The sequence below is a fragment of the Vanellus vanellus genome (genome assembly GCF_965231255.1).
Source record: "Vanellus vanellus genome assembly, chromosome: 9".
NCBI classification, from domain to species: Eukaryota; Metazoa; Chordata; class Aves; order Charadriiformes; family Charadriidae; genus Vanellus; species Vanellus vanellus.
In genome coordinates this window covers 6,275,909-6,336,856 of record NC_138914.1, presented here as the reverse complement: position 1 = coordinate 6,336,856, position 60,948 = coordinate 6,275,909, and the positions used below count along the sequence as shown (strand labels likewise).

The 60,948-nt window shown below is 46.2% G+C and overlaps 1 protein-coding gene and 1 long non-coding RNA gene across 3 annotated transcripts; both read left to right on the top strand.

The window, feature by feature from the left end:
* Nucleotides 1-10,199: 10,199 nt before the first annotated feature.
* EIF4E3 (eukaryotic translation initiation factor 4E family member 3) lies at nucleotides 10,200-31,874 on the top strand (the record flags this gene model as incomplete). 2 transcript variants are annotated; one of them, XM_082487702.1, is made up of 7 exons in its annotated part: nucleotides 10,200-10,294; nucleotides 18,412-18,484; nucleotides 21,147-21,241; nucleotides 23,224-23,284; nucleotides 26,924-26,990; nucleotides 29,756-29,911; nucleotides 30,430-31,874. In XM_082487702.1, 7 exons carry the CDS (start codon nucleotides 10,200-10,202, stop codon nucleotides 30,474-30,476), a joined length of 594 nt encoding a protein of 197 aa, XP_082343828.1. In that variant the 3' UTR covers nucleotides 30,477-31,874. The 2 variants fall into 2 exon arrangements, with proteins under 2 accessions (XP_082343828.1, XP_082343829.1); XM_082487703.1 differs by lacking the exon at nucleotides 10,200-10,294 and adding an exon at nucleotides 17,136-17,198.
* On the top strand, nucleotides 24,686-26,583 carry LOC309675392. The gene is made up of 3 exons (XR_014269488.1): nucleotides 24,686-24,706; nucleotides 25,112-25,210; nucleotides 26,526-26,583. It is a non-coding gene; the product is annotated as an uncharacterized lncRNA (long non-coding RNA).
* Nucleotides 31,875-60,948: the final 29,074 nt, after the last annotated feature.

Sequence of the window (60,948 nt, the reverse complement as noted above, 5' to 3'; positions counted from 1 at the left end):
GGTGCAGCCCCTGCTCGGCGCTGAGTTTTAGCGACGTGTTCTCCTGCTGGCAAAGCTGGATATTAAGGAGCGTTTCACAAGATCAGGCTTTCTCCAGTTTATACATAAGTGGGATTGCTTCGGGCTGTTAAACCAGCGTGCCGCAGACTAGCCAACCCCACAAGTTTTATCTGTACCGGAGCAACCTCAAGCCACTGCTGTTCTGGTTGTGCATCCCGTGTCTCAGCTGCTTGCTGAGGAGCTAATGAGCTTTTGGAGATACATGGGTGCTATAAACTCCTTAGGCCGGAGATAAGCAGCTTATTGCCTTTCAGAGCCCTGCCAGCCCTTGGCACTGCTGCTGGGGTGCTTCTCAGGCCCAGAGTTCTTCGTTAGCAGGAAGGGCGATAACGGCTTGCAGCAAATTAGTGTGTTCCCAATTACATGCATACACGCGTGTGCTGCAGCCGCCTCCACGGGCTGAGGTGAAACCCGGCAGCAGGACAAACAGGCAGCGAGAGGCTTTAACCCAGCGTGTTGTCGTGTCTCCCTGCGCGACGGACTGCAACCCTCGCAAACTGCCCTCCCTGCGCGGGGGCTGCCCCGTCTCGTCCGTACGGGAGGAATCCACCACCCTCCTCGTGGTGAAATGGCCTTTGGCCCCCAACAGCAAATTCACCACGGGCAGCACGGGCAGCGTCAGAACAAAAGGTGGCTGTTCGGATTATGAAACAACTTCTTTCCGTTGCTATCCGTTCTCTCTGTCAGGTAGACCTGCTATGAACGCCTGTCTAGAAAATTCGCCGGGTAAAAGAAGAAAGGAAGAGGTAATGCACAACTGAAAGTTCATTTTCAAAGTCACTGCGAAAACTGGTTCTGACTTCCTTAGTAGAATTCAGCCCTTGCTGTTCTCCACTCGCTGCCTACAGTGTCTGCCATCAAAAGCAATCCTGCTGCAACCGATCAACAGGCTGCAGTTGCTGCTCTCGCTACACGCTAAAGAGAGCCTTCAAATAAAATCTGCTCGGCTCTTCAAAGCATCTGCATCTTTACCGTCTAGTTTACTTTTTTGCCCCCTTTTACATATTACCCAGGTATAAATTAGCCCAACGGCACTCTTTCAAGGCATAAGTAGGAACATCATTTGGTATGCAACTCTCAAATTTTTGTTTAGTTGGTCGTCTCAGAGCAGTTTTGGAATTAATCTAATCACTGGGGAGAGTTATTTGAGGTGCTGGACGTACCTTCTGATACCATCTTTTAACTTATGTAAATAAAATCTGAGCGCTGGTAGCCTGGTTTGAGGTAAAACAGGACCAGTTTTTTTCAGTAACTTCTTAGCTGGGCCCCTTCTATCTACTGAAATTCGCAGCATGTTGTGCAGACGCCGTTCGCGCTCAGAGTGCTCAGAGCCATGTTTATGGCTGGTGCCCAGGATGGGATGCGGAGAGGCTCCTGCTCATCCCGATTGCTCTAACCCCCGAGGGCAGCTCACGTTGGTACGTGCCCCGTTGGAGGGTCGGCAGCGGAAGAGCGTAGAGGGGTCCCACCTGCGGGGAGGAGCGGACAGGACGGGTGATCCCACACTGACCAACAGCGTATTCCATCCCATCTGCCTCACGCTCAGTGTAAAAGCTGAGGGATCAAAGGGTCAGCCCTCTTTCTTCAATGGCCGCGTCCGGGGAGGACTCTGTCTGTTCATCTGCCTTTGATCCCCATCCTGAATCCAGACCCGGAATCCAGTTCCCGTCCGTCACTGAGTCCAGTCTGGGACTGCCCCAGTGCCACCGGTGACGTGATCGTCATCCTGGGAACTTGATACGGTTTTGTATAGATTTAATTATTTTCTTTTTATTTTATTATTAATATTTCATGAGAGTAGTTTAGTTCCTCCTAAACTCATAAGTCTCTTTTTCCCTCCTCTGCCTCTCTCTTGGAAGAGGGGTGGAGGGAGCGCCTGTCGCTTGCCTGATGGCCAGTTTGGCCTAAACCATGACAGCTGCTTTCTTTGCTGCTCCGTTGTCCTTACGTATTACCTTTCCTGTTGGTTTACACCTGTGCACAGCTTAGACTGAAGCCAAAACTTATTTTGTCGCTCTGCAAACGGATACCCGCTCCTTGCTCCGGCCCCTTTCCCCTCCGCAGCTGGTGGAAACGAAAGGATGAACAATGCAAAAAGCTTCAACGTGACTAAAATTGTGGGATTTAACAACATCAGAGAGTCCATGAACACCAGTTGAATGCTAAATTCTTAGTTAAATGGATGTTGTTTGTTTAGATAAAGCCCTGGCCAGGCTGTTGGAGCGGGGTGGTAACCCGGCAGCGTATTCCCGTGACCGGGAGCAGCTCGAGGTTCGGAGGTCAGCCCAAGGCTCTCCACCACCGCTGCTGGAGCAGTACAGACAGTTCAGCGCCACGTCTGGAATTCAAATCAAGCCACCACCGGATTGATGTTCAAGGGCTGAGAGTCGCTAACTAACCCTCTTGGATTTAAATTACTTTTTCAACAAAGGTGTGCTCTCGTCGTTTGATTTTGAACTATCGAAATAGCAGGTAAAAAGGTTTTGCAGTTTAGAAGAGTTCGTGGGTCTCAACCAACTTTGTAGGCTAAGTAAAGCGTGAGAAGCGTTTTTTACCATACTGTCCTATCAACTGAGCTTTTAAGGCAGGCTGATGAAAAGGAATCTATTATTTTAATAGCACTTTCTCTCTGGTAAAAGGTCTCGGTAGCTTACTGAAGCAGAGCTTGAAATAACAGATAAAAACTGTCAGAAAAGCTGTGATGTCGTTTGGAGCTGAGTGAAAATTTTGACCAAAATCTGAGCCTACCCAAACCTCGAGTTAAATGCCAAAATGCCCCTGGATTGCTCTGATCATCACACAAGCTGCTAGGGATAACAAACAGCCTGTTTGTTTGGGGTTGGTTTGTTGTTTTTTTTTTTTTTTTTTTCTTGGTTGGTCCTTTTGTGCAAAGGGTTTTTCTTTGGGAGGATTGGATCGTTTCATTTTTTATTTATTTGGCCTTTGCTCTTGTATTCTATCTAATGAAGTTCACCTCAGTGATGCAGGGCGGATGAGGGAAAACCTCCCAGATCTGTGTTAAACCTGAAGTCTTCATACCTGAGAGGAGGAGGGTGTGGGCTTTTGGGAAGATCCAACAGGATTTCACATTCCTTGTGGTCTTGAAGGAAATTGTTGTGGTTAAATAAAAACAAAGCTTAGGGGGAAAAAAAAAAAAAGTCATTCTTTATGTGCATAGTACAAAAGCCTTATAGGAAGCCTCTGTATGTCATTTGAATGCCAATTGAATTACCTTTACAATAAGGACGCGATGATTGGGAGGACCGTGAGAGCTGTATGAATTTCAGCCATGCCGGGCGTGAGCCCAGCCTGGGGAGCAAACCTCACCTGCCACGTTCTCTAGGGCCATTTCCAGCTTTTCTTCCCGAAAGAAGAGGGACCCAGCTCCGCTACCAATAAATGAAATGGGAATTTTGACATTGATTTCAAAGGGAGCTAAACTGAGCTCCGTGAAAAGGGAGCGCTAGCATGCAACGCTGCTTTTCTTTTTTTTTCTTATTAATGTGACTAATTAAATGTTTGTATTTTTTAAGCACTAACTGGGTTTTGATGGTCGTTTAGAGACTTTGAGAAAGTCAATAATTTTGATGAAATAAGACTATAGGCTCCAGAACAAAGTCCACATGGAATCCGTGATGTTGCTAGGATACAGCTATTAGTATTTTCAGTGGCTGGGGTATTTTTTTGGTGTGTGTTGTTTTTGGGTTTTTTTTATTAGAGTTGGCCTAACCTCCCTTAGAAACAGCAGAAGAATACGTGACTGCCTGATCCCATTTCCACGACGCTCCCTCAATTTACAGTAACGAAGCCAAACTTGACCCGTTAGTTTCAGCCACTTTTGTTTCTGAAGAAGAAACACAAAGAGTAATTTTGGCCTGAGCTATAGGGAGCACATTTTATCTGAATCTTGGTTTTATTAAATGATGCGCAGGATTTTCTCCCTGTGGGTGTTGCATTGCTGAAGTCAGTCTCCCTCTAGTGGTTAATTTCCAGAGGGGCCCTTGGCTTTACTGGCTTGGACGGGTACCAAATTTGACAGGGGTGTGATGCAGAAAGTTGAATGCCAGCTATAGGCTGAACTGTAGAGCAGCATTGAGCTCATAATTTTTAAAAGATGAGCATAAACCCTATGAAAATCTTATTTCTGTGGTTTTTTATATTTTAGAATTTATTTATTTTTTACAATATCAGTAGTAGATGAAGCTTTCCATCCCAGGCTTACTCTGCAGTACAGGCTAATATTGTTTGCTCAGTGTGTAGGATGTGGCTCTTGCACATTGTTTCCTTCAGCTGTATACTGGGATGCCTGTAAAAAAAAAAAAAAGATCAGTATTTAAGCTCATTTTCCACCTCAAAGCCAATGCCAGATGTGGTGCCAACAACATCCTTTTTGATTTAATGTAACACAGAATAGCATTGTGGATGATGCTATTTTGGGATGCCCGTGTATGGGGAAGCAATATCTAAGTGAAACACCCTGCAGATATTTTACTGGGAGATAAGGACAAGAAAGCTGTTTGGAGTTTGTTTCCAACATATAACTTAGGTTTGAGGTCTGTCAGGTTTCTTGCATTTACGCCCCTGACCTCACCTTTGCTGGGCATCTCGTTCTTTAGCACCTAAGATAGCTCCAGTGCCTTACTGGTGTGGGGGGAGTGGGAAGGGGGAGGGATGAAAGCAGAAGCCTCGTAGCCAAAGCCAAGGAAGAAATTCAAGTCTCCTAATACCCGATGCATGGATTGGATGCTGAGTCGAGCCAGTTCAGCTCTCCGAAGATGGCTAGGTAAAGAATAAAGGTCTAATTTAAAGCATATCGAAGTCAATACCTGCCTTTGCCTAACTGTAAAGGGCTCTGGATGAGGCTCAGCCTTCCTTCACAGCGGTGGTAACCAGAGGGAGCTGTGATTCTGCAGTGCATCAAGGCGCCTGGAAACACCGAGGTCTTTCCAGCTAGCACACCAGTCTGAGGTAGGCAGAGGACTGGTACTGCCGCCTTCGTGTTCACATCTGGCAGAAGACTGCCCGGTGATTTGCTTTTTCATATACCAGAGGAACTATTTGGCCTTGGTTTTTCCTTTGTAAACTGTAACAGAGAGAAAGCTTGGAGAAATTTAGGATTACCTGCCCCAGAAGCGAGCGAACTCCCGTTCCGTTTTCACAGGCCCCCGGAGAGAGGCTGTGAGGTGCCATCGCCTTTCCGTGACGCATTTTACAGTGTCTTCAGTTATGTAACAACTTTAAGGGTAGGTTTTACTTTTGTTTGACTTTTACTTGCTGCTCAGCTTCTATTGGGCAATCAGGAATCTTGCTCCCTTGGGAGACTGCTTAAAACACTTTCCTTTGGATGCTGCTCCGTAAAAGCTGCACAGCGGTTCCCATGATAGTGATTTTGGAGCCAATTTTGTCTTTCATTTTTGTTTGGACTTTTCAGGCTGAAGTTTCCACACAGTGTACTAGCCAAAGGTGATTTGATTTTGGTTGATAACTTGAGCGAGAACCATTCCATTATTTTTTTTTTTATATATAAAGAATGTGCATTTATGCCTAGCACGTGGAACAAAATTCTGGCACTTTTTAACAGCTCCACAGCTAAAAGAGCAGATGTATAAGGGCAGTATGCGCCTTATCCTCTCTGAGATTTGTGCTAGCATCACTTAGAGAGGGTAAATTAATAGGAGTCCTATGTTTACAAGGAGGTCATGGACACTTAGGAGATGCCCGCGAAGGCATGAACTGGCTTTACTTTTCTGTAATTACATAGATATTTTTTTCAGACTTGCACAAAACTTTTCGTTTAGAAGGAAAGGACCTAGTTGAACTTCTCTTCTTTGTGGGACCAGTGAATGGTTATGTCAATCGTACAAGCTAAGGAAAGGTTCCTCTGCTTTGAGATGCTCCGAAGACTGACCCAAAAATGGCTTATCAACAGCAGATACCTCGGGGGCTCCTCCTGGAGCACGCTCTTCCAGCCAACCAAGCGGGTCCCACTGGAGTAAACTTCCAACAGCAAGCTGCAACAATACCTCCTGGCTCTCCCCGGCCTTGCATACCTTGTTTGACTTCGGTAGGTTCATGCATTTGAAGGAAGACTTCAGTGAACGGGAGCTTGCAGGAACCAGCTGTGCGAGGAGCCTCTCCCGTGCGGCACTGCTCGGCACTGCGCAGGAAACTTTCCCGTCCCAGGCAGGACTGGACACCAGCCTGCAAGGAAAATAGGGGCAGCGAGCCAGTTTGGTTTTAACAAAACAAAGTTATGCAATATCATTTAGTTCTGACATGCTCCCAATATGCAGCAAATGAAGAACTCCCTAAATACAGTATATCTCTGGCCATATCATTTGAATATAACTTGTTTCCATGACAACCTCCGCTTAACAGCTTGGCTGATATGAAATCATTCCTAGATGAGGGAGCTTTTGCCAAAAGCATTGGGATTCAACACTTCAATATCATGTTTTAGGTTTTAAAAAACATTTATTTAAGCCTCTGGAAGCAAATATCAAATAAAATCCCTTCATCCTCACCTCTGCTCCGGCTCTCGCTTGATCGGTTTATCTTCCTGGGAACCTCTCAGGAGCAGCTCTTGTGTTACTTAATATGCTTCTGAAGTCCCGGGCAGTGTTTCAAGAGCAAGTGATCGTGACACCAGCGTTTGGTAGAGAAATTACATCTCATGGCTGCTGGCTCAGGCCGCGAGGCAGCGGGGCAGCAGCTGGGCACAGCCGCCCAGGCTTGCGCTCGAGCCATCCCTCGGGTCCGTGAAGGTTTAGCCTCCCACTAGCTCTGCCTCGGAGCGAAGAAGAGGAGCTTTGGCCGGAGAGAGGTCCAGCCCAACATTTCACACAGTTCATTTTGTGTCGGAAGCACCGAACAAACACAACCCGGGTATCTGTTAGATGTTTCCTAAAGCGTCGTACCTATCGCCTCGGAAATAGCTGTGGAACGCTTCCAGGGTGGAAATGCAATATTGCCTGCTCGTGTGGTGCTTGTTCCCTTCCTCCCTTCCAGGTGCTACGTTGCATTAGAATATAGCTAAAATAAGCCTAATGCTTTCCTAATACTCCTCATGTACGTAGGCATTGCGGTTGCCACAGTGATGGTACACAACTGCCAGTGGGAGAAAGGATGGTCCTGACGGTTTTAAGAGGCAGTTTGCCCCTTGGAACCGCCGTTGCTTTATATCACGGGGATTCCCCGCGGGGGCTATGGGAGGAGCTCCTGGAACAGGCAAATAACGTTTCAAACACATGTAACGTACCCATTGCTGTCAAGATTTTGGGATCAGCGAGGATTATAAGAGCAGGGATTTAAATCTCAAGTAAAACCGCGGACAGCGTTATGAAGCATTCATTCTTTCTTCTGGCTATCGCATGCCTTCTCCAGCTCTAATTAGCCCCAGCGTGGAGCGACTTGGACCTTTGCTGTGGCGAAGAGGTTCAGGTGCCCGAAACTGGGTGCAGGCAAGCAGTGCGAGGAGCACACAGAATGGGGCAGAACAGTATTTCCCACTCCACTTTTTTTTTTTTTTTTTTTTCCCAGTTGATACCTGGGAAAACATCAGCTGTTACCCCTCTGAAATCAGCTGGGCCAATCTACCGCCTGACTCCTGCTCTCGGCCACACAGTCCTGCTTTATAAGGCCTTAGCAGAAGATTGGGTGTTTACCCAGAGAGCTCTGCAAGCAAAAGGAGGATGTGGCTGGGAGAAGGTGTAAGGAGCGGAGCCAGAAGTCCCTTCTATGGCGGTGAGTTTTAAGCAACTCATCTCACCTTTGCGCCCTCTTGTAGCACAGGGCTGCACCAAACAGTTTGTTTATGGCAAATCTACTTGAGAGGGTACAAAAGCACAGGGGAAGACATCACCAGGGTTTATTTAAAAAGAAATCTTCCAGATATGTGGCAAATATCAGTGAAATACATTTTTAATTAAAGGCCTACAAATATCTCTCTAAAAGTGCTAATAACTTCCTGGAATTTTTTAATCTCTGAACTGAATTTATTCAGGGTGTGCCGGCAGCAGGAGGTGGCTAAGCAGAATCAGGATGCTGTTCTTACCATCGTTTTTCCTTGTGAGATCCATCTCAGGAGACTTGTTTTTGCTTCTGTGTCACGACTTCTTAGAAATCTCTGTAGGCAAAGGATGTGCTAATTCAATGTATCCTGTGATTGCCCTTCCTCCACAACCAGATTAATTTACTGTTAGTTGAGATTCCCGCAACGTACCTTGTGCCACTGTGAAGCCCGGTATTTACTGATGTAAAGAAGAAATAAACGCAGGCTTTACATGTCTTATTTGGAATAATGATACAGGCTCTGCCTCCTGCTACTCGTTCTGTGTCTCGGAGGTGTGGGGGCTGTACTTCTATATGGTTCCTCGCAGCTCAGATTGTTTGTCACAGAATAATTTGTTTTCAACCTGAGCTATAATGTTTTAAATGATGAGCAGCTCTCTGATAATGGAATCTGGAGGTTTTCACTGAAGCGTGTGGTTCCCATCAGAGGCAGGTGCTGGATTCAAAGTTGGTTAGTTTTTGTAATACACTCTAGCAGGTTTGGCCTTATTTCCGGAGTGATGCTGCTGCGTGTCCAAAAATTAATACTGTGTTGGCAGCCTCAGCAGAGGACACCAAAAATGTATTAGGCGTGGAGGCTGTCAACAGCAGCCACGGAGGCAAGATGTGGCCCTTTAGGGTTGCAAGAAGTTAGCACTCTCCTCCTCTCCTCCTGTCTTCTCCAGCTCTGCTGAGAAAAATCTGTGCCTAGATAAAGCCATGTATTGTGGTGGTGGTGTTTGGTTTTTTTTATTTTTCAGGATTAACATTTTTGGTGGGCTCACCATTAAAATAGAGAGAGAACACTCGGAGTGGGCATACCAATGAATTTTTAGATTCCAAGGTCTCCCAAATAGTCATTATCTTGCCTTCTATTTAAAGAGGAGTAATTAAATTGCAAGAGATGGTGCAACTGGTTTTCCAGATCTTATTTAATTTGGCTTAGCAGTTAGCATTTTCCATCTGCCCAACATAACCGCTAACTTTTTTGTTTCTTCATTGTCACTGTACAGACTGCTTTTTATGGGTGATCTCTGCCCTTTCTTACTGTTAGATTTTTATTTCTTTAAAGCGGTGTGTCTTCATTGATTTTTCTTTTAGGATGAAGTATATATAAAATTATTCATCCTACTAAATGTGCTTGCAAGGAAACCTCTGTGATTCATGGTCTTTGATCCTGCTATCACTTATGTGGGTGTTTAACTTTACTACTGTGCATAGTCCCACTGGGGAGAATCTTAAGTTAAAAAATACTATTACAAAAATAACGTGAGGTTTTTAGCACATGTCCATGCTGGATTATGAGGAACATCTACCTATAAAACCAAGTATGTAAATTAAATAGGCTGTAGAGAAGATAGATAAATTATCCCCCACCCCCCCAAGGCTGGAAAGGTTCATTGTTGTGCTGTTGTCTCCATCCATGGTCAGATTGCGTGGTACTCATCCCTCCATTTTGTGAACATGCAAGGGTATTGTGTCCTAAAACTTGGATTTTTAGAGAGATTTCGTTTTCTGGTCAGCATTGCCAAGCCAAACTGAGCACGAAGATTATTTTCTTCAGCAAGGCAGCCCCAGAGACCCGTCGGGTCTGCAGCGGCACCTGTGTGTGGGCAGCGAAGGGGCTACCAGCAGCGCGCTCGGTGCAGGACGATGGCACCGGGCACCCTGCCCGCCCAAAGGCCTTATGGCTGTGGGTCCTCGTAAAGGTCTAACGAAGCAGCTCAACGCTTCCCCTCAACGTAGTGCTGTGGATGGGGGCGAGCGCATGCGCTGGGCCTGGGTCAGGGCCCCTTTCTGGAGCCTTCCATGCCCTCAGATGGGTCCATCGCTGTCACCGTCGCTGTGGCTCCCTCCTCCTCCTCTCACCTGTCTGTCCCCTGGTCTGTCCTTCCCACCGCCCCCTTGTCCCTGTGCATCCCTGCCGATGTGTCCCTCCCTTGTCCCCTTATCCGAGTCCGGCTCACCCCCCTTCCATCCCTCTCCAGCGTCCCTCCCCTCGCCCGGCTCCCCGTCACCCCCCCCGCAGCGTCCCTTGTCCCCTCCCCGCCTCCCGGCCCGCCCCTCGCCCCGCCGCCCCCGTCGGGGAGATGGCGCTCAGCCCCCCCGAGCGCCGCGGCGGCGGGCGAGCGGCCGAACCGGCGGGGCTACCGCTCCACTCGCCCTGGACCTTCTGGCTGGACAAGTGAGTGGGGGCCGGGGGTGGGGAGAAAAAGGGAAAAGGGGAGGAGGGGAGGACCCCAAAAATCCGTCGGTGGGAAGCATCGCCGCTCTTTACCATGCTCGTGGAACAGATTGGAGAAGGGGAAGTTAATGTCGGGAAAACGGCCGGTGCGAGGGACCCGTCCCGACCCGTCCCGTCCCGTCCCTTGTGGCGGGGAGCGGTCGCGTTTTCTGGGAGTTAGTTCATGACATCGGTTTGGGAAGCGCTTTCGGTTTTGTATTTCCACGGGCGCACATGGATTCAGGCACCGTCGGTGGCGCTTTAAATTCTAAATTTAGCCACGACGCGTCGCAGCCCCGGGGAGGAGAAGGCGAAAGGTTGGGACATTGCTGCAGCTGCTGCCGCTGCTGCGGGGGTCCTACAGCGCGGGGCTGTCCCGACCGGACCGAGTCCCACCGCGACACGTCGAATTTTATAGCTCTTTAACAGCCAGGTTTGACTCCTCTGCATGATCGGCTCTTAAAATCCCAATTTTGAAGGATTAGCTCAAAATTGGTTCATTAACTGCAATGTTCATCTCCTCATAATTCCATTTCATGTGCTTGAAGTTTGATGGTCACGGGGAGCTGTGGGAAGGGCGCTCACCCCCCACTGCGCGCAGCCGGGAGCAGGGCAACGTACCAAAGCCAAAACTGAAACAGAAAGTTTAAAATCAGTCTGATATTGGTTTTCTAGCGTGTATTTTCTGGCATCTTGTTTTTAATCTTCTGCACCTCCCTTTTCTCAGTTTTCTGTTGTATTTCTCCTCTCCCCCGACTCCAGAAGGAAAGTTCTTTCCGTTGTAAGCCTTTCTGCCGCTGAAACTGTTGAAAGCGCACAAATATTCTCAGGTCCTGCAAATCAAATCTTATAAATAAACCCACAAACTATTTCTGGTTAATCCTTTTGAACTCGGGACCTAGTTAAGGTCGGGTTCGGGATCTGAGTTGTGATTTCTGTTTGTTTTTAAAAAGCACCTTTTGGACTGCTCTTTAAGCAAGCTACCGTCCAGATCTGTTTGTTTACACAAACCATGTGGAGGTAAACATGTCTGTCTCTTATAATCAACATCGGAAGTTAAAATCCATTTCAAGTTCCTGAGTTGCATCCTGATTTTTTTTTTTTCTATCTTAGTTCCACTGTAATTTAGACTCTTAAAATTCAGTTATTCTATTAATTATTTTTTTCCTTTTTCTTCTTTCTGATCCCATATAAGTGCATTTCATTAAGTAGCATTGTTGTTCCTTAACTTATAAAACCAAGAGCGTATGTATAAGGAAAAAAAAGTGGGACTTTATATACACAGAACTGTGTCTTGTTTACCAGCGACAGTGATAGAATAACAGCGGGGAACAAGAGTGACAGCAACCAAGGCGTGCTTCAGACACTTAAAAGCCATTTAAGGCTTTAGAAAACACACAAGAGATGCACACATGAACTTAAGTTACTGCAGTGTGTGGAGGTTCATGTCTCTCCAGAATCTTGCAGAAGTGGCTGTGACATTTAGTCACGCAGATTTGATGGAGCAATAGTTGCTTAGGCTTCTATAGGGTGGACTTCCCAGAGAAGATAACTGTGGGTACTTTTTTAACTCACTTTAGTAACACCTGGTGTGGAACAGTGATGTTTCCTCATGAGATGGGATTGATTTTTGACTGTCATTACATTTTACCTTGTACTTGGACTGAAAAGCAGGAAGAAGTGATGCTTGAGGATAAACAGATGTTGAGATGGATATGTAGTTATCTTTTTCAATGAAATTACTGTGAGAGAGGTCCACGGCATACATTTTAACATCTCCAAAATGTATCTTTTCATTAAGTCACGCTGTTAAAATAAGTATCCATCAGCGAAGCTGTACTTTCTATAGCAGCTAGTGATACGCTACCAAGTGATTCCCCTGGGGTTCATGACCTTGCTTTTATCATAGTGGCACTCGATACATCTCCTGCTTTAGAAGAAAAATGCCTTTGTTTTATCTACATCAGCACTCGTTTCTGTGAATGCCTTGGCACAGGCTTCACATCTGGAGACTGGGATCCCGTGACCAGGTTCTGGTCCGTTGCCATTATCTCACACGTGTCACGGGGCATCTGCGTTTCCCGTAAGCGTTAAGCCTTTCTTGGTATGTGTGTCTAAAATAGTAACCATCTGATATTGCTCACTTGTATCTTACCTAATATATGCTGTAGGAAAGTGAGCATGATGAAAGCATTTGGGAGAATATTATTTACCAGCTTGACAAATAAGGTCCCATCTACAATCTTCAAATGCTCACAGGTCAGCAGTTTCAGAGAAGTTGTCAGTTGTTTTTCTCTTAAGCGACACGAGATTTCCTTTTTAACTGTTAAAATGTTTTAGGGTCGTGTGCTAAAAGTTTTGAAACCAGGGCGTTCGGTCTGCTGTTTTATTTGTCCATTCTGCAGGTTTCCAAGTTCATACCTACATGTCTCATGCGTAGTACCTTTGCATGCAGTGATGTTATGGTGCATGGGGAATTTCAGCAAGTCTTGCAGATGCCTTTGGTGCCACCTTGGGATGCTGATCCGTGCTGGTGGCTCTGCACACTCGTGCTTATCTCAGTGAGGCTCTGGACTGGTGCTGGGTCCTGCTTATAATGACCGCTGGCTTGGAAATGAAAGGGTGCCTGTCTGCCTTTTGCTACGCTGTGTAGTCTTTCATTATTTTTTTTTTTTACAACAAAGTGTCAATATCCATCACAGCAAATTAAAAATAGAGATTGCATGTCTGGTCACTATATTCATGCTGTGTAGCACTTTCAACATGGGGAATGGCACAAAAGCAGAAGTCAAGTGAAGTGACCATCAAGGGCTGGGATGACCTGGGTAACAAGCCGCATTAGGCGCTTTGAACCATCCCTTGATGGGATTTGGGGTTGTGGGTCTAGGTGTGATCTTTGTGTAAATACAAAGCTGTGAAGCTGATTATGCTTTTTGATGTACATGTGGACATGATGCAAATATCCTACTTTGTAAACCTTGCAAATCGTGACTGTCGTTTAGCCTGAGTATTGTACGCCTTCTCATGTTTAATGCTACACCAAGCAAGCCTTTCCCTACCAAAAGCACAGAGAGAACATCCTCGTAGTTGTGTGATTTTTCCAGCCTCATGATGAGAAGGCTGAGGTTTTGCCAGTGGTAATAGTTTTTGGTCCCATGTGTGCATGCACAAGCAATAACGATGTTGCACATCCTTGTGAAAAGACCTCTCTTGAAGATCTAAATGCATCTGAGCCGCCGGTGTTGCGGGCAGACTGCTTGCAGCCAACGGCGAGGAAAATACCAGCACCCTTCCTTCCGAACCGGCACTATCAGGAATTGAGCACAGGTCACATGAAAGCCTGGCACTGCAGTCTCATTTCTAGATAAATCTTATCAAAGGCGCGCTCGCTCCCGTGGCAGACTGAGCGTGCAAAAGGGCGGATGGCGTCGCAGCGTCACGGCCTGCCTTGACTTCTCGCTTGACTTCCAACAGTGCTTTTTGGGTAATTTTGTTTCTATTGCAAGAATAGTTGAACTCTTCCATATCTTTGTGAGGGGAAGAATAAGCTTATAAACATTGTCAAATATAATGCAACGTTATTAGTCTGTTCCCGGAAAGTGAAAATATTTTTGCATAAACATATTATCTTTATGGGCTGATTTTTCTCTCTCTGTGTTATACTGATGGGTTTTATGTAAATAAAGTTTGGTAGATAAATTCTGGTAACGGAACAATTTTCATAATAATTGTGAATCTTCATAAACGAACACATCAGATATCTGAAACTGAGCTTAATAATTTCCCTTCTTCCCTATAGCAGAATCTTATTTATCTAGAATCGTCTATTTCATCTATTAAAGCTCATGAGTAGGTGGCTTGTAATGAAAAATGATGGTTAATATTATAAGAATGTTCAACCCAGTAAATGCATTTTGACAGGTTTTGATGGCTTGAAATCAGTCTTTGTATTCAGAATGGATTACCAGATTTATTTAGTTGCCACAGCATGTTTTTGAGTTTATGCTTTGTAAGTCAATATTTTGCTTATTTATACCAAAAGCAGTTGTGACTAAGTACTTACAGGGGTATTTTCAAAAGTGCTTGGCAGCTTTTAAAGCTCCCGCTAAAGCCGCGATTAGATTCCCACTGGGAAACAAAGGCTGGTGTGAGCACATATGAAAAAACTTCTATTCCTTAATTCTTTGCAGGGAAACAGAAGAGCTACAGTTCAGCAGCAGACATTAACATAAGCACAACCACCTGGAGGTTTATTCATGGATAAAACAATGGAATTTATCTTTGTATCCTTTGTTCTTTATTCGAGCTGGAATAATGAAGGAGTAGCAAAGCAAGTTGGCATTAGGATTCGGTTCACGTAGGTTATTCCTGTTTCCACGTTCTACTTTTAACTGATGCCCATGCGGTTGACGGGGAGATGCCGTGCGGTGGGTTTGGCCTGATCGGGCGTCTTGATTATTCGTGATATTGCACTAAAAATTCTCCCTTAAAGATTCTGAAGATGCAGAAAAGTGGCGTCACGGGGCGCAGAACGGGCGGCCCAGGACAGCTATTGAATGTCTTATGGGCCGACGCTCTGTGGGGAACCCAACTGTGGGTGTGCAGGTGCTGTGGCAGACAGACCAACTCCCTCCATCCTCAGAAGAGCTGTCGGTGCCCGGCTGGTGCTGGGACCCAGCGGGGAGGACCCGTCTCCTCCTGAGGGGATCTGCAGGGCCTGTTGGGTTACTTGGAAATGAATCGCCCGCCCTGGCAATGATTGATGGCATGTTGGAGTAATATTATTTTTGGGGGCAGTAAAATTATCCAAAAGGGAGTTATCCCGTAACGGCTTCATTTCAAGGGTCAGTATTTGCAGAGGGTTCCTGTGTTGTGGTAGGACGTGTATTGAAGTTTTCAGCAAAGCACACAACCATTTTACTACTCGCTTATAGTGTCTTCGTTCAAAGAGGTACAGAAATAGGAATTTCTACAGATCCCTTCACTGGGAAGTCGTCTGCCATTTCTGCTAGCTTAATCTAAACTTACGCTGTGTACTCAGTTAAAAAAAAAAAAAAAAATCATAATTTTGTGGGTTTCAAGGCACGAAACCCACACCGTTGTCATCTATGCTGCTCTGCTGAGTTTATGGGTGGCTATCGCGGAATCACTGTGGTTCAGATTTCTCAGCAATCTGTAATTTTGCAGGAAATTCTGAGATTTCTCCTTCCGGCCGGCTGGCTGTGATTAAAATACCATCTCTCCCTTCTTCCATCTCTCCCTTCTTCTCATCCATTAAACCAAATTTGTGCAGGTGTAATTTCTGCAGCCAATTATTCTGAAATTTTAAATTGATGTATGTCAACATTTCTTTCTTTTTTTAATAAAAAAGTTTGAGTGTTCTTGCTCATACCTGTAAATCACTGACATTTTCCAGAACTGGGTGAAAGGCTGAAATAATGTTGTGTAATCTTGTGGGCATGCAGCACTTGCCGGGCAGGTTACTAGAAATAAACGGTCACACACCTTAACTTTTAAAACAGATAATTTGCTGGTTGGTTGGTGTTTTCTGCCAGCTGGTCACATAGTTTCTCTGGAAAATGTTATTTGCAACTGTCAAAACGAACCATTTTATAGCCTCAGAGTGGAATATTGTCTGTCTTTCTCAGCTGCTCTTTTAAATGGCGCTGATTGTGCTGAATGGCTACCGTGATTATCTAGGTAACCTTTGAAGGCTATGGTTAGAGAATAGATTTTAATCTTTTATTTGAGTAGACCTTACTGTTGCAGCATCTCAGTGGCGGTACCAATGTGAGCACAGGGAGGGATGATACTGTACGCTGTACAACAATGTTGTACGCCGTATGCCTCGGTGCCCGCTAAGTTAGCGAACCGGCAGAAGTAGCGCCCAAGAGAAGTAATTTCTTGGGCAGTGCTCAGAGACACCAACAGGCAAGGTTATCTCAGGTTTTGCTTCTTTGTGTTCTACAGTATATGAAACGAAGCTTAGTAGAGAGGAGCTACTTCTGTCAGCAGCAAGCTCCGAACAAGGGGTAGTTTGCAAATCCACTACTTCTTACTGACAAACACAGTTAAATCACCTGCGAAGTTTTCTGTCTGTTTTAACTTACTCCTTTTTCTTTTTTTTTTTTGTGCATTCAAAGGCCATCTGACTGACTCAGCTTCTGTTAAATACTGTGAATTTCTCTTTTGCTTCTTTAATGCTGAGTGTAGAGTGTCAAAAAAAAAAAAAAAAAAAGGAGAAAAAGGCCCTTCCTATGATAATTCCTTTTGAACACGTTGATGAAAGTTTTGGCGCTGTTGTTGTTTTCAAGTTATCAGCTTTCCCATGGGCATTTTCATAGTTCATGAGCCACAGGACTGGAACCTGCACCATAGAGACTTCTTGGGTTTTGTTTGTTTTTATAACCTCCAGTTAAAGTGATTTTTGAAATTTGGACGTGTAACACAGTTTTCTCATCAGTTCCACTATTGCAATGTACTCTTATGTCTAGTGATTAACAGGCAAATAATAAAGTAGATGTTAGTTTGTTCTATACTGAAAAAGTTGAGATGGATTTCTTTGCTAGTTTTGTATGTATTTTTAAAATAACTTATTTGGATAGGAGCCTTCAAAAAAACAACTTTGGAGCTATTGTTAAAGTTTGGAAGATGTGATGCAGTTTCAGTAGTGTTGCATGTTACATTTCTTCCTTTACACAAATACCTAGATTTTGGTCCGGAGCCTGAATTATATCTGTAACAACTGAGAGTTCCTTTAGTGTTTTCCTGGACATACTTCACGCTGATCAGATGGGTCGGGGCAAACAGCCACACTGATGGGAGGGTTGCTGAGATCTGGTTGCCCTTATCCTTTCTTCAGCAGGTACCTGAGCAACAACTGTGGTTTTCTTCCTCTGTTTCCTTAAATCTGCTCCGTTTCTTCTGTTTCCAGATTTAGTCATTTTACACATTTTTGTTTCCTCTTCTGAGAGGCGATGGGAAGTTGCTTTGCCTTTGATCTTCATTTTTCTTCAGAAATCCTACTTCAGCTTCTGAAGGGGAAAAAATGCTTCCAGTTCTAACAAACTGAGTGCACCTTAGCAATTTTGACTGCTTTCCCCCCAAATTGCACCTGTGGGGGCGTGTGCTGGGAATTGTAAGATGGGTGTTACGCTGCTCAATTAGTGCCATGACAGGAGCCGGTGGTGTCTGGGGATGGGGATGTTCCCCATGTCGCACACATCAAAGAGTTGTGATGAAGGTTAAAAACGGAATCATGGAATCATTTAGGTTGGAAAAGACCTTTAAGATGATGTGGTGCCTAAAGGGAGCAGCTCCAGATGGGAGTTTGGAATAGCGTGAGCTGGAGAAGATAACCGGTGCCTGGTGAACATCAGCGTAACGCGGAGGTCTGGGATGAAACCAGCTCAAGGACCTCCTGGCTTGATGGGAAGTGCCGGTAGTAGACCTGGCTTGAAGAAACAAATGCTGGTGGGTGGAAGAGCTGCCCGAAGTGTCGGCGGTTTCCAGCATGGGCTGGGTTGTACCACTCGCTGCCCCCGAGCTGTGCTCCTCTGCCACCTGGTGGCTTCTGCTCCGGGCTGCTGGGGAGGAATTAGAATTCATTCTATAAACTCTGTGGATTACTTTTTAAAAAAAAAAAAAGTGTGAAACGCTGAGAGTATGTTACGACGCTCAGAGGGGGCTCGGGGTTGTATTAAATGCAATTAAAGAGAAGTGCGGGGTTGGAGCTTGCCCATAGCCCTCGGCACGGGAACTGCGGGACGTGGTGCGGGGCCTGACACAGAGAGGGGCTGGGGTGGCCATGAGAAGGAACACTGTTGTTCTTGGTTTAAAACTCCTAATTCACCTGTTTAATCAATATATTTTACAAAGTACCCGGTGAATATTAATTTATTCAAAAGTATAAAAGCACCTGAATCTTTAAATTACTCATAGTTGGAATGGGACTTTATTATGCAACCAAGACGTGACTATTTCAACTACACATTCATGGGATTCACTTTCCCCATCCATCTCCTTTCTACCCCCTTGACAAAATAAATATTTTTATTAGTCTCTACTTTCTTTTCAAGGTCACTTCCTGGGACGACAGCAGCTGAATGTGCATCAAATTTGAATAAGATTTATACAGTGCAAACAGTACAGGTAAGGCGTGCAGCGTTGCTATAGGAGTTACCGCATGTTATTAATGTAACTTCACACCTGAAGTTTCACATTTCCTCATACGATGCATCACGCTTGTGGCTTTGCTTACCTGTGGTATGAGTGTTATTGGTTGTGTGTGGTATTGCTCAGTCATTGTTTGAATTTCATTTGGCTTTCCAGGCCAGGAAAGGAGGAAGCATATTGCATTGATCAGGCAAGCCCACTCTTAAACTTTCCTGAGTTTCCACTTGTGCCTCCATTGGATTGTTACACTTGATGTATTTTAAATATTTTTCCTGCCTCTTCTCCTTTTTTTTTTTTTTTTTAATACAGAAAATCATTACAGAAAGACTAAAAATTACAGCTTGTGGGGTTTTTTTTCTTCTTTCTCTCCTTGAGCATGAATTTAAAAAAAAAAAAAATTCTAGCAAAATTACTTGAATAAAAGTACTTTTATATCGTGCAATACTTGCAGCAATGAGAAATTCTGCACGTCTGTGACATCTGTCAGTGCCAAGCAGTGGGCATCTCTTGCAAGTAAAATTGCTGTTTTAATACCAGTTAGCATGAAGTGTAGTGAGTTGGCATTTGTCTCACCTTAATGCTAAGCTGACTCTAGTTCATTAAATCTCTGAAATTCTAAGGCAATGCCAAAACCTTCTCCTTGAAGCAGCCCAGACATAGTGGTCTACTGAAGTTTTAAATAAGGGTTTCTTGTTAACGTCTGCACAGCTTGTTACATTGCATGAGATGTTTCTTCCCAGCTAATTGGCCTAAGAAATTAATTGGCTTTTGGAGTTTTCTGGAGACGAGGTTATCAGAGGAAATTCTTTGGCATAAAGCATGGAAGTGTCCTTCAGACCCTTGGGAGAGGTTCCCTCTCACCTCTTTATGTCAGCAGAACATCCCCATCGGTCATGCGATGAAGTGACACTCTGAAGGTAAAGTTGACAACCGGTGTGGGTTTGTTTCAAAAACGGTTCCCATTGAAAAAAGGACAGCTTAAGACCACAGACCGGTGTATGCAGTATCTGGTGTTACCTGTTTTCCCACTCTGAATCTAGCCTTCATTATTTAAATTATTAGGGTTTATTGGCTGAAAAACTTGAGGTTTTCTTCTCATCAGGTTAGGGTTTAAAATACAAAAAACTCCTTGTGGTGCGGCACTGGGACAGGTTGCCCAGAGAGGTTGTTGAGGCCCCATCCCTGGAGGTGTTCAAGGCCAGGCTGGACGTGGTCTTGGGCAACCTGGGCTGGGGGGAGGTGTCCCTGCCCAGGGCAGGGGGGTTGGAACTCCATGATCTTCAAGGTCCTTTCCGACCTCAACCATTCTATGATTCTATGATTCAGGTCCTCTGGGAAGAGTCATGATCTGGATGAGGTTACCAGAAGCTAGCAGCATGGCCCGTGGTGTGTCTGACTGTGCTGTCATGACCTTCCTCAGGGAAGCAAAACCAAAATCTTCATTGGCTTCATCGCTGTCCTTCCTGGGCAGTAGCTCGTCAATGAGGAATGCCAGCCTGCACCGCCTGAAGGATGTTTGAAAACCAAAACCCTCCAAATGAAGTCCTTGGCTCAGGACATAAGAGCTCCCAAATCTTTCCACAGTTGTCTGCTGGTGTAGCTCTGCTCCTTCTACTTCTGTCAGTAGGTTTAGGATTTGGACACACAACCAGGGAAGAATAGGATGAAAGTTGAAACGGGTGTTTCATACCAGTTTTTTATATTTTTAATAGTCTTCCATCTCGTCTTGTGACTGGGTAATGGTAATGGCTGGCAGGTAGAATTGCCAAGGGACACAAAATTTTATCACATAATGTTGCAATCTTTGTTTCTTAAGTTGTGCTAATGACTAAGTACTAGATAATACTTAATGAGTTGAACTAATGCTTAATATTGCATCACTAGATGTTGATGCAACATAAGTCTTTAAAAAAATCCTTTCTTATTCCCAACTGTTGGATAAAGAAGAAAGGGGATTGGGATCTTTTCAGTCATCCCTCAGTGTTGCTCACCACTGCTTTTGGGTGCCTATTATCCACCCCAAACATCTATGACAGCTTCTGCTTTTACCAGCAGAAATGCTGGGAAGTAATCTGATGGTTCCTGGTAACTCGGATCTTCTAATTTCTCCCCCGTTCTTGTATTAATATGTGCAACTCTGTGATCTAGACAAAGTAGCTGGATTGCTAGTTAGGTGTTTAGTTCAACAGAATTATTGTCTGTGGTGTTTTTGTAACTCAAGATAACCAGAATGAAGTTTTAAACTAGTCTTAAGCGAAGCAAGGTGAATATTTGATATCAGTATATATTTTTAATATGCTAGGAAAGGTTTATATACTGTTTTGTTGTGACATACTTAATGTAACTCTGATTTTGATGATTTGTTTTCTCTCTATTCATGACTTTGGTTCTAAAGTAATCCACAGTTGAACGTCTTCCCTTCTTTCTACCTCCAACATATGCAGAAATGACATCTAAAAAAAAAAGAAGTGAAATTGCCACAAGTTCTTTTGAGAGCATTTTATTATAATGCAGAAGGTGCCGGTTCTCCAAGAGCAGAATATGTAATCGTTTTGGAGAAAATGAACAAGGGAGTAAATCTGTATTAAACTTACTCTCTTCTGTTAATGCAACTAGTATTTTTTTTTTTTTTTTTAAGGATTTCTGGAGTGTCTACAACAACATTCCTCCTGTGACAAATTTGCCTCTGAGATGTAGTTACCATTTAATGCGGGGAGAAAGACGGCCGCTTTGGTACGTATGTTATCATCAGATGTTTCTGGGAACGGGCAGTGAAAAAAGCTGAAGTGGCGACAGGAGGCGGGTGTGGGGCAGGAGCGTCTTCTTTCTGTTGCCTGCAAATACCTGAACTCAGGAGACCCACGAAAGAAATATCCTAAGGATCTTCTTAAGCTTAAAAGTGACTTGTGCTAAAGAGCCTTTATTAAAAACACAGACTGTAATTTAATTGTCCACCTCTGAACGTAAATGTAAGAAAGAAATTAGATTATGAAATAGAAGTTAGGAAAGAAAATATTATTCTGAATTTCAATTCAAGAATACACAGAATATGTTACTTCCATTTGAATTATTGTTATCTTGCAAATTTTCTTCTTTCCACTGACGTAATAATGATGCAAACGACTGATGGTCCTTAAATGTGCAAAAGTATGCTTCATACGCATATATATACCTTGGATTAAAACTAACTTAAGGCATTATGAAGTGATTCACTGCAGCAAACTCCTACTTGACTGTAGGACAGTAATGGAATAAAGTATAAATCATTGAGGTTTTCCTTGCAGAAACTGAGTTTTGGTGCAGTTCTGGTGCGTTAGAGAGCCTGAGCGCTTCCTGGACAGTTTTGAGCTTTTTTGGCATCGTTTGCACAGGCTGTGATGGGATTAGAGTTCTTTGACGTGATTGCAGTATGTCTACCTGGGTGGTGCCTTACCACAGGAGATTTCTGTCCTAATCTACTCAACAAGTAAATAATTTTCTCCAGTAAAATGTAGACCTTCAGATGCATTACTTTTAGAAAAGAACTGTGACCGGTCAGGTTAGCTGAACTGGGTTTGAAAAAATGTTGGTGTCTGTATAAGTCAACTGGGCCATTGTGTGCCGGTCTTGATATCTTTGTAAGGATGAGCGAGAACATTTGGGGGGTTGGGGTTTTTTTTTTTATTTTTTTTCTATTTTTAGTTCAGATTTGGTAAGCGACTATTAGAAGTGTGAAACGCAAAGATCTCTTCTAAAAATGATACATCTCTTTTAAGACTGTCAAAGAAATTTTGTATTTTAGGAAAGGGATTGCAAAAGACTGATCTCATCAGTAACCCACAAACTTTTCAGTAATTACTGGCAAGAAGCGATTCTCAGATTACAGTTACAGCACACTGGCTAATTGCAGCATTGTTTTTTAGGAAGAAAAACAAATTCTGAAGTAAGAATTGAGGTCTGCAGATTTTTGAAGATGTCCTCCCAAAGTTTCCCCAGTGTTCCCCAATCCCAGTCTGGATTGGTGGGAGACCATTGGCCCTGGGCTGTCTCTAGAGGTCTCATACTGGGCTTAGAGATTCCAAAGATTAATTTTAGGTTATTCCTTAAACTTTTTCAATTACAGAGTTTTAACACTAAACTAGACCCCTAATTTAAAATCTTATACAAAGAATTGTGACAGAATAAACTTGAAGGTCACAGGTTTGTACGTTGTGCCTTTGTCGTTATGAGGCAGTTTAATGGTTATGTCTGTGCCCTGACCCCGGGCAGCTTCAGCCTTTCTTTTAATAAGGGCAATTAATTTCTAGCTGTCACAAAGCTGAAATGAAGTGTTCTCATGTTCTTTTATTAAACTGGATAAACTTGAGAGTAATAAGCTGCTTCTGTGAAAATATGCCAGAGGTTTTTTTAAAAATCAAAGGTTACCCCAGTAAAACTGCACTGTGGCTTGTTCCCATGTAGTGGGCAGCCACTTCTAAGACGGTCTGTAGTCAGGAATAATGTAAGTATTTTCCAACACACAAAACTTAGGAAAGGGATTGGGTGTTGAGAGATAAACTTCATATGAACAATGAAAGAATTACCTCTGATGTCAGAAGTCATAGCCTGAGTCACGCTACCTGGAGTTAGTAATTGCAATTCAAATGGGATTTTTCTGGGAAAATTAAACCCCAAGCATAGATTTATCTAAATGTGGATATGAATGTTTATTTGACTGATCTATTTTCCATAACCAGGGAAGAGGAAAGCAATGCCAAAGGAGGTATATGGAAAATGAAGGTCCCTAAAGAAAGTACGGTATGTAATACGGACCTTTTACTTAGATATTGTTTAGTAAGGGGGGGTGGGGTGGGTGTTCTTTAAACTCCATCTGATAAAGCTGTTGTAAAGCTTTTTAGTTCTGACATCACCCAACACAACAACCAAAGACTATTTTAACGTCTATAACCTTTTCTTTTAAGACAATGAGCAAAAACTTCTTTTTGGGTAATTCCATACCTCTTGCTTTCAATAACACTCGCCGATGTATTATAAAGCAAATGAGAGCTGCAGTGTTATACTCCATTTCCATTTGGAAATACAGTATTTTATAATCAACTTTGTTCACAAGACTGTTTGCTTACAGGCATGAAAAAAAAAAATCTTTTCCTGATGATATTATACACTAAATTATAGCCAGAACCACAATAACGCTCTTCAAAAGCCGCCACCACCCCCCCACCCCCCCCCAATCCAGCACAACTTCCAAAGTTTCACTGAAGTGCCAAATGTTCCAAAACTCTCTGTCAGACTCAGCAGGACTATTTCTGCTTGGCATTATGTGTCTGCACCTACGTGTGGCTGTGAGCAGCGCTGTGACTTTCTGTAGCCAAACGTGGACCAAGGCATTGTTTCCATCGATAGCTAATCCCATCTCATGGCTTGCCCTGGAAAGGGGAAGATCTTGCTCGTTCTCTCCTGATCCCTCTTGCACTAGTGCTCGTTGGACTGTTTTGTGAGCCAGCCTGATGCACGCCGATGTCAGAAAAAGTCTCCTATGTATTTTATTTTTAATTTGAGTGGATGGCCAGGAGAGTTTTTTGATGGGCGTAGGGCGTAAAGGAGAAAAGACAAGTAGGATCACCCCCTTTGGCAACAGTGAGTTGTCACACCACCGTGTGTACATCTTGTCAAACTGTCGTGCGGCTCAGTTTTTTCACCCCTTTTTCTTTTTTAAATTCGAAAATATGAAAGATGAAATCCGTTCAGGCATGTCATCGTTCTAGCCCTGCTGAAACAACTGGGTTTCTCTTTGCGCCCCTAATCAAATGCCTGCGAGTGGCACGCATCTCCTGCGAGCTGTCATGGTGAGGAGATCTGACCGCTTCACGTGGTGTTTACGTGGGTGAGTTTGTTCTGGATCGGGCCTCTAAACACAAATAGTGAAGTGTCAGAAAAATGTGACAGCCGTGCAGAAGGCATTAAATGCTGAAAGATGGTACTTGAAATTTCAGCCAGAAGTTAACTGATTTTTGCCTGTGGGCTTTTTCCCCGTATGTGAATTGCAGCTTTCTTCCCTGCAGTCCTGTGGGATCACAAAAGACTGAAATTTTCTTTTTCACCTTATAATCCAAGGTGTGAAGGTTGTGAGAAGTGACAAGTGGTCTGGGGAGCCTGCGTTACTGGGTGGTGAATTTAGGGACCTCAGAGGCTGAATGATAGCCCCTCTCTGAAATGAAGGTACTTTCTGATCTCTCAAACTGTGTACCACATGTTCCCAGGTCACTTCTGAAAGGTTTAATTGAAGGTGAACTTCAGTCAGCTTTTAGTGCCTCTGTAAATAGCATAAATAATACCTTTCTGCCTGTTTCTCATTTTTTTGGCTCCATTCTTCGTCACACGTGCACACAGCATCTCCTTGGCTAAGACGAACCATCTTGTACAGACCTGACTCAAAAAGATGATATGCTATAGTAGCTCTCGGTGAGGGTGTGGAGGGAAGAGAATGCAGGTTTTTCTAAAGATATCAGTCTTTCAAGTGGTATGAAAAACCGACTGACAAAATACTCACACTTCAGTGTTGTTGCATGTGTACAGTGACACTTCTGTGTGCCGATTTTTAATATGAAAACTAATACTTTTTAGATCCTCATAAGCCTGATCCTGCAACTGCTTACTGCTGGATGAAGTGCTTCCTACCCTTGAGACCATTAGGACAACTCACAGTAGTGAGCACTGCGCCTGGTAATGAGAGTGTGCGTGGTCGGTCCCATCACCAGTACGTGAGCTGTTCCACGGGCAGGCGAAAGGCACCACGTCAGAGGCTGTCACGCTGACGTCTTCAGCCTGCCTCGAGAGCATCAGATGGTCCTTCCATAGCACCGCTTTACCTGATGCATTGGATTAGATGATAATGAGTGACAGAAATCTATTGTATTCTAGAAGGTGCCTTAGGAGTACTCAGAAACTGCCATAAAAGCAGTTCATTAGTTTGTCATCTTCATGGCTGCTTGCTTCTTCTTTTAACCTGGTGCATTTGATATGTCGGGGGTTTTAATATTACTAAAACTCAAGCGAACTTCACGTAGCAGAAAAGACATTCTTTAAAAGTATCATAGAATGGTTTGGGTCGGAAGGGACCTTTAAAGGCCCTCTAGTCCACCTCCCCCTGCCATGAGCAGGGACATCTTCAACTAGATCAGGTTGCTCAGAGCCCCGTCCAACCTGACCTGGAATATTTCCAGGGATGGGGCACCCACCACCTCTCTGGGCAACCTGGGCCAGTGTCTCACCACCCTCATTGTAAAAAGTTTCTTCCTTATATCTAGTCTAAGTCTTCCCTCTTTTAGCTTAAAACCATTACCCCTTGTCCTTTAAAGTAGTATATGAAAAAGTGTATGAAAAGGTGATACAGACAAATGTTCATGTTGATATGTTCTTTCAATAAATAAATAAAATATTCTGTCCTTGTAAACCCTCACCTTGGGGCATTATGTTGGTCCAGATGCATTCGAAGTTTTGTATGGGCTTTGGCTTAGGTGATAACTAGTGCTGAAAGCAAATAACAGAGTGATTGGTCTAACAGCCAAAAAAAAAGTGTCAGATAGCTCTCCCTCTGTTTTAATTCTGTAGTGAGCCTTTGAATTTGTTGAAAGATGGACTTATTTCATGGTCAAGGCAAATTAGAAATGATCATAGAATGGTTTAGGTTGGAAAGGACCTTGAAGATCATCTCATTCCAACCCCCCTGCCCTGGGCAGGGCCACCTCCCCCCAGCCCAGGTTGCTCCAAGCCCCGTCCAACCTGGCCTTGAACACCCCCAGGGATGGGGCAGCCACAGCTTCTCGGGGCAACCTGCGCCAGGGGCTCACTGCCCTCAGAGTGAAAAATTTCTTCCTAATAGCTAATCTAAATCTCCCCTCTTTCAGCTTAAAACTGTTACTCCTTGTTCTTTCACTACGCTTCCTGTTAAAGATGATGTTTAAATATAAATCAATTTAATTTGCTGGTAGGGGTTTCAGGCACTTTTCTTAAAATGGTTGGTAATTCTTTCCTGTAGAAACAAATGATCACAAGTGGAGCCTTACAGTCTTTTATCATGGGAAATACTTGGGAGAAATCTACTTTCATGCTTTACATTAACTAGTGCATTTGAGATGAGTCATGGACGCAGATATAGCAAAGGTAAACTTATTGTTAAATATTTAAAATATTTGTTAGAACAATTCCATGTAGTAGTATGTATTTGCAGGTTTTAAATTGTTGCTCGAATTTTATTGAAGGAATTAATTACATAACACAGCGTGAACTTACAATAAATGTTCTTTTTTGTCTAGACAATCTCAGAAAGCGAATGCACTCAAAACTGAGCTAGGAAACCTAACCTTTAAATTAAAAAATAATAATGCAAATGTAACTTGTGTTTTGTTTGTTTGTTTTTTTTTCCCCCCTCCTTAGGCTGCAGTTTGGAAAGAGCTACTCCTAGCAACTATCGGAGAGCAGTTTACAGACTGTTGTGCAGCAGGTAACTTTTAAAAATGATTGAGGTTAGCATGACAAACACCGAGTTTGAATGCAGAACGTGGAAGTGCTGCTAAAAATGGGGTACAGGGCTGAAATCACATTCATACCCATTGTCATTCGGAGGAGGACAAGGCATTCTGACTGTCCTAGCAGAAGACTCAAGCGCTGCAGCTTGCATCCCTGGGAAGCCAGCAGGTTTTCTAGTTATGGAATGTCTATCTGTTAGAATCATAGAATCACAGAATTGCTGAGGTTGGAAGGGACCTTTAAGATCATCAAGTCCAACCATTAACCTACCCTGACAAAACCACTTCTAAACCATCTCCCCAGGTACCCCATCTACCCTTTTTTTTTTTTTTTTTTTTTTTTTTTTTTTAAACACCTCCAGGGATGACGAATCCACCACCTCCCTGGGCAGCCTGTTCCAATGTTTAATAACCCTTTCAGTGGAGAAAAAAAAAAAAAAAATCCTAACATTTCAATGTTTAATAGTAATTCTACAATGTCAGGGTTCTGGAACCCCAAATTACGGTTCCATACCACATTGATCTTATCATCGCTGTTGGAAGCAACTAAATTAGATGCATGGATGCCCCTGTTAGCCCTCGTGGTCTCTGTTGGTTCTCCTAGCAGGGTTAGGAGCTGTCAGGGGAAGCACAACTGCAGACCCGGAGCAGAGGGAAGCCGCGTGGTTTGCCTGTGGGGACATTAAAAGCCCATAGTAGGGCCACAACACAAACCTGGCTCTCCTGGATCCCACGTTAGCACTCCACCCAGGAGCAATATTTTCATTATTGCTTAATACTACTGCTTAGGTCAAGGTAATCTTTAATGTAATTGAATTTACATAAATACTCTTAACGTACTTTGCTGGTTTACTGGAAAATGGGCATTAATCATCCAGAAGCTCACAAGTGATTTTGGTCAGAGGTAATAATTTAACGAAGTTGCTTTCAGAATAAATATCTCCTCTAGGCTTGCAAGCTTGCACGTTTCATCCGGAAATGGACTCCGGGAAGGGAGAGTGAACGCTACCTGGCTTTAGATAGACTGTCAAATGCGGCTTCCTTGTCATGAAAAGCATGTACGAGTCTGTGGCCATTTAATCCATTAAGTTCTGGTCACAGAACTGTTTCTTCCTTCTGGGTGAAGCGAATGATGAACCTGCTGATCCACTGGCCTAGAGGGAAGGAGTTCTGGGAACTGGTTACTAGTCTTACCTTTTCAGTTTAACATGACATTTCTCCATCGCTTCTTTTGACCATATTTACTTCTCTCCTAAGCATGAATATCTGGTTAAACTGGCTGTTGCGGTGACAGTATATACCCCCTTAGGAGCATTCCTTCACTTTATCCTTCCAGAGACAAGAATTGAGTTTTTTGGGTTCACAGAGCAGTTCAGCAAAAACCTTTCAAACGGTTTCTCTTACACCTGGAGCAGACGTATTGCTGTAGGCTGCTGCTGGTCTGTTTGCGATGGTGGCTTTGGTTTTGCTACAGAAGTTTTGTTGAATGAGTTTCTCAAAGAGCGTATTTCTCTCATTGCCTTCCCATCTTTCAGAATTGGAAGATACGGAACACAAGCCTCAAATCCTTGAGCTGAGAGGCACATTTCTAATAGTTGCTTGTCAAAATCCTTAATATATGTAATTGAGTTGGTGTCAAGAAGGGAGTGTTCCTGCCCTTTATACTGATAGCATGGTCAGTATAAGGGGGTCAGTTTAAGCACGTGCACGACATTCTGGGCAACCTGGGCTGGTGGGAGGTGTCCCTGCCTGTGGCAGGGGGGTTGGAACTCGATGATCTTCAAGATCTTTTCCGACCTCAACCATTCTGTGATTCTGCTGTCTACAGAGGTAGTTTTTCCCCTCGGCCGTGTGCTGTTGACACCACCTTTGCATTATTATCACTGACCCCTTCCTTAGGATGCACAGTGCCACTGTGCCAGGGAGGTCACTGCTGGGGACAGCCACCACTCCCAGCTGTGGCACGGCCTTAGGCTGAGCTCTCCATCCGCAGACTTTCACACCGAAAAGGGCTTCTTCAGCAAAGCATGGAGTTACCAACACTGGCAGCAGCAGCAGCCTGACTGGGGCTTTTTTCTTTCTTTTCCTCTTCTCTCCCCTCTCTTTTCCTCTTCTCTCCCCTCTCTTTTCCTCTTCTCTCCCCTCTCTTTTCCTCTTCTCTCCCCTCTCTTTTCCTCTTCTCTCCCCTCTCTTTTCCTTTATTTTTTTCTTTCACTCTTCCCTTCCTCTTCCCTTCCTCCTTCTTTGTTTTTTCCTGTTGCTGCCTTGACAAAATAAAAAAAAGAGACCAAAGTCTAGAAACTCTGTTGTCTGATCTCCTCCAGGTGCTGTTCCTGGGCTTTTAGTTGTTTCACCATCACCCACCCATTTTTGCTTATAGACATTAATGTAAGTAAATTCCCTTTAGTAGTTCACATTGCTGACCTTACTGAAGGGAATCTTGTGATTCTCTTGTAATCAAGGATAAGAGTGCTAATAGCAAAGATGAATAATCTTATGGCACTTTATTAAAACCACTATGAGGTAATATTTCCAATAGCTTCTATAAATACAGTGTTTGTTTCTTTCTGGTAACTATTTTGTCTGGTTTGAACATTGGTATTCTCCTCACTGGAGTTTGCTTTTTTTCATTTCTTCAGTTTGTTCAGCTTTGGGGCACTGTTTTCATAATACAGAAGTATCAAATTAGACATGTCTCACTTTTAAAGTATTCCTTAATAATCCTTCCTCTTCCATGCAGATGATGAAGTAATAGGGGTTAGCGTCAGCGTTCGTGACCGTGAAGATGTTGTGCAAGTCTGGAACGGGAATGCCTCTTTAGCGAGCGAAGCTAAAGTTTTAGAAAAGATACATAAACTTCTGCCACACACATCTTTTAAAGCGGTGTTTTATAAACGTAAGTATTTTGTACTGTTAATTTCCACCTTTGTTAGAAAAGGAAGATGCTGGCAGGGTGTTTCTATGGGAACATCCTGCCTTGATTCATCATTAACCATTTGGAAACGTAGCATCTCTCATTGCATTCAAATTATTACTTCCAAAATATAGATGTTTTTTCCCTTCAACATAAAAGTTAGCAGCCATTCAAAATAGAAGATATTTTTAGTTTAATTGTAGAATATGTTTGGTCTCATGTTTCAGATGCCTGATTCATAAAATGAGTGAGACAAATCTCTTGATAACTCTCAAGGCTACATGCTGTTCAAATTAAGTATGCATGTAGAGGAACCATTTACAATCAGGATTTTAAGGGATCTCTTATTTTAGGCTCCATACAAATGTATTATCAGCATAGCGTGTTACTCGTTGGCACATTGTGTCTTCCTTGACTGCTCGTACATTGTCTTCTCTTTTCAGCTCCTCAGCAAAGTTTACCTGTTCTTTTATTTGTTTTTTCCCTTCTCTCTTCCTTAGCACACAGAGAGCATCATGCTTTTGAAGGCCTACGGGGAAAACACTAAGTGGCAAGCACATTTGTTGTAATTTGGTGTTTTGAGGTGGTCTGGACAAGGAGAAGGATGGTGGAAGCCCTGCCATAGCACTACGCGCAGTGGCCCTTTTGAGTTTCTGACATTTCGAACTGGGAAAATGAGGCAAAACAGTTGCCTTGACTGCTAAATGCACAATTAATTACCTCTTGTTTGGTTGGTTTTTTTTTTTTAACTTTTCATTGAATTTTTTAAAAAAGATATTTTGGCCACTTGTTTTTTTCAATAGGATTACATTTGTTCCTATTTCATTAAGGTAACAGGCGTGCATTTCTTCTGTACCGTACTTAGTTAAATGCAAATGTGCACAAAGACGCTATGCTGCCTCTCCTAGATGTGCTGTACGTAGGGGAATACTGGCTTGGTCAAATGTGTTTTCAATTTTCATTTTGGAACATTCCTATCGTGTTAAGATTTACTCACTGGTTTTGTCCCAAGAGAGAAAGAAATTGCACTGCATTTATCCTAATATTGAGTGTAATCTGGTCTTGCACTGACAACAGCACACATACTGTAAAAGTGAGTAGTAAAGCGCTCACTAAATGAGCGATTAAAGAGGACACGTTTATATGGGGACTAACCCTGTGTGGGATGATGTTAACGAGTGTTTTAATTGCAGTGATTTCAGAAGAGCCCCTGTTCAGACTGGAGTGAGAGATCCGTCATTAGGAAACCCTGCAAACTCCACACCTCTCTTATTTACGAGGGAATGCGTTTTTTTAATGTTTTCATATGGTATGCTTTCTTAGGGTGTTTTTCTGTACATTCATGATAAAGTGTCATGAATCCTTTCTAATGCATTAGACTAACTGGATCCATCCCTGACACTTCTGTGAGGCCCATGCCTGCACCCATTAAGGTCAGCATCAGAACTGCTGTTGGCTTCGGTGCGAAGGAAGAGATCCCATCGTACGTAGCTTCAAGCCATCGTGACTTCCTAAGTGACCTTTTTTTTTTTAAAAAAAAAAAAAAAAAAAGATACAGGAAAGAAATGGATTTTGCGTTGCAGCATGAATATGAATACAAAACGTGTTAACCTTTAATTATTTGTCTATATTAATTATTTGAGGCGTTGGTTTGTTTTAATATACTACCAAAGATTGCTGTAGTTGCTTTTACAAGAAGCTGCAAGGTAGAGATGAACGTGCACTCCACTGAGCGTGACTTCATTGTCCAGAGGTTTTTGTTTGGCAACTGTTCAAGTTGCGCTGATTTCCACATCTTTAGTGTATTAAGAGGCAGACGTTAAAATCGAATAAATTTAAAAACAAAAATTGCACATTTTTGACTTTTTTTTTACAACTTTGTCTGTATTTATGAATTAAAACTGTGCGGTTAATGAGCATTATGAATTAAACAGATTTTCTAAAATCCAAACGTCTCGCTTCTGTAATTGCTTTCTGAGACTCTGCCATGAGTGGGGTGCCCCTTTCTCCAGGGCAGGGGTAGAGGGAGGCCTCAGGCCAGCGGCCGCCCGTGAAGTGCTACCCGATAGCTGCAGGTGTGGTGGGTGCGGATGGCCTCCAGGCCCGCGCGATGGAGTCAAAAAGTGATTTCGGAGAAGCAAAGGGTAGAAAACTTTGAGAAAAAACGTTTTTAACAGCTTGATGAGCAAGATTTCTCACTTGAAATACTTTCCCATCGTCGGAGGAAATGTGACTGGAATACTAATGGGGAATTAATCGCATACCTCACCCTTCGCTTGCTTTCGCTTTTGGAAACGAGCCAGAGCCTCTCACCTCTCCTCCAGGTTCTTTTTGAGCACGGATGTTGACTTCAGCAGAGTTGGCTGAAGTGGCCAATCTGGTGATGTCACTGGAACTTGCTAATTTAAGCTACTACTTTATTCATCCTATTGACAGAAATTATTTTTATGTTTTTATGCTCGAACATGGGTAGTGATTGAGAGAGACTTCATCCTAGCCGTAGGATGGGGTAGCTGCATGTTGACCACCAAAGTCCACGTTACAAACTGTTGTCAGTTTTTGATTGTTCTAAATCCCTAGTTTATAAAATTAGGGATTTTTTCTGTATGGTTTCATTCTGATTATAATTGTTATTATTACTTAGGATCTGGGTTGATGGATATCTTCTGACTAAAATTCAGCCCAAAATTGGTCTTGAATCAAAATGGGTAATGCAAGTTTACAGGAACATGAAAAAATGCATATTGGAATTTTGTAACCATTAATTTAAAGACTTTGCAGAATTTTTGAACTGTCCTTTCATCCCTACTGATATCCATAGCACAGGTGTATTTATACCAAATTATGTTGAACAGTTACATTTTTTTAGTCTTTTAAATATTTATTATTTTCACCTGGCGATCTGCTTTATTGAACTTCATTAAATGAACTCCCCACTACTTCAGAATCATCTAAATTGTTTAAAAGGATATCAAAGAAGAGCCTACAACTTCCTATCAAAATGAATTTCTGCTGGCATTTCAACATAAAATTAAAACATTTAACTTCCATGGTGACAGACAACAAAGAAACCCCAGATTGCTCCATTAGCTGAATTAAAGAAATCTGCGTCCCTCTTGGGGTGGTAACAAGCCCTGGCTGATACCTGCCCATGCTGGGCCAGTGCCCTTGGGCTTTATCTGGTGCCTGCTGGTATGGCAGGTCATGCTGAAGCCTTTCCTGCAGCTGGACCACTTGTTTCCTTTATTTAGGCTGTTTTTATGAATTTTGTAGGAACTTCATATTTTTGATACACCTGTCTCGCCACCCAGGGAGAGTTACCATCGCATGGGGCTTGTCTTCTACCCTGGGAAGCCAGGTGAGATGCGATGTAGGGGCAAGATCTCTGGTTGGCTTTAAAAATGTTTGTAGCCCCTTCTAAAAGATGCTCACAGCGTCTTCCTGGGAAAAGCTTTGATGCTGCGTAACACCAAGTGGAGGGTGGTGGTGAGCTGGCTGAAGAAGAGGTGCTGGCCTCTTCCGTGGACACAAGTGTGGAATGTGCCGTGGGAGGGAGGGAGGGATGCAGCGGGAGCACCAGTCCCAGGGGAAGTGGAGATGCTGGCCGGGTGGTGGCTGAAGCTGCCGGGGCAAATGGAGCCAGGAGGGACAGCTGAGAAATGGTAAGAGGAGTGAAGAGCTTTTTACGTTTGAGTATGATACTTCTTGTGCTGGTTTGTGCCTTCCCGGGGTTGAAGACAGCCGCCAGCAGCAGGCGGGGGCTGAGCTCTGATCGTTCCCCTGGCTTCAGGGGCATCTCTAATAGCTCTCTGTGGCTCCCCAGGCTGTAACACAACTGCTGCTGGAGGGATTAGTTGGGAATTTCACTTAACAGGGATGAAGGGCTGTCTTCTGGGGCTGGCTAATTAATAGGATTCTACTCTGGTAATTAAATAGCAGTTTGCTGAACGCAACTTAGTTGATGAAATCTTTGGAAAACATAACGATTAGCAGGCAAGGAATGGCAACTTTGCCTCCAAAGCCTGTCCCCGACCTGTTGCTGATGTGATTTTAACCTTTCATTCTCCAGCAAAGATGGTGTTGACTCTTACTTGGTTTTGCTGCTGCCCTTGGACAGCTGGTTCCCTCTCTGCTGTTGCAGCAGCCGGTTCCTCTGGGGGTTCGTGTCAGCAGCGGGGGCTTGAGATGTCCCCCTTCACTTGTTGCTTTTTTTGAAGACTCTCTGGTGCTGCCTTCTTAAAGCCGACGCTGGAGGCCAGGAGTGTTTGCCAGCCCAGGAATAAATCCTTTGCCCTCCTGCTGCAATGGTGGCACTGGGGCCACTGGCTCAGCCGTGGGGGCCTTTGCATGGCCCGGTCGTGCCTCCTCTGTGGGGAGGAGGGTTTCCACCACGGTTACTCCACGCTCAGCAGCATCTCCCTCCCCTCTGAGCTACGTGTGGTGGAGAGATCGCACAAAGCGCATGGGCTTTCCTCACCAGGCGCTCGCACTGCAGCTGCATATTAAGACTTCTCCCTGCTGGGGTCGCTCACTTTGCACTGTTGTTTTGGGTTTGTTTTGTTGGGTTTATTTAACTGCCTTTGCAAAGTGATCCTGGCAATGAGAGGCATACCAGAATGAATTATTTTGGTGCATGGCTTATTTGCACCATGGAGCTGCCTGTGGAGTTTTGTTTTGGAGGGCAGCATTGAAAAAGAGCACGAGGGGAGCAGGAGCAAGTAGAGGAGAAGGTGCTTTTACGTCGTGTGATGTGCCTTAGCGATGCTGCTCGATTGCCGCAGAGGAGCGCATCAAAGTGTCTTCGATTTAAAGCCATTTCATGCTACGGGCTTTGCTCGGTCTCCTGTGTGCTTTTATTTTAGTGTGGCAGGTTGAGGACAGGTTGGCACACTCTCCTCAGTAATAATTAACTAACTTAATACTTCAGAGCGAGGAACACAAAAGCTCTGCAGGTCAGAAGGGGCTCAGTCAATGCTCTGCCTTTGCCTGTTGATGGGACTACAAAAGAAATCGCTTTTTATATTCTTCCTATGGCAGGATTGACCAGAAGGGATGAAGCTTAAGAGTTGTCTTAAAACACAAATGTGACTGTGAGAGGAAAATTACTGATCCTGAGCACTTTATATAAACCCTCTCGTTGGCACCCGCACGTGGAAGAGAGGTGCTTTCTGCGGGAAACCGTTCATGTCTTCATCTCTCTACATCTCCCTCTCTTGTAATGATCCTCTTAGGACAACGATGAGGAGGAAATTAGATTAGACAAACAGTGGGGGATCCCACGGCTTGCTGTAAAAGCCACCTCCCATCTTCGCTACACTTTGACAGCTCTCAATTTCCTAATTTGACAAGTTAATGAAGACCGGATTATTTCCGAAGCCATACGTACCGCGTTGCCAGGGAAAGGGGGCTGTGATCTGCACCGGGACTACCGACCCCACCGCCTTCCACCCACCCACCCTGCAAAATCCTCATCCCTGGGAGGGCGGCAGCGTGCGCTGGAGCCTGGGGTCCGGACCCGGCGGCTGCGGTGTTAGTGCGGGGCTCTGCGAGATGCTCCCGCGCCGGGCGACAAGTGGACTTGCCTCGGGTGCGTGTGTCACCTCTGAGAAGCTGTGCTACAGCGTTTGACCTCCCGGTGTTTGACTTGGCTGACCGGTACGTTGTTTCCGTCCCCTCTCCCCGGGGCTGTGCGCAGACAGTGGAATGGGCTGGCCGAGCCAGCCAAGCCAAACGCAGCAGGAGACATCCTGGCACAGCATCCCTGGAGCGGGCTGGCGGGCATCCGTGCACCCGCACGGCCCTATGTCCACCCCGGTGCTCCGCTCCAAAACGTGGGGCGGGAGAAAGGGCTTTAAATGGGGTGGAGAAACTCCCGGATGTTGGGAAGAGTGTCAGGGGGAAGTGCAGCAGTTCTGGAACCGGCGGTCCCGGGTTGTCCTCGCTCAGCGGCGCGTCCAGGAGCAGAGTTTCGGGCCATACTGCGCCTTCTCCAAACTGCCCGTTGCAAGCCCGGTGCCCACACTGCTCTGCCTCCTGGGAGAGACTGGGAGAGGAGGGTTTCCATCACTGCACTGAGGCTCTGTAAATAAGCACATCGGAGCAGGCTGGAAGCGAAGAGCAAAGTAGGTATCATTCATCATACAAGAGGGCCTGGAGTATGTTCCAGCTCGTAATGCGTAAGGGAGAGCAGTGTTATGAATAGGCATGGGATGAAACCCCTTCTTTTTGGATCATGATTCTGTGTAATAAACATGCAAGACAATTTGTATAAAATAGTGAGGATTCTTTCCTAGACAAGTCATTTAAAGCTATATTTGCACATTGGGGAACAGTTTGTAGGAACGGTTTGTTGCTAAATTTCCATACGTGCAAAGAGAAAACAAGGCGGTCAGCAAGTGACGGATGGTGCATGTAAACACGTGCAACGCTGTGCTCTCCCTGGGCTGGTAATCGTATTGCACAGCCCCCATCGCACTGGGGAAGCATCCAGCCTGGCACCCTGTATCCCTGCCTCCTGCTGCCTTCTCCTGCCTGCCCCTGCTGCAGCTGTCACAGGCGTGGGGTGGATCACCAAATAAATGCAATCTAAGGTAGCAGGGATTTTTTTTTTTTTTTTCCTGAGTGTCTTTTGGTCACAAAACAGTTGTTTTGGAGTAGGAAACTCCTGACCCAAATGCATTAGCACTGCGGGCTCTTAGCAAGCTTTAAGAATAATATTTCCCTGTAAAAGGAGAGGGTGACCCGCCAGGTAAAACGTGAGATGATCCTGCAATATTCGGCGCAAACACAGTCTGCACAGAAAGTTTGCTGGCTATTTTTTTTTTTTCTTTGGGATAATTTTTGGGGGACTTCTTTTTGTTTTGTTTGCTTTCAGTGTTTCCCAACCAGCTTGTCAGTGACTCCCTACACCCTGCAGCAGCAGCTGCACCACTCTTCTGGCTTCGTGTCTCGGATCCCTCTCGCTGCGGCTGCGTGCAGGGGGTTACTGGGTGGCTCTCTCAGAGTGTCTCCCAGCAGGACACTCGACTGGAGGAGCCCGGGGCAGCCCCCTGTATGTGTTTTCAGAGGCAATCGGGGTGATGTTTTTCCCTCTGGAGCCAAGCCGGCGACAAAAGGTGATGTGAGCATCCTCGTTGCCCTCGCCTCCATCTTCCTTGCTCCTCTTTCACCATTTCTAGCTGCTCACAGCCCTCGTCCCCCTGAGCACCCCTCTCTCTCCTTCCTTTGCGCATTTTTGGAGTCAGCCCGAGGTCTGCAGGGAGCACGGCCACTGTTGCTCCCCTGCCTCTTACAGCATCTTCTTCACATAAAACAAGGGAGCAACAAACCCCCTGCTGATGACCGTGCTGCCCTCCCACGCTTCCAGGAAACCTCTCTGCTTTTTTTGGAGATCCAAATCCTACCATATCCGCAGTCTTGAGGGGGTCAAAACCAAACCAGGGGATGGATGCGGCACTGGGGGCTGAGCCCTTCCTCTGCAGCGTGGAAAATACCTAACTGGGAACCGGCAGGGCAGGGCAGGGTGCTGCACCTCTTCCTCTGCGGTTATTTTCACTGATTGTTTTTATCAGAGGCAGTCGCTGGGTTTTTCCGAGGAGGGACCTGTTGGCTTGGCTCTGGCAGGGGGGCAGCAGACCCTCCACGATGCTGACAACCCATCTCCCATGACGGTGTTGACCTCTGCAAATGGGGTCCTGAGCTGGTTGGAAAAAACATCTGACTTTCCCGGGTTTTGCTTACTCAGGCAGAAACCCCCTCCGCACCAGTGCTGCGTGTGCTGCTGCTCCAAGGAGCAGAAAGCTTCCCTCTGCCGTTCATATCTAGACCTTAATCTTTGGGATTAGGCCTCCCTCTGATCCTCCTGTGAGCACAGGATGAGCTGAAGCCTTGAAGAAACGGTTTTTTTGAAAGCACAGCTTTGCCGGCACACCTAATCAGCTTGCCGGCATGCCATGAGACAGGGAGCAGCGTCTGATTTCGATGTCTGCTTGTTCTGCTTCTCTTCTGCAAAGGAGCCGTACCCGGCTGCCTGGATGGAGGTGCTCCCGCTGCGCACCCAAGGGTGCCGGATGGAGCAGGGGTTGCTTTTGGTACCGCCCCAGGCTCTTACTGCTGGAAACCTCTCAGAGACATGAGGAGGTGGGAGGGAACGTTCAACATTTGCAATAGTTTTACTGTTCGAAGTCTGCAATGGCTTCCAGATTTAAGTACGGTTTTTATCTTCTTTTTTTTTATCTACTGAAATAAAGGAGCCATTAGAGATGTTCTGTAATATGGAAGGCACATGTTTGTATAGTGTTACCATTTATATAGCAGCAATCTGGACTGGAAAGCTGATCATCATCTAGGAAAATAAATTATCTCTTTGCTGCTTGTGCTCTGTCCTGGAGCTTCCTTTGAAGGCTCTTAAGTTTTGGACATAGAGCCTTTGGTAATTAAAAACTTATTTAATCTTTGGATTTTTTTTTTTTTTTAGGGGGTTTCTAAATCTAAAACCTTAACAGCTCGACAAGAAAATACCTGTAAGGAGTTGAAAGCGAAGGGGTCTCCTGTGAAAGGCTGGCACTAGAGCTGCCATGAGATGGCACTGCAACACAAAGCATGGAGCGGGTCCGCCGCCGGCTGCGCCGCTCTCGCCCCGCCGGGGCGCGCAGGGATGCGCCCTTCCCGGTGGGGAAAAAAAATGCCAAGGAAGAAAAAGGACTTATGTAAGGATAATTTTGCTATTAGTCAGGGGGAGCTGTCATGGAGCCGTGTCTGGACTGGACTTTTCCTGCTTACACAAAGCGCATAATGCTGTAGGAATTCGTGTATAAACAGTGCACATAAGAGGGGGGGAGGCTATCCAAATTACGAGTGGCAGTAAGGAAATGGATTTTCTTCAACTGTTGCTGGCAAATTCAGAAAGTCTTTGATTTCTGGGGGGCTTCTGAGCATAACTTCGTGTTAAAAATAGTCACGGTATAACTTGCTTCTATACTCGTGTGCTTCTGCCTTTCTTTGAGCACACACAACGGTTAAAACAAGCTGTGGGACCAGAGGAGAAGCTGCCGTAGTTGGGCAGGTTTGCAGCCGAGGTGGGGGCTGGCTGTGCCACCAAGGCACAGCTCCGATGGGACAGGACGGGACAACTTGCCTAGGGTCTGTGCTCCTGGTAGTGCATGGGAAAAGTGCTTTGTGTTCACACCAGGGCAAAGCAGCATCCTCGTCACAAAGTGTCCTGTAACACGTCGCTAGCAAAGCGCCAGCCTGTTGGTGACGTCTGACACCATAAATGAAACGCTTTTGGAAAAAATTCTTTTGCCAACCGTTTTGTCCAAAGTCAGGCAGAAAGCATGGTGTGGAGCATGCTACAATTTCTAATTAATTATAATTAGAAATACTAAACCTTGGAGGGGCCCTCTGCAAGCCTTTCTTGAGCGGAACCGAATAGCTGCCTTTCCCTCTCTTTTTCCCACCTAGAAATATGCTTTTTCGGTGCTCAGACAGGGCCTTGGCTGGGTTTAACTCTTGGAAAGTAAACAGCAGCACATCAACTGCATTTCTGCAGTCAGAGAGTAAGTGGGCTGCCTCTCCACAGCTTCCCTATGGCACTGGCAAGGTCAGGAGCAATTCTGGAAGAAACTGGCAAAACCCATACACGCGAGTGGGCTGAGGGTGGTGATGCCCTTTTCCTGCCCCACAGCACGAGGAGGGTTTGGTGACTGGGACCAGCGGTGGGATTTTTCCCCGCAGATGTGTTAAACGGCCATCGTTAGCTGGTGGTGTTAATAACCTGCTGTGCTACCTGGGCCCTTGCCCAGCACGGGTGGCCCCAGCAGCGGTGGTGCCAGGGCATGGGCAGCGCTGGGGGGCAGACGGCTGTGTTGCATGAGCATTTGTTAATGTGGTTATAACATGAGCATCCCCCCTGGCTGCTGCCTGCTCCGCTGTGCTGGGCAGACCCCTCCATCTCGCACAGCGTGGTGATGCGCACCCCAAAACACCCGCCAAGAGGTACCCGCGCAGACCACCCCAGGGACCTGCATTTTCCAGGGCTCCCATTAGGAAAAGTGTTTTGGTAAGGGGTAGGCCAATAATGGGGCCGGCATGTCAGAGGAGAAGCTATTTTGTGACTGTAACAGGTTGCAGAAATCCGCCTGAGCTCAGAGACTTCGTTGCTGCGACTGCTGATTGAGGGCTGCTTCTCCTGTGTTATCCCTGCCCGTTACACAAAATACAACAAATGAAAGCAGCCTCTTGTACATGACCCACGTTTTTCCATGGGGCCTTTTTCTTCCCTTCTTTTACCCCTCAATACCTGCTCTTCAGTCCAGACAAGGAGCAGAGAAAGGACATTTCTCCTCCCTGCGCCGCTCCGAGCCCAGCCTGGCAGCCAGAACAGCACTGGGCCCTCCAGGCACTACTCTGATGTGCAGCCAACTACAGCATAGGCAGCAGCATTGGGATGTGTTGTTTTTTTTTTTTTTCTCCAAAGGCGTAAAACTTAGTTTTTAAGGGTGGTTTTTAAATGGGACTTTGGGGAATAATTACCCTTTATGCTACTTCAAAGAAGTCCCCAGCACGCTTAGCGCTACCCTCAGAGGACTGTGCCTGTTAGGAAAATACGCTGGTTTAAGCATCCTGTAAGTAATACGAACTTTGACTGATGGTACTTAGTGCAAATGGGCCAACGGTCACATGCCTGAATCTCCTAATGCCATTCAGGATATTTTTGCACCAATTGCAGCCTATTCATCAAAATAAAATGCCAATAAGTAAAGCATTACAATGCTTTCAGAGGGGAGTGCGCAAAGGAAAGTAGGTGAATTCTGCCCCCAAATGGATATTCAATCTTATAACAAGTATTGTGTATTAAAAGAAGGGAACGCCTTGGCTCCTGGCCATGCTGCAGTCGTAGGGCTAATGCTTTATCTCCATTGTCTTTGAACTGCACTCCTGCCTCTGTTGCATGCAGACGCCGAAACAAAGTAACTCACGGCCAACTAATCAGGCTCTATTTCATTAGGTTGTCCTCTAAAAATGGTAGCCTGTGTCCAGTGCCCTGATAAGAGTGGGGCAGGATGCTGCAAGGACAGGAGCTGGGGCTACGAGGGCTGAAGGAACACCCTGGGGCTTCTGAATTTCCCTGTGAGGTTGCTTGCCTTGGATATTTTTATTTAGGGGTTGGAAGGAGCAGGGTGGGAGAAGCCAAAGGTGCATCAGGAGTATCTCCTACTTGCAAGGCTGTGAGCGGCATCACTCAGCCCGGTCCTCCCTGGGATGTGCTGGAGCTGTGCCATGAGCAGCCCTTCTGGAAAATGGATTAACTGAATATTTCTCCGCTACTTTCTGTACAAGCAGCCAGCCACGGGCCTGGCCTGGGCTCGCAGCGTTTGCCTGTGCAGTGCATCCTGAGATGTCTGGTGGGGTTTCCTGACGTTGCAGGGAGCTGAGGGTGTCACCTGAGGGTGAGGGGATGCACAGCTCAAGCCTGTTACAACCCAACCCCAATAGAAAATTGTTTTTAAGACAGTGAGGTTTTTTGCTGTCTATGCCCTGAGCTCCCGAGTTCATGTTTTCTGGCTTTTTCTCCACCACTCCAAGGATGCAGCAGGTGCCCCTCCTATTTTCACCACCTGTCTCCAAGTCTTTTTAAGGGGAAGCCAGGAGCCTTGGCTGTACGGCCCCAGGACACGGTGTTTTGAAGAAGCCGGTTGCCCGCAGCGAAGCCTGTGGGAGCTGGCAGCACCGTGGTGGCAAGTCACGGGGTTGGGATTCACCCGCAGGGAGCAGTTGCTGCATGCAAGAGACCTTTGGCTTCACAGCCGAGCTGAGCTGCCTGCGCCTACCTGGCAGCAGCGCTCCAGAAGTCGGCACGGGGATTTCTGGCTGCTGTGCTCATCCCATGGAGGAGCTTATACCACTGTACAAAGGACTGGTGTTGAAGGGCCACCTAGAGCATAGCTCTGGCATGGTGGGGGGCCCAGGCACCCGTGGGTGCCAACGGCAGGGAGATGTCACGCAGCGCATGGTTGCAGGGATGCGGGGGGGGACACACACACACCAAAATCGAAGCCCACAAGGCTTTTGGATAAGAGGGCAGGAGTGCAGAGAAGCTCTCCCCTGCTCCAGACTGTTTCCATCCCAGTCAGTCCTGTCCCTGCCGCCGCCACAGCAGGGCCCTGGCTCATCACACCCCTATCGGTGTGTATGTTTTTTTGTTTAAACCATTACAAATGTAAATGATCCTTCTCAATTACAAAAGCCTGTGCGAACTGGCATCTTGAAAGGAAACTCTGAAAGAGCTCCTGGCACGGTGCTTCTTCAAATATTTGGAAGCTTTGCTGAGTCTCCCGAAACAAAGGCAGGCGCAACCTCCTGCTCCTCCACCGCCCGCCCTCCCTCGAAGCCGAGTGCTCTGTGACTGCACACCGAGAGGCCGTCACTGCTGAGCGGTAACTGGGTGACACGAGGGGTGGCAAGGGACGGAGAAGCCACCCGCCGGGGACAACAGCGAGGGCTGCAGCGGCCCCAGTGCAGCCCATCTCCTGGCTGCCCCGCTCGCCCAGCGCTGCCGCAGAGCAGCACTTTATGAAACATCTTCGTCACGTCAGCGCCTGGGTTTCCCTCTTGATTTTCGTGCTTTTGCCCTGCTGCTGTGGCCTACGCTCTTTTTTTTTTTTTTTCCCCTTTGTTTTCCAACACAGCCTCTCTGAGGGAGCTAATTCTGCGCTAAAGATGCCCCGGGGCTCGTGCTGAGAGGATGCACGCAAACCATTTGGACAGCACATCGCCCAGCCAGATTGGACCAGATGGAAGTGAAATGAATGGTTAAATAAAAGCGGTGGCCGCCTGTACACAACGCGATAGTACTTCCAAAACAATGAAACAGATTATTTCGGATTTGATATCTGCTATCAATTGAGATTGAAGGTATTGATCCGGGCTGATTGCTGGGGACAATCAGAAAGTGGAAGGGTAATTGACTGTCATGTCCCGCATTGATCGGGCCCAACAGTTCACAGCAGCCAACATTATTTTCAAGTACTTTGCAGCATCTCCTCTAATAAAGAAATACAGACTTTAAGTAACAGAGTGACTTCCAGGCGCTGCCGTTTAAACAGTGGCTGAGGCCATTCTTAGCCAACATGTCATTGCGTTAACCAAACTGCAAGGTGGTGGCAACAGGAGAGTGACAGGGCAGGAAAACATGGATTTGTGTTTGCACGTGTGTCACTGTGAACCGTCACGGTGCTGTAGGACCATCTCACACTTTGCTGCTCAGCTGCAGCCGGTATTAAAGGAGGACCTCTGAGACAACTTGCCAGGAGAGTGTGACCTCCCCTCTCTAGGTTGTTTAAAATGTTAAAGCACCAAATATTTTATACCATGTGTTCCACCAGGGCTCGCTAGCAGCTGATCCAGAAAAAATGTCCTGGGAGAGGAGTAAATTGGGAAACATCCCAAGTTGCTGCAATCAAATCCACAAAAAGCTCATATAAAATTTTTACATATAATCAGAAGGATGGAAAAATTACCTTATTCCCTGCTGTGCACTTCAGATTAATATAGCCAAACATTATTCAATCCTAATACTTACGGTGACCATGAAACTTCTTCCTGTACTTACTAGGAACAGGCAGATAAAATGGCTTTTCTCCTAGAGGACACCTATCTGCTGTTGATTTTTAATAATCTGTACTACCTGACGTTCCTGCTCCTTACCTGCAAGCTCTTTCAGGTAGGGACTGCTCCCTGTGAACAGAGGTCCGGTGAAGTCAATGGGATTTGGTTGTTCAGTGAGATTCATGTGCCTAAATACCTTAGTGAACCTGACTGTGCAGTGCGTGCAGGGATAAAGGTCCTAATTTTGACTCCACAAACGCCCAAGCCTTGGGGCACTGCATCTTCCCCAGCTGCGATACAGAGGGATGTCTCAGGTGCTGCTTGTCCTGGATGTGCCACGCAGCTTCTTCAGGGATGCTCTCTGCAAAAAACCCAAGCCCCAGACAAGCCCGAGCTCTGAAGCAGGACTCGGTGGGAGCATTTCTAACTAGCAGGGACTGGTCCGGTACTAATGCCGGGCATTGCTGTGCTCCTGTGCTCGCTTTGCTCCAGCAGTAGCAGCCAGACATGCAAGGCACGGGGGCTGCAGAGATTTGTATCACAACACGACGTTTTGCACGTTCAGCTCACGTGGCTGCTGTCTCCCACCACCGTTCCCACCCCATTTCCCAGCACCGCGGGTGTCCAAGCCCATCCCAGAACTGGTTGCATTTCAGTCGTGGCTAAAGCAAAGCAGGCTGCAGAGCGGAGGGTTACCATACATGCGGGTTTCCCCAGATATTTTCCACCTGAGCGTTGTGTACAGGCAGATTTGGAGGCTTTTGTGGTTTCGTCTCCGATTTCCCAATCCCTGGCAGCCTGTTGGGAGCTGCCAGATGTCCAGAGACGCTGACCTCGCCCACTAAGCATGCACGAGCTCTTCCACGGCAGGCTCAAAGCGAGTCCAGCGCCTCCGGCATCACGGGGCCGGCCGTGCACGTGCTGTCTGGTCCTTTTAAGAGGGTGTAGGAAGCCCAGGAGATGGCAGGGTTTCTGCCGACACCCCGTGCCAGCGGTACGGCCGGCTTCGGTCAGTGCGATGCATCCTGAAGTCCCTGTCCTGGCGTGCAGCACTATTTGTTCGAGTCATTTTAGCAGTGTTTCAGGGGCAATATATTGGTGGAAAAACATATGCAGGAAGAAGCGAGTGGATCTGAGGGGGGATCTTATTAATGCTTACAAATACTCAAAGAGAAGGTGCCGGAGGGGTGGCAACAGTCTTTTTTCAGTGGTGCCCAGTGATAGGACAAGAGGTAATGGGCACAAACTTGACCATGGGAAGTTCCATCTTAACATGAGGAGGAACTTCTCTCCTGTGCGGGCGGCAGAGCACTGGCGGAGGCTGCCCAGAGAAGGGGGGGGAGTCTCCCACTCTGGAGACATTCCAAACCCGCCTGGATGCCGTCCTGTGCCACTGCTGGAGGTGCCCTTGCTCTGGCAGAGGGGGTTGGACTAGATGATCTCCAGAGGGCCCTTCCACCCCTGACCAGTCTGGGATTCTGTGATTTTGTGCCCATGCATAAAGCATTGCCTCTGAGATGTGTGTCAGTGCGTAGTCTCTGCTCCTCGAGCACTTGCTCTAAGCCCCAAGGTTGGTTTCCTGCTTGTAAAGAGGACTTAACGAGCTGCCCTTGACTGTACCCAGATTTCTGATTTCCTTCCCGGCTTTCAGGTGGTCAAACCCCATTTCAGTGAGTTTTGGGCACTTCTCACCTGCTGCAGTTACTAAGCTGAGCCGAGCCGTGTTCCTCGCCTTGGGTTTCTGTCTGTTAAACAGCTCAGCCCAGCCGGCTTTTGATTTGCTTCGCCTTGACTTTTTGGTGCTGCCGGTGAACCGAAACACCCATCGCTCGCTCGCGTCTCTGGGCGCCGGTGGGGCTGCCCGGGGGGGGGAGGTGGCTGAGCCGCCGAACTTTCAGAGCGATGGGCGGCAGCCCCGTGGGCATCGCTCGTGAGTCAGCCGCCGCCGTGCTGGGCAGCGAGGGCGCCTGCAGAGGTTTCTCATCCCACCCGAGTTTCCTTTCCTGGGAAGCGAGGTGGCTGCGCCGGCGCGCGTGGGTTGCGCGAGGTCCCAGGGAGTCAAACCCAAACTGAGCTGACGGAATAGCTGTAGTCTCAAGCACTCAGAGCAAAAACCTCCTGTGTTGGAGGGTTAAAATGCTGATTAAACAGAGCGGGCTGGAGCCAGGTCACAGCCGAGGTGCGGGCGCAGTCTACGGTTAAACGTGCAAGAGAAACAGAGAACGTGCTATAGACCAGGTCAACGGATCAGTCACTTCAGAGAGAGGTAAATCCTACAAACAGCACCCATGTGCTGCTTAACCCCCCTCAAATTTTGCTGCTGCTCCAAAGAGTCCCATACTGGTGGGTTTATGGAAGTGTAAGGTTGGGATCCCCAACGACCCCTGTTAAAATAACCGATATGAAGGCTCCAAACATGCTTCTGAGTAAAGAGTGACTGCGCTCTTCCAGTTACATCTGCTGGAGAGAGGATGAAGAGAAGGAGGAAGGGGAAGGTTGGCTGAACCTGCAGTTAGCATTTAAGGACAAAAAAATAATTAAAAAAAAATGTCACAGCATTAATTTACACAAAGTAAGAAGCATTTCTCCTTAGCAAGAGTGGATATATTGCAGGAATACCTTGCAGAAGAAGCAGGGAAAACACATGCCACAGCTTAGCGAAACAAGAGTTAAACAACATCAAATCATTCCCCGTGATGGATCATTAAGAATGTGGAGTCTAAATGTGCGGTGAGATTACAGCATCGTGCAGATGTTCCTATACCGGCAGCTTATTTTGCATATTGCCAAGTATATAGATAATTCCTAGTAGCAAACGCACGCAAAGACTAGCCCATCCTACCGTGAATGCACATTTGGATTGTTCTGCAAGGTGAATCTCCTGGGGTGGGAAGGAGTGATCTAAACCGCTGCCCAGGATCACAGCTGCCTTTAGCCGGCAGCGGGACGTGTCTGCCTGCGACCTCCCCACCTTTGCCCCGGCGCAGTTTACAGGAGGGACAGAGGAACGGGGAGTGAGCTGGGTTAAGTAAACAAGAGAGGGGGATTAAGTAAGTAAATGCTGAGGATTTTTCTTTTTTTTTTTTTTTTTTTTTAAATGTGTATACATTGTAACAAAATTTAAGGCAACGTTCCTCCTGCTAATTAGTGTTTCCACGGCACTGCAAAAACTGCAGCTGTAGGAAGAATTCAGGAAAAGTAATCAGCAGCACAATTAAGCAATCTGCCATAATGACAGAACACAACATTAGGGTAGAATAATCAGAAACATATATATTTTTCCTCCTTGATTTCCATTTCCCACCCAGTGATTTGCTTTTGCAGGGCGTATATAAAGCGGTGCCTGATAGAAATGCCCGTATTTATCGGCTACAGCTTGCAGATCTTGCTCCAGTGAGGATGCCCATGATCATGCTTGCCAATCACTTGCATCTACTGTTATTTTTACTGTATTTTTTGAAAAACCAATGTTTGACCTGTTTTAATTTTGATTTTGCCACCCTGTCTGTCTCATGTAAACTCCTCTAACTCCTTTAACTTAAAGGGTCCAACTGGAAGGTGTCAGTCCAGACCAGCCTGGAGCTGAGGTCCCCGTGTTTCTGGCAGCCATCCCACCCTAGGAAGCAGAGCAGGGAGATGGTTCACTCAGTGTCTCTGTGACCTCCAGCTCCTCTTCAAGAGAGGAAAACGCCTACACCTGTGAGCAGACAACGCAGGAACGGGCCTGACCTGCTTCATCTGCACAAGCTGTTTTCCCAGAGCTCCCCGAGGCTTTAAGAGCCCACGAGGAAGGTAAGCTCCTCTTCCAAGGCGGTCGTTTGGAAAGGGAAAGAGAAATACAGCCCCTGAGAAGAGGGTCTCGTACATTTCAGCTTTCTACCAGTTTATGCATCAAGATTGGTTGGACCAAAGCTAAGGGCAAATCATGTGTTGCTGTGCGGAGGTAGGTCTTCTCCTTGGGCTCTGCTTATGGGGGGCTTACTGACTGCTGGGAGGGGGCTGCCATGACAAACTGGGAGAGAAGCAGCTTTGGTAGAGCCAGGAGTGATGTGTGTGCCCTGGGAAGCTGCAGAGGTTAGTTGTGGGACTCGGTGAGTTTTGTGGTGGTGCTTCCCAGGTGACTGGGCATTGCGGTGGTGCTGCTGGAGAAGACCATCAGCCTTTCCCTGGGAGGTGGGAGCACTGTGGTGGTGCTGCAGGGGCCAGGAGATCTGCTCCGTGGGCATCAGGGGCTTGTGGCTAGGAGAGAGAGCCTCTCCTTCCAGGATGGTGAAACACGTGGGATTGCTGCTGAAGTTGTCTGGATGGAGTGCTCAACGTGTGCTTTGTTCAGCAGGGTCGTGCTGGTGCCCTGTTACCCTTTCCACAGTCGTGTTTCCTCCCTCTCATTCACAGATGGAGCTTTTGCTTATCAGTACCCCTTTTGGAAAGAGTTTGCTGGTCCTAGAGGGTCTTGGAAGAAGTGGCTCAAGTTTGTAACCTCTCATGCAAGGGAGGGCCTTAAGCGTTTGAATTTGCACGTGTCTGCTAAAAACTTAGCTACCATCAGAAATAAGCTAGCAAATGTAAATATGTTCCACTGATGAATCTTTATAAAGGTAATGCTCTGTTTTGCACTCTACATAATGGAATGACAACTATATAGTTATGGATTTCGAGAATTAAAATCTCATGAGAATGGGATAAGAGCAGCTGTGAGTATAGTACATTTATAACATAAAATACTATTTTTGCCTTTAGGAAAAAGCTCAGGACTAAAAACTGAGGAGCCCAAGAGCCCCTGCTGTGCAGGAAGATGTGGGCTCCAGCTCCTTTAGACACTACTAAAAAATCTTAGTGCCCCTTATATCAGTTTCTGATATTTGGTTTTGCGTGGCCATAAGGTCTCTTGGTGGCCAGATTCTGCTGTCGCTCAAGCTGGTGAAAAGCCACATTGCCACTACCCCTTCCAGAAAAGCTCTCCTGAGTTCAGAGCTGGTACTATTCTGCATGTTCCCTTTCCATCCGGGAGACTGTCTTGCAACACGCACGGGCGTACACACACACACACACACCCCCCACTCCTCCCTTCCCCATGTGCCCATGGAAGTGGAAATCATCGAGAGCACCAGGTCCGGGGAGCAGAGATGCGTCTGCAAAACTCGCTCACAAAATTCCCAAGCCATGGAGGAATGCTGGGTTAATTTTTCATCTGAGTATCAGCTGAACGTAATGTATACCCCAAATTAATGCAGACAATGCCTAGTCTGGTCTGCAGGCCCTCTGTATTTTTGAATTCTTTTCTACTAAAACTCAATAAAAACATGGGGGTGGAAGGTGCTGCTGGGAATATGCTTTTTGTTCTGCTTAAGTGCTGTATTTCTCAGCAGTCTTCAAGTTTCTCAGCATGAAGATATTGTTACATCAGAACTACCGTGGGTTTAACACAATTCTCAATTTGCAGGCAAATGGATGTATTGTGTTGGGGCTTATCCACAGAGGACTGTGAAACTACAAATTACAACCCAGCTGCATTCTCTTATCTGGATTTTTTTTCCCCCATGTGCCCGAGTCCTCCCTTGTTCTCAAGTAGAAGATGCAAAGAGAAATATGAGTGAGAAAGAGACATAGGTCCAAAGTCGAAAGGGACCCCAACAGTGTAGAAGATCTTGCCCGTGTCTGTGGATGCTGCGTTTGGATGAGATGGAGCAGGTGGTCCCTTTCTGGAGCTGGATGGAGCTATGATGTTTTCCATTAGCAGAGGATGTGGTGCCTCTGGATCTGGAATTTTTGTGATTGCCTGGGGACTTTGTTTCTGTAACTCTCCCTAGAAAACCAAGGCAGCCGGGGTCATAGTCAACACATCCACTGAAAGTTCCTCCACCAAGGAGGAAGAGAAGGGGCCTTCCCTTCCTCTTGGATTACTAAATATGGCAGTAAAACAGGGGATCCACCCATTTAACTTTCTCAGCTGTTCTTCATCCTCATTCTTCCTCCTTGAAGGGAATGATGGGCCACTGACAGGTCCCTATGGGAGAGGCAGGAGGCACCTGCACTCTACAGGAGTCTGAGACAAGGCTTTACCACCTCTTGCTAGCTCCGGACCGGTCTTGCCTACCTTGTCACAGTTACACAACCAAGGCCAGGTTACAGACCAGAGCCCCTGGCTTGGAGACAGCACTGGGACACACCAAATCTGTCTGGGCAGAAGTGCTGTGCCTCCAATAGCCAGGGCAAGCTCTTGGCCTCCATTCTTCAAAGCAGAGAGCCATATTACCTGATTTTAGTGACACTCTGGACACCTGCGAGCCAGTAATAGGGTGAAAACTCAATGACCTCATGATAACATCGTAATGTTTATTTGCTTCCTTTCAAATGGCGCTGGATACGCAGGATGCTGGCAAATGGGACCTGAACTCATGCATTTAGTTGACCAGGAAATAAATATATCAGAGACACAGTACTTCTTTGGACTCTTTTGAGACTTGGGAGTTGCTGGCCGTTCTGTTTGCTGGCTCGGTTTAAGCAGCAGAAATGTCCATGTGTTCTGTCAAAGCACTTTACTTGTGACAGGCAAAGTGCTGCCCTGAACTGGAAAACCATTCAGAGCAAATAAATGCATTAGTTCAATGCAGAGTATCTTATATTTGATACACACCACTTCCTAATCACTTTACCGAACATCTGGATTGCCTTGAAATGAAACCAGTGCTGGCGTCATCTTCAATTTGGACATGGGATCCGTTTCTGAAGCCTTTTTCCAGGAGAGCGCCTCATGGATCTCAGTATCATTTAGGTTGGGTCCTACAGGTCTAATCTAGAGTAAATAAAATTACAGGTTGCTTCAGTACCGAAGGAGGACAGAAAGTCGTACACAGGAGCCAGCTGAGCCCTTTAGTACTTGTAGTCCAAATTGTAGAATCATATTAAAAAGTGCAGATGTTGCTAAGGAGTGGGGATTTTTCATGTGGCTTTGAAACAGGGTCTGTGCCTCTTTCTCTTTGGGAAGTACCCAGTACAGGTGTGTTCTTGCAGGAAAAAAATGAGAATAATTAACTGCGACTGTTAACGTGGCGTACAAGAGATTCAAATTAAACCCATTGTGTTGGTAAAAGATGTGAAAGAACACACAGCGTGCAAAGACACTGGCTGCTCTGCGTGAGCGAGTGAAAAGCGAGAGCGAAGCGGATGACATAATGAAGGAGAGATGCACTCGCATCACTGCGAGTTGGGTTCGGCTGAACAACAGCAAGAACTGTTTGCAACATCTTTTTGTCAACATCTGTTTGTCTTTGAGTTCATGAAAGTGGAACAAATCTCATTAATTTTTTTTTTTCTTGTGTTGAAATTTTGCACGATTGTTTCTCTTATTTTGGCAGCCAAAATGATGCTGGAATGTTTCACCTTCTTTTTCCAAGTTTTTGAGCCGAGTTGTTCAGTTGAGGTTTGTCACATAAATCATGAGGTTTTACTTCTGCTGCTAGCCAAATCATAATCCTTATATCGTAAGCCTTTTGTTGTTTATTTTTTTTCCCTTAAAGCTCCAGCTTCTGGAATCATGAGAATGCATGAAAATCTCTACTTCTGCTTGCTGTCATCTGTTTGTTTTTCCTTGAGTTTCTAGCACCAAGAACTGTAAAGAAACTTTTGGGTGTCATCTGAAAGATGGGAAAAAAAAAAAAAAAAAGGAACTCATTAAATTTCTTTTTTTTTTTTTTTAATACCAGTTAGATAATTTTTGGAAACTATGACTCATGATTTTGAATGTTTACATTTGGCAAGGCTGTAGTTCTCTGTGCCGCTCCCCCGTGACCAGGAGCGTTGGAAGAAGCCATGCGGGGCTTGTCTCCGCGGACAAGTTGCAGCACAGAGAGCCGGGGTGTGAATCCGCCGTGCCCTAGTTACGTTGCACAGATTCCCCACGTGGATGCAAAGTGTGCAGTACCTGCCCTTTGAAAGCGTTTTTGGGACATACCTCTATGTGAGTAACATATGGCGTGCGGTTCGGAGGCCCTGGAGCTGACAGCAACGCACTCCAGCGCTCGTGGACCGGAGGCAGCACAGCCATTTCATGCTCCAAACCGCGTTTATTAGCATGGGCACAGCTGGGAAGCGGTGATGCTGTGCGGGCATTGAGCGCCTCCTGGCTGTGCCGTGCCGTGTGGTTGTAGGGGGTGGGATGCCTTCTGGGTGCTCTGAGTGATGCTGAACCTCCTTGGGTGCTAAGGGCTGGCTTCTCCTCGTAGCACCCATCCTCTGTGTCTCAAGGGGGAGCTGGATGGCTGGTCCATCCTCCGAGCCTGTTGAAGGGGAGGAGGGTGAGGACCTGTGGCTCTGGCGCTGGCCTTTCTGCTCAGCTCAGCGCAGACGCAGATGTGCTTGGCAGTACCCAAAGGAAAGCAGTGACACCTGTGTGACCTCTGTGGGGCTTCCCGAGGCTTGGGTGACTTAGTTTAGCATTGAAACTTGCCTGTGGGTTCCCCATCTCCAGTGGCCGGTTGCCATGACCGTGTCTCGGCTCCTTGGCGGTACAGGGTAGGCATCAGTGGGATGGGGGAAAGTCTTGGATGCTCAGCGGGGAATGCATTGGACAAGCTTGGGACAACCTTGAGGAAGCAGTTTCAGGTTCCTTCTGGCTGTCCGCATCAACCATAGAGAGAAAAGGGAAAGTGAGCCATTGGGGTAGACCTGGTAAGGGGAACAAGGCGGGGGGGGAAAAAGCCACTTAGGAATAATTCAGCCCATGGTCAAGGAAGAGCCCTGCTAGCTGTGGGGTACTTGCAGCACCCAAGGTCAGGTTCTACCAGCTGACCAGGACCAGCAGCTGCTGGGGTAACACCCAGGAGACTGAGCTGGTGCTGCTGGAGCAGCCAGGCAGGAGGGAAGGAGTTGCTGTGGCACCGGGGCATCGAGCCCCTGGGGAGAGGGTACTCTGCCATGGGGAAATCAGGATGCCGCAGGGTCCACCGGGGCGGAGGGCGGCTGGGAGCGGGCTGAGGTCTCTGCCCCTCAGGAAGCTGTAAGGGATTTGTGTGTTTTCCAAGGCAGCAGAGACAGGATGCTGAGGGGTGGGAGAGAGACAGATTTCCTTCTGCTGTGAATAGACTGGGGGTGGGGGATGGTGGCTCTGATTTAACCCTTGCCTGTTCCTTTCATCTCCAAAAACGGTGTCTTGGGAAACTACTCTAAGAAACTGCAGAAATGAGAGGCACAAAAAGTACAGGGTTTTTGGCACCAGGATGATGCCGCGAGTTTTATTATCCCGGTTCTCTCACCCCCAGGCACGTCTCCCTGGCTCTGGCATTGCTTTTTACTTTGAAGTTTGTTTGTTCAGTGGCATGGCTATGACCAAAACGAACAGTGGGGATGCCAAGGGAGAGGCTTACGGGACATTACTTTGCATCAGATAGAAGCAGCTCGTGGGAGACAGGGGCAGGTTTGGGTGCTGTAACAAATTTCCCTCAGAAGCCTGAAAAAGACGTGATTTTGTTTGTCTCTTACCCTAAGGAGGGGGGTGGGAAATCTTAGGAGTAACTCCCAAAACGGCTCCCGCTCTTTTTCAAGAGTGAAGGCTCTTTTGCATCTATTGCAAAGTTATTGAAACAGGACGACCTGGAGGAAGTGGAGGAAAACCCAACTACCATCAACTCCCACCACCAAATCCGAGCCCTTGGAAGTGCTGCGGAAACGGGACCCCGCGTGAAGACCTTCAGAGCGTGAGTACGTAACGACATTTGGGAGAGGTACCTGGTGCGAGGGAAGCCAGGGAAAACGACTTTGTTTACTGCACCGGAGTCTCCCGGAGCAGTGGAGAGTCCACACGGCTGAAAGTTGGCAGCCGGGCTGCAGGTGTGGTGAAAGAGCCGTGTTTTCTAAACACACTAAATACTTATTGCTCCGTCCTTTTGTAGATAACCATCAGCTTTGACTTTAAAAGAAATTATAGCAAAAGTGCTTGTATCTGGGAGGATGAATACCTGTTTCCAGGTTGGGCTTTGTCGAACTGAACTTCATAAACAAATTATTTGATGTGATTAACCAAGTCAGAGGGTTGATGGAAGCGTGCCTCCGACTCTCACAGTATCGGGGTGGAAGCTGTAACGTGTTAGCCAGAGAATTACCCCGTGTAGGGACAAACAGCCAGAAGGTTCTTGGGTGTGAGGTTTCCCATTTAAATAATTTATTCTCTCAGAGAGAGAGAGAGAAAAAAAACAAAACCAACAAAAAAAACCCACAGCAGAAACAATAGTCCTCCTGAAAGTCTGAAATTTTGCTGAGATTCAAAACACTGTCTTTACTCTGCAGACGTTTGATGTGCAAAGATGGCAGAGAGCAGTTGTGAACCACCGACAGCCAAAGAATTTGTAGCAAAACATCTGGTCTCTAGGCCGGCCAGATAAAGACAGCTTTCGGTAGTTCTGATAATGTTTCTGCCCTACGTTTGTGCTAATTTCACTAGGAAAAACAGTACCTCTACTGACCTCATTCAGTTTTACAAAGTTGGAAGGTTGGACTACGGAGATATCAGCCTTACTTGTGATTAAAAAAAAAAAAAAAAAAACAAAAAAAACCAAAACAAAACAACAAACCTTAAAAATAAGACAAAAACCCCGAATATGTTGATTATCATGTAGGCACAAACATTTAAAGACTGAAATGGAGTGGGTGGCAAGGCGAGCTGACCGCTGACCTTCTTGGAGCCTGGAGATGAAAACATTTCCTTGTGCCGATCATGCTCCATATGTGAGCGGAGTTTGTTTGGTCTCAGGCCGATGGCAGTAGCTTTTGCTGCTTTTGACTAAACAAATAATGCAAAGGGGAATATGATTCTCTCTTAGGAAAAATTAATTTACTTTTTCTTTTTCCTCCCCAACCGGGATATCAGGTCCCTGCCTGGTATCAGAGTTCATTCACAAACTGGGCAAGGCTGGACAAGCCATTTCACCCAGGATGAAAATCTTACCACAGCTGGGCTGTGCGAGGGTTGAATGAAATACTGGGTTTTGCTGTTTGGAAATGGTTTCGCTGGGATAAAATTGTATTTTTAGGCGGAGATTTGGCCCTCCTAGGTGGGATTAGCTCTGCTTTGGTGCTCCCAGCAGCCGAGAAGGAGGCAACGATGGGAGAACATGAAATTTTATGCTGTTGCCTAAAAGCAGAAGGGTAGGCGAGAGCCTTGCAGGCAGATTTCTACCTGCAGTGCTCTTGGTTTGGTCTACGGCAGGCAAACCTGGCTTTGACAAACATCGCCGCGTGGCCCCCTGAGCTGGCAGCACTGGCAGAGGCAATGCCGTGTAGAAATGCTGTGGAGGTGTGTTGGGGGGAGATTAAGGATGGGGGAGACGTGGCTGGGGACACCCCCTCGGCACAGCTCGTGGGCTGCGCAGAGAGCGCAACGGATGCGTGGGACCATCTCTCCAGGTGACATCCCTCCCTCCGAGCGCTGCCCGTCCCATCCGCTCCTGCCTCCGCTCCCAGGCTCGAGCTGAAGTTCCTACCCCCTCCAATTGCTCCAATTAGTGCTGTGGTTTGTTTTTCTTTATTAAGAAGGTTGCTTGAGACCTGCCTGTTTTTGAGTCCAGCTCCCTTTAATCTGTCCCTTCCATCATTGAGGTTAACTGAGTTTCTTGCCCAGCAGCTCCTTTGGCAAATTAGAGAGAACCAGCCAGACGCTGCCAATAAGCTTCCCACCGGATAGATTTTGTCCAGTGGAACCTGAATAAATTAGGTCATGCTGCCATATGTAATCCACGCACTTGAGGTTTGACCTAGCTCCTGCGACAACTAGTGGGGAGGGAGGTGTCTGGAAGCTGGACTGGAGCTACGGCTGCGACAGCTGAATTTGGAAAGAGCTGGGGTGGAGCTGTGCCCTCCATTTTTGTGGACCAGTGTCATTTGTGCGGGAAGAAGATTGATGTCTTTCTGCAGGAGCTTTTGTCTGTGCTGGAGTGTGTCTCAAACAACATTGCCAAGACACCTTGGGGCTGGGCTAGGTAATTATTTTGCGATCAGATGCTGAAATCACATAAATAAGTTAATCATTTTAAAAGTTCAGAAGAAAATCCATTTATTTCATCTGAAACTTCTTGTCAACGGCTATGCGTAACTCCGTCATCTTCTGCCTGACGTTGGCCTAAAGTCTGACAATTTCCTACCAAATGACTCGCTAGCTTCCCGTGGCCCTGGTGATACGATGTCACCTGCTTAGGAAGAGGCAGGATTATTCTGCTTAGCTCTTTTGGGCAGTCAGATGTCAACCCTGCAAGTGGTGGTGATGGCCAATGTGGCCACCGCCATACCGCAATTCATACTCGCAGCACAGAAAAGAAGACCAATGCACTAACAGGAGAGACTCCTCTTTTGAAAAGAGGCTTTAAATGATGTCAAGAACCACCACAATGATATGGTTTTTACATAAATAATAATTAATTACATGTAAATCAGACTTTTCCCCACCCCGTCCATTAGTATCGTCTTTGCTAAGCTCTCTGTCTTGTTTCTGTCCGCTCACTTTGACTAGTTGAATGGCAGCAGACATCATTTGCAATGCTAACGTCAGATACGGGTCAAAATGGACAAGGAAAACACAACCCGGGGTTTTATCAATGCAATAACAACCAATTCTGTCTAGAGATGGCAGCGTACTGGGGTTTAACCTCTTCACTGCCGCATAGCAAGAACCACCAGGAATTTACATTTCTGGTCTCCTCTTCTGTTTTTTCGAACTTATTTTCAACCCTTTCCTTCTCCTGGCCACTCTCTTTTTTCCCTCTCTCCCCTTTCTGGTGTTTACTACAGCATCTGGTAGTGTTTATCTCCCAAGACACAGGAGACTGCTGTTTTCATAGATATGTAACTAGAGTAAAAGCTTTAATCTTTGTTGATGTTGGACTTTTGGATTAAAATAAGAGTCATAATAGTGGAAAAATTAAGATGAAATAATATTTCAGCATAGTAGACTTTTGAGACAGCATCGACAGAAAATCCTTCATGGGGAAAGTTGCAATTACTGCATCTCCTTCACAGCGTAGGTCTGGGGAAGGATTGCTTAACTCATGGGGAGAGAGGGTCAGGGAGTGAGGAGACCATCCCGTTGAGATGGCACTGGTCATCCCGCTGGAAGCTGAAAGCATGGCATGTCCTCGCAGGGATTTCTCTGTGTGCTCCACAGCAGGAGTTCCAGAAATGCCAACAAGATGTAAAAAATCTGTTTCTGTCTCTGCTTGCTTCCATACTGCCTTCCAACAAGGGCAGGGAAGGAGCTGGTCTGACCTTCTGCAGAGCCAGACTACGTATGACCAGGTTTTGAAGCCCCTGTGGAGTAAAGGCTGTCTTGGAAGTCAGAGGAGGAGATGGCGTTTGGAATTGGATCTCTCGCTCTCACGAAGTACACTGGTTTTCTACAGAAGCTTCAAAGATGCTGAGACCGGGTTAATTAGAAGTTGTCAAGATACAGCAAGAAGCGGCGCTGTCACCAGAGAGGTGTAGAAAGCGTTTCAGAAATCTGGTAGGAGAAGGCAGGTAGGTGTCTGTTATCCGCAGAAGGCAATGCAGGGCGATGGTGCTTACAGCAAAGACCTTATTTGTCACCTTCCCTGGGGACGAGGCACTGTCCCAAGCCTGCAGCAGTCAGCTACGCTGGAAGCAGACATGCAAAACCCGGATGGCTGCTGGTTTCAGAGCAAGAACATATTCGGTTGCTAATATTGTCAATGTTTCGTGGTAAATTTTTATAGCAATAGCATTTTATGTAATCTAGAGATTTTCAACTAAATGCCATATTTCAGGTGTTACATATTCCGATTTCCACCCCTCCCCCACCCCTCCCCCCCGCTAGGTAAGGTGTAAACCCAACCGAGGGCTCTCCAAACTTCTCGGGAGAAAAGCGTTTCTGAAAACCCTCATTTTGGGAAGGCAGCGAGCCGGTGAAAGGGAGCTTAGCCTGCAACTTTGTTAAGGCTGTAATGAACCAGGCTAATAAATTACCTAATGTCACCTTAGAACAGGTCCGTGGCAGCCTGTCACACAGCAGCGTGTCAAGCTGGAGATGCGCAGTCGGTCTCTCCTAACCTTTGTACCTCCTCCCGCTAACCAGGGAACGAGTTCTGGAACAGACCAGGCCTGTGAAGTCCTGCAAACCCAGCGCTAAAATATTAATAAGCCAAAGAGGAGCTGACGGGGGTCCGTGAGGCTCCGTCGCATCGCAGCCATTGGGGACAGCGCTGCTGGCCCCCGCACAAAGGGAATGGCAAACAGGGCTTCTGCGCAGAAAATGTCACCCCACCGTTTTTACTTTCTTTTTTTTTTTTTTTTTTTTGCATGCAAAAATGCAGATTCAGCAGCACCAAAACGGTTTGTGCACACATGCCAAACTTGTCATTTATAAAAACTCAAAAAAAGCTCTGACAAATGCTGAAGCTGTTAGTTTTGACACTTCTGACATGAAACACTTTGATTTTTCATTTTGAAACTACTTTGTGTTCAAAATGTCCTTTAATTTTATTTTCAAGCAAGGGGGTGAGTGTCTTTTTTCTTATTTCCACCAAAAAATCAAAATTGAAATGAAATCTTTGGATTGACTCAAAATGAAATTGTTCTTGGATTTTTGATTTCACCAGTTTTCTGGGTTGTTTTTTTAGATGTTTGTGTTTGGCTTTGAGTCACCTCCCCCCCCCCCCCCCCCCCCCAAAAAAAAAATTGCCTCTTGGTTTATCGAGAGTTGGAATGAACATCAGCTCCTTCAAAGGGGCACAACTGGCACAATAGAATATTTTTTTTTGGAGGGGGGGAAGAGCCTTGCTTTTGCTTTCCAAGAGATTGAGTTCATTTTCGATGTGACTGGGATAAATAATAAACAGTATTTTTTTGTTGTTGTTGTTTTCTGTGAAGGATTTTGTTACGTTATCTGTTTAAACATTCCGTTATGTCTTAGTAATGTGAATAATGATTATTCCTGTGCTTCTGAGCTCTCCCTCTTGGCTCAGGCGCCGGAGGTTCAGGAGACACCTGGCATTGTTGACAGAGCGTTGAACTTGAACGCCTCTCACTGTGACAGGGCAAGCCCAAATATTTTGGGAAGAGTCCTTGTTATGTTACGACAGGGGTTGGTAGCACTGATGCTGGGGACGGGTTTTGCTTCAATACTGAGCTGATTACTGCTTTATTATTGGAGGAACAGCGTGAACTTTGGCAGGTGGGCTGCTGCGAGGAAGGAGGATCGGACTTGGGCATTTCTTTATTTGTACGATGGGCTGAAGGTCTTCCAAACGATGCCGAGTCTCAAAAGAGGCCAGGAACAGGAGGCCTTGAAAGATGTTTTTCTATGGGTGAGAAAGGGAAAAATGAAAGGTCTTTTGCAAAAGATTACAAACGTTCAGTGTAGTCCCTATCTGCAGACAAATACCTGGGGAAGAGTTTGTATTAAAGTACATTTTTAATCATATTTTCCATCCCTAAAGGCATTGTTTGCTTCCCGCAGTGTACATCTTCCCTCTTCCATTAGCATCCTCTCCAGCCCATCTCCTCTCCCGAAGCCGGGCTGCGTCTCGGTAGTGCTTCGTGCATCTTCAGTGCTGCACGAGTGTCCGGCTTGTGGTGTTTCAAATTAATTGGTCATAGACTTTCAACAAGATTGGATGTCTTGTGGTGTTTGCCAATTCACGTACAGCACGTAATTATATTCAGGAAGCAATAGGAATTAAATGACATTAATTTCCATGAATATTCATTTAAGAATCTCTACCAAATTCAGGCAGATTAATAGTCCAGCGCGAATACAATGGCTATTCATTGCCCCCGCAGGAAAAGGAAATATGTGTTGGCTGGCAGCTCAGCACAAATGGAAATGTTATCTCTGGGTGGCTTCTGATACAGCGGTGGTTGGAGGGACACCTCGAGGAGTAAAGAGGATCAGCGTGGGTACAAATGTGGGGAGCCTTTCCCACCTGCCAAGGAACCCTGAGGAGCCTGGGCTGAATCCGAAACTCGTGTCTCTCTGCCACCAACGCAAACCCAAAGCAACCCTGAGCGCAGCGATGCTCCCCTGGACACGCAACGGAGTAAAATGCAGTTTATTTTGTGCCTGACTCGCGCTGCCCTGTGCATGAAGCCAGCCTCCAGCCTGCTCTCCCCGGATCGTGCTGCCATGGGGCAGAACAGCAATTTGGCTTCCTCGCCAGCCGCAGGAAGGAGTCGGTGCTGCTCGCTGCCTCCTCTGCCGCGGCCAACCCGGCACCGGCCCTCACGCTGGCTACAAGGCAGCCCCATCCTGCCAGGCACTGCGTGCCTCCCGGCACACGGACACTCGGTTCAGCTCCAGCTCGTCCTCTCCGCACAGGCCAGGACACGGCTTCCACCGTGACCAGGGAAGTCAGGAAAGGCCAATACCAAAAGCAGAGGAGGGCTGCGAACGTGTTTGCAAAGCAGGCATCAGAGTCTGGGACGCCAGTTTGCGTAGACTAGAAACGCTAATTTTAAACATTATTTAGGTCTGGTTACCATCCTCATTTGGGAGCACTCATCTATACATTTCCTTTGGTCAGACAAGCCAACTTGAGACCTTAGCTAGGTCGCCTTATTTCTATCTTTTTGTGGAATTTCCCCAGCTGGAGAACGGGTCCAGCTTCCACTAAAGTTTGTGCAAGTTTTGCCAATAGCATTGGGCTCAGCCTCTAAACTGGATGGTTACGCCTTTTAAAATTCCCCCCTCATCGCCAAGTCAACTCTTCCCATCCTTAAACTTATCTGAGTGAAAGGGATGCCCAGTGTTATTCACCTCGCAGGCGTACCGTGGGATGGGCAGAGCTGCATCTTTTGCCCGTTCGAAGGGATCTATTGCCGGACTGCTCTGACTTGCCCCGACTCTACACACAAAGCGGGGGAACGCAGAGAGCACCAGCCCCAGAATGGGTTTTGCTGTGAGCTGCAGTTACGGTGGTACTCACAGGTTTTCTTCCCCTACTGAGCACCGTGAGAACGTTGGACTTACTTGAAACAAAGTCATTACATCATAGGACCAGACTGAAACCAACATATATTTCTCCTTAATATGTCCACCAACTTTTTGGAGGTGAGAAGTAGTATAAATCCCAACTTTTCATGCCTGATGTAAAAGGTGGAATAATAGCCGAGGACCCACATGGGCTTTGCACCTACGCGGGAGCGCAGAGCGGCCCGGGAACCAGCCGTGCAGCCTGGTGATGTGTTCTGCAAAGCCTCATAAACCAGTGACTAAAGCGGAAAGGACTCCCAGGCCTGGCTCCTGGGACATCGGAGGTGTGGCGTTACAGTAGCTTGGAAAACATTCTGCTTTTAAAACAAGTAACACCTATAATTACGGAGGCGTCATCACCTTTGTAATTTTTTTTTTTTTCTAGCTAACAAGCTGTAGTTGTAGCCCATGTACACCCTTGCCAAAATCTGCCAAGCATTTG